Genomic DNA, 72089 nt, shown 5'->3' with positions numbered 1-72089 from the left:
TTGGACAAAAAATGCCAACTAGAATTTTGACAAAAGATGTCACCTGGGATTTAAAGCATATGTGGGTTGTTAACACACCCCGACCGGAGTCAGGCATGTTGGCCATCACCTAAAGGTGACGTAACCAAAAGTGTAAGTGATGCAAAAATGTGAATAAATTAAAACCAAAACTAGAACTAATTTAAACTAATAAAGTGGGTGTGCAGTAGTGGGTAGAACCCATAGAATACAAATATTCAGAGCATAGATGACAAATAGTGCAGTCGAAACTAGTTAAGTACTTAATACATAACGGGAACAGTTCCTACATTTAAATAAGGATATGTTAGAATCGCCGGCTAATCCTCATATGCCACTGAGTAATTCATCTATCTAGGACCTGGAGAGGTGAAAAACATAAGGGTAAGTGGGCAAAAACAAAAGTTTATAAAATCCATTTATTTTCTGAACATACTAACCCCTCGCTGTAAAACATGTATAGTTTCCAGAAAATCATACTATGTATATATATGAAATCAAATGCAAATCAACAGTAAATCCAGAAGTATGCCACATCACAATATGTCAAGATTGATGGAATATTCTTCGTCTTCTCCCGTGAGCCTTGTCGTCCGCCGCTGTCCAGTGCGTCGATTTTTGGAAAAAAATTCAACGATCTTTATATGGAAATGAATCCCATGACAAGGAGAACAAGATTTTACCTACCAAAAGTCCAAAAATGGACAAGAAATGGCTTGAAAAATCCTCACAAGGTTCGGCCTAAACTTCGACTCCTCGAACTCGCTTGTTTCGACGTCAACTCGACTCTGAACTTAGTCTAGGGACCCTAGGGAGTTGTGTAGAAGCTTTCCCACATCATAAAACCTTGTAAGTCGACCTGAAACCCGTCAGAGCAAAACCCACCAAGTCAGACCTTCCGAGTTGACAAGTCAAAACTCGATCATTTCACCATCAGTTGGTATGGTTGGGTTCGTGGGTTCGAGAGGAGTACAATGGTGGAGTTTATGAGCTTGATCTATGATTTTTTATGAGGGTCCTTGTTGTTACAGAGATGAGAGAGTTATAGGATAGAGAGAGAAAGAGAAGAAGATGAGAGAGAGAGAGAGAGAGAGAGAGAGAGAAAGAGTGTGTGTGTGTGTGTGTGTTCTGATTGGGGAAGAGAAGTGAGAGACAGTGTTTCTGATTGGTTTAGTGAGAGTGCGAGTGAGCGTGAATTTGATTGGTGATGAGGGACATAGGGAAAAACAAGTGAATGTGAGGGTTTTAAGGGTTGTGATTTGTGAATGTGTGAAGAAAGGGAACACATATCCCATTTTTAAGGAGAAAAAGAGATAAAATTCATACAATTCGAAATCCACTGTAATCTAACTTTCTATCTAAAACAGTGTTTCCAACACTGAATAATTTATAAGCACGTGTACAAATCTACCCGCTATTAACACGCTTTAAATAAATGTAACTTTTTCATTACAAGTCTATTTCGAGCCTAACTCGCGCTCACGCGTTCGTAACAACGAGTACCATTTAATTATGCTAACGAGAAAAATAAGTAAAATTCAAATAACCACGTCCACGTCACTTTGCCAACAAGGGCATAAATGTCAATTTACACACTTGGGGAGAAATTACATGGAAAATTAGGGATAGGTCTTCACAGTTGTTTTCAATTCCCTCATTAAAACCCATGTCATTTTTTTTTTAATATTTGGTGGTAATTTTAGGTGTTTAATTCTTCATATAATCCATGTGATCCCTAAAAGATGAATACGAACATAAAAGCTTGAATAACGCATCAAAAGCAAGATTAAATAATTATCGATGTCATCAAAATCACTAAAACAATAAAAAATATGAAGTCTTACCTCAAGTGAAGCTTCTGAAACATTGATTTTGTGTTTCATTCGTCAAAAATAATTTTTCTCAATCAACATGTTGTAGTTTCATTGGTTAGGGTTTTGTTCAATAATAGATTGTCGGAGGAGTTTTGATAGTTGAAGAAGATAAATAATACATTAAAAGTGAATTGTGGTGTACATAGAAATTTTTTTTTTAAACCTAATAAGGTCAAAATTGCCATTGCATAGTAGGGTAAATAAGTTATTTAATATTAAAATTTAATGTGGGGTGCATTCAACATTTTGTGGGGTGCTAATATAAAAATACCAATATCTGTTGTTTAATTTTATGAAAATAATTTACCTACTATGAAAATTAATTATATGAAAACAATATCTATTGTTTAATTTTATACTTACAATATAATTACATGAAAATAGTTTACCTGCTATGAAAATTAATTTTTTGAAAGAAATATCTATTGTTTAATTTTATGAAATAATTTATGTGATAACCCGTCCCTAATTTTAAGATTTTATAAATTTTAAATAAGTGAATTGACGAAAATGCCCCTAGAGGCGAGTGTGTTGACTTTCATTGACCAACATATTGGGAGACTTCGGAAACATTCTTTTAGTGTATCCTCATAGTGCTCGTCACTACGAACGCGTAGGTGCAAAAGAAATCAAATTTGGAACTACGGTTAAAATTTTACGAAACTAGGAACTCGAAGGGTGTTTTAATAATTTTACATTTACAGGATATTTTATTCATGTTTCAACTTGTTGTGGATTGGGATGTGTGCCAAGTGGGGCCCACACTCCATTCCTTTACCCTCTCTCATGTCTCCCTATCTCTTGGGACTCTCTCTCATTTGTTAATTATCTCCCATCTCAATCTCCACTCTCTCGTTGCCACATCATCCCTTCCCTTTAACCCTTTCAGCTATCTCTTATCTTGACTTCTTTCTCTCTCTCTCTTCTCTTTCCCGCCATTTTCTATGTACAAAGGTCACGCACCACCACCTCACCATTTCTTCAGTGAACTAAAAGACCAACCTAGCCGATGAGTTTCAACTCCACCATTGTTCCCTGACCTTCTATCCTTTCCTAAAACCTAGGTACATAGACCAAGAAATTAAACCAAAGCACGATGCCGTTCATTCCACTGTTCATTGTGCTTTTTACGAGTTCCATGAATCCCAACCAAGGTAAATGTTAGGACCCCTCTCTCCCTCACATTTTTCATTGCCAGTGAACAATCTCAAGGTTTAGACACTTTTCGATAGGGTTTGGTGAGTGTAGGAACAAAGCAAGAAAACTCCCCCAATTTTTCGACGGCTTTCGAGCCTTTTTCCGGCTAACTCCAACCACAGACGAGGAAACCAAAGGTATATTCTGATTCCTTGTTCTCCGAGCTTCGATTTGGTATATTGGAAGGCTAGGTTTAGTGATGTGTTTGGCTAGTCGAAACTGGGATTTATCCTGGGCAATGTAATTCCAAATTCCAGCGGTTGCAATGGTAACCAACCGAAGAAGAAAAAGAGGGAAAAAAGAAGGCTTTAAGCTCAAAAATCTGTGACCCAAACCATTGGGCCACTGCTCCAACCGGCCCAATTTCCAAATGGGCTGAGAATATTCTATGGAATATTCTTGGAATATTCCTTATGTCGATTTTTTGAAATTTTCTCAAAAAGCCTTCTAGGATAATTTCAACGTCCCGAGTCCGTTTTTGACATCCATTTAGTGAAATTTCAAAGTTTTAACGTGGTTGACCATCGGGGCGTCTCAGTTGACTTTTTAGGGTTGACCGTTGACTTATTACAAAATTTGCTCGGGACCTCTCTTAGCGTAATTCTACGTACTGATTCCAAATCTGCACTCCATTTTTCCAAATTTAGTCGTTTTAGTTAAATTTTACTAACGGGCTCCAATATTATGCTTAGGTGTGATTACCATCGGAGACTTCAGCCTTCCTAGCTTAAACGGATGTGACATCGCAAGTAACTGTGAGTGGGTCTTTTCTTTTATATAGCATATATATATATATATAATTGTTAGTTTCCATTTATACATTTCATAAAGAGTTTTCTACAATACGCCTAGATTAACGTGACATTTATAAGATTTAGCACATTGATAGAAATTATGAAGTTATGCTACGTCCTACAGGATGCACAGGTATGAGTATTATTATTGATGCCATAATTATATTTACGGCTATGAATGATATTATGTTGATTAGAACTATCGAATCACTATGGCATGACTATATTTGTGTTACTTGCTCATCTTTGCTACACCTGTGTTAGTACTCGCCCGGGCCAGGGCCAATCTTTCACGTGTATGTGCACATCGCACCGTACGCTCACTTTTGGATCCATTGTAGGTGCCAGTCCTATCCTAGATTGCTATATGCAATTAGGACTCATATGCGCTGCGCATAACGTCATTCTTCACGTGATTGTAGTACTAGAGCGTATATCATTATTACACCTAGTCCTATTCATGTCAGAATACCTCTGCATGAACTCGTGTGTCAACATATGTCAATGAGCACTTAATGTGATATGTTTAGTTCGGCGAGATATTGTGATTACTGGGCATTATGTGTTTATTAACGAAATGTCGTGACATATTGCATTATTGAGATATTGCTGGTTACGATAAGTATTTTCATACTATACGTAGTATGTATGTTCTGGAAACTATACTTGTTTTACAGTGAAGGGTTATAACGTTTTCAAAAAGGTTTTTATAAAACTTTATTTTTCAGGCCCACTCATTCTTGGCAAATCTTGGTATTGGAGATTACCTTCAATGGTATAATTCTCATCTTACTTTACTGTAGTTTACTTATGCTTTGACATCACGTGTGAAATTGGTTCATTACCGCTCACCAGCGCACTCTTATAATTAGGCTCTTTTATGTTTAAATTTATTCACATTTTCCTCATCATTACACTTTATGGCTTCGTCACCCTCCGGATGTCGACCTGCATAACTCAATTCGGAGTCCAAGTGGACATTCTGCATCAGGGTGTGTCAATTTACCTACTGTATAATTACATGAAAAAATTTACCTACTATGAAAATTAATTTTTTGAAAACAATATCTATTGTTTAATTTTATGAAAATAATTTACCTACTGTATAATTACATGAAAATTAATATGCCTACTTTTTAAATTTGTAACAAAATTAATTTACCTACTTTTTTTTTTCTGGTATTAGTAATTTAGTGTACATAAATGTAGAATATATGTCCGTATATATTTGATCTAATTAGGTTTTGGATTGGAGGAGTTCACACAAATTAAAAATATATTAAACAAATTAAATGTTTAAAAGAAATGTATAAGAGATTTGGTGGCATGATTTTGTAAATAAACACAAATTCATGGACATCTTTTATCCAACATGACATCATATTTAAAATTTGGATTTTATTTAGAAGTTATAATATATGTGGGTTTTTGTCTAGAGTTTAAAAGTTGCAATGACTTAAATCTAAAGAAACCATTTTTAAAATATTGAGTTCTTCAATTTGTTTGGTAACAGTTACCTTACGTTACCAAAATAATTGTTGTTTATTTTCAAGCAAATGAACAACAATAATTAGATTTGTCTTTCTTCTCGACACGAGGATGGCAATTTTTCCTACGGGTCTGGTTTGTCATAAAGCTTTGCCACTAAATGAATCGTCTATGAAGAATATGTTGGAAAATATTAGTATTTTAGGTATTATACTGTTTGGGTTTTCTTATAAGTTTAGTTTGAACCTAGCCTATTAGTATTAGGGTTAGCTTTGTTCTCTATAAATATAATGCTCCGTATTCTCTGTAGAATAAGTTTGTCACGATGTAACATCTAAGGATTTTATAGCCGTTTTGGCATTCTTGTTGTTTAATAATATTATTATTATTTTGTAGTTTTGTTCGCACATTCTGATATTCAACTGAATAAAATGCAAGACGATAATGGGTTTGGGGAACTTTTGGGTATGGTGTTTGGGGCAGGTAATAATGATATTTTAGTCTTCGTTACTCAAAGTATTCTATACTTAAGGATTTTTAACCGTTAAATCATTGATCACACATACAATGTAAAAAGAACAGTTATGAAACAATAACTTGAATGGTTCTAGCCTAGGTGTAACATCCCACATCGCCCAGGGGAGTGATCCTTATATGTATATTCTCATCCCTACCTAGCACTAGACCTTTTGGGAGCTTACTGGCTTCGGGTTCCGTAGGAACTCCGAAGTTAAGCGAGAAGGAGGTCAGAGCACTCCCAGGATGGGTGACCTACTGGGAAGTTGCTCATGAGTTCCCAAAAACAAAATCGTGAGGGAATGGTAAGCCCAAAGCGGACAATGTCGTGCTACGGTGGTGGAACGGGTCCGAGATGTGGTGGGCCCGGGTCGGGATGTGACAAATGGTATCAGAGCCAATCCCTGGCCGGAAGTGTGCCAACGAGGACGTCAGGCCCTTAAGGGGGGGTGGATTGTAACATCCCACATCGCCCCGGGGAGTGATCCTTATATGTATATTCTCATCCCTACCTAACACGAGGCATTTTGGGAGCTCACTGGCTTCGGGTTCCGTAGGAACTCCGAAGTTAAGCTAGAAGGAGGTCAGAGCACTCCTAGGATGGGTGACCCACGGGGAAGTTGCTCGTGAGTTCCCAAAAACAAAACCGTGAGGGAGTGGTAAGCCCAAAGCGGACAATGTCGTGCTACGGTGGTGGAACGGGTCCGAGATGTGATGGACCCGGGTCGGGATGTGACACTAGGTGTAGTGTAACAGTGAAAAACATTGGTAAATATATAACGAGAACAATGAACACAAATATATATTTTACATAGTAAAATCCCATGCACAATGTGGGAAATTCATAGGCACGTAGTTGACAAAATAATCCACTAAGGAATAAGGGCTTTTACAATACTCAAGAAGACATCCATTTACTACACTTGAAGTTCTCTATTGTACTTTTGTTTTTGTAGTACGCAGTCCTAACTTTGCCTTCTTTTGGATGAACACCGTTAAACGCATATGATATTCCTCACAAAATCATTACTTATCTATCCTTAATGAATGTTGTATCTCCTAAATATGATTTCTTAGGCGTCAAGTATTTTATTTTTTGCTCATGTGTACATTTTTTTACTTGTACTTGAAAGCATTGTTCCTTGATTCCCAAGGCCCCGTTGTTTCATGTGCGCACACTTACACACACACACACACACACACACACACACACATATATATATATATTCTCATACTCATTGACAATTATAACTATGTGAAGACGTGTTTCTTTAAGTTAGACCAAGAAAAAATATAATTTATTACTGTTGATGCACAAAACCGGAGGGGTATTGGAACAACGTAAATCCGACCGTGAATTTGCAAGAAAGTAAAGAACACAAGATGTATCATGGTTCACTCCAATGTTTGGGCTATGTCCACACTGATATTGTATTTCTCTGTTTGTGAGAGGATTGTGAGGGGGAGAAAGCTTGTATGTGAGGATGAGAGCCTCTCTTTGGGGATACGAGACTTGAGGTTTGTGAGGGTGAGGAGGCCCTTTTATAGAATAAGGGCTCCTCACTTATTACATATTTGCCCCTCCATTTATTACATAATTACATTTGAGTCCCCTGAGTATTTATACGAGGTCTAAATACGGAGGCCCTAAGTATGGTACAAATAGTAGTCCTCTAAGTCTTCAGTCAAGAAAGTCTTTTGGCTGAAGACTTGAAATTCAGTCCATGTGTGGGCCAAAGTAACTAGATGTCGTCTAGAACTGAATACTCGATATGAGGCAGTGCTCAATGTGAAATGATGCTTAACTAGAAGTAGCACATGTTGCGAGGCTACTCGGCTTGTGGCTTATATTGTCTTGGTTGGCTTGGCTTGTGGTGTTGAAGGTGAATGAGTCCCTTTTATAGAATAAGGGTTCGCTCCTCAATACATAAATGATGGGCTAGAGTTGATGCTTACGGCGAGGTGGTTGCTCAGCAGGCGGCAATGCTTTTTGATGATAGTGAGGGAGTCCTTTTTATAGAATAAGGGCTCGCTCCTCAATACATCAATGATGGGTTAAGAGTGATGCTGGCGGCGAGGCGTATGCTCAGCTAGCGGTGATGCTCTCTAATGAAGGTGAGGGAGTCCCTTTTATAAAATAAGGGCTCACTCCTCAATACATAAATGATGGGTTAGGAGTGATGCTCGTGGCGAGGCGGCAATGCTCTCTAATGATGGTGAGGGAGTCCATTTTATAGAATAAGGGATCGCTCCTCAATACATAAGTGATGGGCTAAAAGTCTATCTCTAATGAAGGTGAGGGAGTCCCTTTTATAAAATAAAGGTTTGCTCCTCAATACATAAATAATGGGTTAAGTACCCCAAGTATTTTTTATGAGGCCCAGTTGTGGAAGCCCAATATATGGTACATAGTGTAGTCCCCCAAGTCTTCAATCAATAGAGCATGTTGGCTGGAGATTTCAAATTGAATCCATGTATGGGCCGAAGTGGCGGTTGTTCAGAGGCGGTATTTGTATACCCTGCACTGAAGCTTTGTAGGTGAAGCGTTGCAAGTGAAACTTTGAAGCTGAAGCTTTTGTAAATGAAGCTTTTGAAGCTGGAACTCTGTAAATGAAGCTGTCGAAGCTGATTGACATGAGTGATGCTCATGAATGTTTATGTATGATTGACATAAGTGATGCTCATGAATGTTTGTGAGTGATGCTCATGAATGTTTGTGTATGATTGACATGAGTGATGCTCATGAATGTTTGTGAGTGATGCTCATGAATGTTTGTGTATGATTGACATGAGTGATGCTCATGAATGTTTATGTATGATTGAGTGATGCTCATGTATAATTTTGGAGTACTAGACGTACTTTTGATCATCTAGTGGGTGATAATAGTGGTAAGCTGCTGAATAATTTTGGAGTACTGGGCGTACTTTTGATCACCTAGTTGGTGATAATAGCGGCAGGCTGCCGAATAATTTTGGAGTACTTGGTGTACTTTTGATCACCTGGTTTGTGATAATAGCGGCAGGCTGCCGAATAATTTTCTTGTGGTACTGGACATACTTTTGATCACCTGGTTGGTGATAATAGAGGGCTTAGCTCTTTTGGGCATATGGGTCTTCGCCCTCCACATAACGTTCCAGCCCATTACTTTGGGCTTGCCATTTTTTTATTACCCTCTGATGGGGTTATACAAATGTCTCCAAAAGATAAGAAAAGTAAATTACATCATTCAAAACAAAGGTTTTGACATAAAATCTTCGACAGTTACAGATCGTTGGTGCGTACTGAACTTACTGCGTACTGGGTTGTTGCAGATCTTTTTCCATGTGTGTATTGCGCCTACTGAGCGTTTACCTTTTCCTTTCTCTTTATTTTTCTTTCTTTTGGCAGATGACAGACAAGGGAATAATGCCATTTCCTTGTTTTTTTACTTTTTCTTTTGCTTTTGTTTTCTGCTTTGCTTTTACTTTCGGCCTGGTTGCTGCTGGGACCTTTTGTTTTCTGCTTTGCTTTTGCTTTCCTCCATCTTGAGATGATGGGCCACGAAGGTCGGTAGTTGTCATCGTCAATATTTTATTCATGGAGAAGATATAATAATAAAAGTATTTGGTGGTCGGTTAAAAAGAGTCATTCCCAGTAGACGATGACAAGAAACGAAATCCGACCAGAGACTGTCCGTAACTTGAATAATCATACCCTACGAAGTTGACTCAGAAGTGAAGACTCAACTTACTGGACAACTCGTACATCTGACCCAGATCAGCTGCGTTCCCATGCGAGTGCAGAACAGTGAGCTTCATTTCCGATCTTCGGCACCGAGGAAGTCTACAAGGTAGTTCTTCGCAGAGCTGCTTCAATGGTTGCCGCAGGCGATCATGGTCAAGAAAATCAACGAACTTGTAGAAGTAGACCATTAATAGAATCTGCGAATCCGAGTTATCCGACTCAGGCAAATAAACATTGACAAGGAAAGTAATTATTATGATACCATTCATCCGCTACAATTTAACTTGGCGATCATCTGCTCCTGAGACAATCAGAGGCAGGTTGGGGTGGAATGAAGCCCAATTGACACCACGATCATGCCCTTCCAAGACATACTTAACAACAACATCAACACCACAAAAAAGATATGTGTTCATCTGATTTAGTCGCAGAATGTCATCTGAGGGAGATACGGTCTTCTTTTTCAGGGAACGAATATCCCAAATACGGACAGTCTGATCTAGAGAGGCAGATACAACAAGGTCCTCTTTAGGATGGAATGAGGCACACATGACATAATGATTGTGCCCTGTCAACACTGAAATACAAGTACGTGACTGCCAGTTCCATAAACGAATAGTTTGGTCATCGCTTGTGAAGCTGCTCCAAACCCTTCATGTTGGAGAGGATGACAGGGGACTCGAGAAACAATGTCGGACTGAGGCCAAGAGGGATAGTGAGGCAGGGGGACAGCAAGGAAGATGTAACCCCAATCACTTCCTGTCAGCAGCACAGGAAGATTCTACTTTTGAGACCTCAGAAATGCGACGGTTCAACTCTTTTGCAGATATCTCAAGGTTGCTTTCAAGTGCTCTCATGAAGACCGATGTTTCTATGACATTGGCACCCAAAATGCTCAGTGCCTTGTTGTTCTCTTAGGAGAAGGAGGCATGGGTCATGGCACGGCGCAGGAGACCAAATTTTTTTTGAACTTATACCCAATTTGCACCTGAAGGGTTTCCAGGGCTATTTCGAACGGTGATGATCGTATGGAGATCTGATCGTGCTGCTCATCGTTCGCCAAACCCTGAATATGAGGAAGGATTACGAGGACGAAAGCAGCAGCGAGGGCAAAACGACGACAAGGCATTTTTCACTTTCTATTGTTTTTGCTTGGTGTGTGAAAAGTGAAAACGCAGCAACAGAGGGCTTTTAGCAGCGGCGATTCTGACTCAATCTTGGGCGACCTTAACGACACTCCGACGATGTTGTTTTGGAGTGACTGAGGGTCGGTTGATTTGGACTCCTTTACCAAAACCTGGTGTAGTTGCTGTGGTAGCGGTGGAATCCACGCTGGCAATTGGTTTTGGGTCTCGAAGAATATGACTCGGCTGAGATCTGACAGTGGAGAACAGGGATTGCTGAGTCAACTCGGGCAGTGGGGTCGAAACGGATCAGCGCCGTAGAGATCGAAATCAGAATTGCTCCCCTGCCATGTATCGCAAGCAGAAGGCAAGTTGGAACTATCTGTTGAATCCCTACCGCCTATTATGCTATCCATCCACTCGTCCGAGTCGAACTAGAGATTGGGTGAGAGAGAAGGTGGCTCTGTGGGTTTTCTGGGAAAGCTTTGGGTTCTTGGGTTTTTGCAGATTCATGGTGGTGAGATGAAAAAATGAAAGAGAAACCGACATGATTTTTTGTGTCGTTTCCCACAAACGGTGCCAAATGTTGATGCACAAAATCGAATGGGTCTTGGAACAACGTAAATCCGACCGTGAATCTGCAAGAAAGTAAAGAACACAAGATGTATCGTGGTTCACCCCAATGTTTGGGCTACGTCCACACTGATATTGTATTTCTCTGTTTGTGAGAGGATTGTGAGGGAAAGAGAGCTTGTATGTGAGGATGAGAGCCTCTCTTTGGGGATATGAGACTTGAGGTTTGTGAGGGTGAGGAGGCCTTTTTATAGAATAAAGGCTCCTTACTTATTACATATGTGCACCTCCATTTATGACATAATTACATTTGAGTCCCCCGAGTATTTATACGAGGTCTAAATACGGAGGCCCTAAGTATGGTACAAACAATTACAATATGGAATTTATTCGAATACATAACTGGTCCCATGTTGAGACCAAATTTTTTTATAACTTTGAGTAGGCTGTACTCTATTGTAGAGTATTACTTTAGAGAGGTTTTACTGTATATGCATGTACATATGGGAGAGTGAGAAAGAGTGAGAATAGGACTAGTTTATCTTTATGTAACTTGCAGCATCTCTCTCTCGTATCTTGCTTTGGCCACAAGAACCAGCTCTGAAGCATGCAAAGCCCTTTTAACCAACAGAAATATAGAAAAATTGTCTTAGAGCATAACAAGCATGGATGTAAAACAGTTTTATTCGAACAAAACAGTACAAAAATGTATGACGAACGACCAGAAGGTCCTCAATTCTGTGACAAAAACAATTCGCATTTTCTTTTGCCTAAAGCACTGCAACACCATATATGCATTCTTGAAGTTGGCAAATTCCGTTCTCTTGGTCATTTTGTGACTAAAGATGAGTGACTATATTCCATGGTCATTAATTATAATTATATCATTAACACTCAGTAAAGTGTCTTGCTACAATGTACGTACTATTGAGTGGAACAAGTTTTATGTAAGATTCAATCATTACAATTCATTAGATCTCTCTATGTAAGACCTAACCGTTAATTTTCTAGACAACTCAGCACTACATATCATGAAAAAAAAAGTTGTAAAATAATATATGTTTTAACTTCATAATTGAGATTATAAGTGAAATCTTGTCCTCATACATATATTTTGGACACACCTGTTGTATTGATGAAATTAAGAGACTAATTAATGTGATGTTTGCCTTGTAATCTGAGTGCATATGACCTGGCTTCGACCAAGTTAAGATTTTATATTGAGAGGAAGATAGACAGAGATAGAGAGACATGGGAACATGACCTTTACAAGATAATTTAGAAGCATTTAATTAATGATTTTGGACCATTATGAGATTTTCGAACTTATATATCGTCTCATTGCACTATTAAGTAATCATATAAACTAATGCTTAACTTGGTGTCAAATTAATATTATAATAAGTAATGTTTTCCTACTTCAACTTAACCTTAGTGCTACCCATGTCTCTCAACTCACAAGACTCAACTTTATACAATGTTGAATGAATCTATGAGTCTATGACATTATTGCATGCACCCAAAATAGGCTTACAATACTTTATCAACATGCTCCCACCGCTGCGCAAATAAACTTAAGGTTTTTTGATGAGTTTTTCTGCATCAAACATTCAAAGGCTTTTATCTTTTCCATCCAATCCAAGATATTCTAGAAACACAATATCAAATATTCAAAGGCTTTTATCTTTTCCATCTAATCCAAATTCTTCTAGAAACACGAAATCGATATTTTATAAGCCATAATTGCATGAAAACATTCACCATAATGCATGAACCCTCAAATTTACCAATGCTTTATATATTGTCTTATACTGCTCAATGAGGCCTTTTAGGGAAGGAATTCTTATTTTTTATAAGAACGGGGATTCCTATTTTTTATAAGAATGGGGATTAGTAGTGGGGCCCACACCACATCGAACTTCAACAATTTGAACCGTCTATTTTTCAAATTGGACCTCATAGATTATCCTTGCAAAATATTAGCCAAATCAGAAATAATTAAGACATCTAATTGAGTTCAAAGAAATTGACGAACACTTTGTTCTATAAGAAACAATGAAATCTCATCATGATAATTAAATAGGCAAATGATTTAGGATTAAATTGAATTTTTGCAAGGATGATCTATGAATCGAGACTACAAAATAAATGGTTTAGATCATTGAAGTTCAACGTGAAGTGGGCCCTACAATTAGTCTCCATTTTTAACCAAAAATAGAGACCCCTTTGGATAAAGGGCATGTGCTACTCAATATATATTTTGTTCATACATGCGCATAATTTTATTATGTTGATTTCGCTATGTAATATTATATTTTACTATATTATTCGATATTGCTATTATGAAATGTGTCAGTACAATGGAAAAACAAGAAAATAGTAAATTTAGTTTCATTTTCAAAACCCTAATCATTGAGCTAAGCCGAGCTGATGTGCACTTCGCACGACCTAAAGCCGAGCTGAGTCGAGCCATGCTGCGCCTACCAAATGCACTTGAAGCCGCCCCAAAACAGCACCATTTTGGTGTCTTGGTCTTGCAGTCCAAGCCTTTTAGGCCTGCTGTGCATGGAACCCAAGCCAAATGTTTCTAGGCTTCTTCTTTAGGCCAAGTTGTTGGGGTATTTTCTTGGCCCAACCCCTGTGCAGGGCCTTTTCCTTGCAAAGTTGCAGCCTTGTGTTGCTAGGTTGCCACCTACTCTCAATCCAAGCCCCTTATAGGTTTCTTTTGCTTCCAGCCCACGCCTAATTTTTGCTAGGGTGTGTTGTTCACAACCCACACCAATTTTTGGGCTTTCCCACTTATTTAGCCCACAACCATACAATCATATTAAAGGCCGAATCATTATTTTTCTTGCTTCCATTGTCGACTCCTATTTGGGCCCATTATTGAATTAATTTAGTGACCTACAGTCCTTCAATACAGAAAAAAAAAATTTGGCCCATAGTGCACTTTTATAAATTAACGAATCAATATTTTATTATTTTTCCTTAAACTGTTGACAGTCTTTCATAGTCCCGAAACTACTCACATTGAGTCCCCATAGCAACCCGAAATCACTACACTAGTTGTATATTGTATCTTGTATTCTTGCAGGTACCTTTTTTATAAACATGAAGTTCATCTAAAATCAAACTGGTAGTTTTGAATTTAATGCCTTTGAAACCCGAAGTTTTCATACAAAACATACACCCATGAAACCTAAAGCTTTTCTTGAAAGTTAAACAAAAACATGTCTGTAGAACTAGAAGATTCTACGTTATGTTTATAGATATTTACTTTTTCATAAGACTAACCACAATCTTGTTCTCTTAATTGTAGCGCCATGTCAAACTTAAGCAAACTCGACTCTACCGCTTTGGAAGTTTCTGGTCGAAACTACCTGAAATGAGTTCAAGATGTGAAGCTTCATCTCACGGTCAAAAGTTTCAAAGCCACCATTAAAGAGGTTATGGACATACCGGTTGGTGAAGGTGACAAAGCAACTGATATGATCTTCACCCAAACACATATGCATGATTCACTACAAACCAAATATGTCGTTAAAGAGGATTCACGCACTCTCTAGCTCACTCTGGCAGAGCGCTTCAATCACAATAAGGATGTTTTCTTACCTGAAGCAAGACATAATTGACATTATTTATGTTTCCAAGACTTCAAGTCTGTGCATGAGTACAACTTCGAAGTATGTTAAATCTGATCACTTTTCAAGTTCTGTAATGGAGACTTAACTGAACAAGATATCTTGGAGAAGACCTATTCAACTTTCCATGCCTTCAATATTGTCATGCAGCAACAATATGAGGCACATAAATTCACTAAGTTTTCGAATTTGATATGTCTTACTACTTGCTGAAAAGAAAAAATAGCTTTCGATGTGGAATCATCAAGTTAGACCTACTGGCTCGGACACTACACCTAAAGCGCAAGCCACCACTTCTCAAGGTCACAAAGGACTTAAGAGGCTTCATGGTCGTGGCAAAGGGCCGAATCCCTAGGTTCCAAGGGAGGAATCTGACCCCAAAGCACAATTCACTAGGTTCCAAGGCTTCCAACTTCAATAATAAAGGCAAAACTCAAACCAATCAAGCTTCTACTAATCTTGATATGTGTTATCGTTGTGGTTCAAAAGAACATTGGTCATGCGTTTGCCGAGCTTCTCCTCAAGCTATTGCTGAATATCATTCACATTGTCAGAAGATTGAGACAAACTTTGTACATGTGGTCAATCATGAGATACTGCCATGGAGATTTTAGACTTTCATGAGGCATCCGCTTCTATGAAAGATTAGATTAAGCTTTTTTAGACATGTTGTTCAAGTTCCCCTTAGTGGTTGAATCCCCTATTTTCTCTTGATTTAATTTTTACAAACAATTTCCTATGTATTTGGATTATTTATTTGGTGTTTTATTTTAAATTTTTAGACAATTACTTTATGGATATTATTTCTTGAATATTTAATTGAATGAATAGAATTCAAATTTTCCTTATACATGTGACCAATTCAATTAATTTGTTTCTAGGTATGCCTTATGGGGATATTAGTTGTTAGACAAATAGTGCAATCACGCACACCATCTAGCGTGAACACCACTATTTTACTAACTTCGTAGCTAAAAATTTACCGTTAACAACCATTTGAGGCCTATCCAACCTAATGAGAGGTATGGCACTGCGATTATAATGTTGTTCATGGTACTGAATTAACCATTAAAGAGGTCTTTTACTCATCCTATTTAGGAAGAACGTTGTTGAGCTTTAAGGATATTCGAGAGAATAACTATCATGTTGACACCACTGAAGAGAATGGTTTGGAATATCTTTGTATCACTTCATATGAATATGTCCATAAATGTATTCATTAGAAAATGGAATGCCTCCCGAATGGATTGTTTACTACAACCATATAAGCCATGGAGGCCCACCATGTGGCCTGCTAGGAGTTCGAGTTCCAGAGCAATTGATTACTTTGGAACAATTGTTAACTCAACCCTCAAATACAAAGATTACTCGTGACCCCCGAAGTTTCTTAAAAGGATTTAATGGGATACTTGTGGACCTATTTAACCACCATTCTGACTATTTAAATAGTTTATGGTGTTGGTTGATGCATCGACACGTTTGTCAAATGTTTTCCTACTGTTCACATGCAATGTTGTATTTGCAAAACTCCTATCATAAATTATTAAGTTTAGAGCTCACCACCTTGATTATCCGACTAGGTCGATTCGATTGGATAATGCTGGAGAGTTTACGTCGCAGACTTTCAACAATTATTACAAGTTAGTTGGGATTGAAGTTGAACATCATGTTCCCTATGTTCACACCCAAAATGGCCTAGCAGAAGCATTCATTAAGCATCTTTAATTGATCCTTCAGACCTTGGTCATGCGCACCAAGTTTCCAATCTCTACTTAGGGCCATGCAATTGTACATGCAACTTGGTCCGCTTGAAGTCCACCACCACCCAATCTTTTTCATCATTAAAATTGGTTACTGGTACAAGCCTAACTTCTTGCAATTACGCATGTTTAGGTGGCGCAATTTATGTGCCTATAGCACCGCCACTACGTACCAAAATGAATCCTCAAAGAAGAATGGGAATCTAATGTCGTTTAAGATTCACCATCAATTATTCGTTATTTAGAGCCCTTGACATGCGATCTCTTTAACACATGTTTTGTGGATTTTCACTTTGATGAGACAATCTTCATGTCGTTATAGGGGTGATAAGAACATTAACATTCTTGAAGAATGCCACGAATAGTTGGATTAGTCCCCCTATGTCTCATTTAGATCTCGCACTACACAATCTAAAACTGAAGTGCAACGTATTTTAGATCTACAAAGTGTTGCTCAAAGCATGGCGGTTGCTTTTACTAAACTAGCGAAAGCGACGAGATCACATATACCTACTACAAATGTGCTTGCTAGGATAAATGTACCTAACATATGTTGAAACATCACCCCCGAAGGACGAGCTACTTCTGAAGGATGTTTGGCCGCACATGCTGTTCGGCCCGGTACATTGGCGGCTAGCCAATCATCTACTCATATCATGAAGCGTGGCAGACCTGTTGGTCTAAATGATTCACAATCCCATAAGAAGAAGCCCACGAAACAAGCTAGTGAAACTAGTTTGAATCCGACCATCGCGTACTCAACAATTCCAATGCATGATGTTATTCTAGATTACGGAAGCATCCTTGATGTGATGAATCTGCTCCCAAGAATTGTGATAATTTCGTCTACTATACTAGTTTGGATGAGGTTTGGAATCAAAATGAGATTATAGTAAGCGATGCATTTGCATACATAGTAGCTACTGATATCATGATGAGAGATGATATTGAACCCGAGTTTCATTGATGAATGTGGACGTAGAACTGATTGGTCAAGCTGGAAACAAGAAATTCGGGTCAAACTTGATTCACTTGCAAAACGTATATTGTTTGGACTCGTAGTTCTTACACCTTTACATGTGAAGCCTATTGGCTACAAGTGAGTTTTCATTGGGAAACGTAATAAGAAGAATGAAATAATGTGATATAAGGCACGCCTTATGACGTTAGGCTTCTCTCAACGCTCTAGGATTGATTACGAAGACATTCCTACGTAATGAATGTTACAACGTTCCGCTAGCTCATCAGTTTAGTAGTTTTTGAAAAACTGAATATGCAGCTTATGGATGTGGTAACAGCATATCTCTATAGGGATCTTGATACAAAAATCTATATGAAAGTTCCTGAAGGACTTACATTGATTGGATCATACAGTGTTAAACCACAAAACTCCCTCTTGATTAGATTGAGGCATTCACTTTACAGATTGAAACAATCCAGGCATATATGGTATAACCGTCTGAGTGAGTATTTGATTAGTAAGGGATATGTGAATAATGAATTATGCCCATGCATGTTTATTAAGAAGTCACATTCCCGATTTGTGAAATTGTCATGGTTGGAGCTTGAGCGTTGTTCGGATGGTAGTCTGGTTCATCAATCGAACTACACCTAAAAGGTGTTTAGGATAAATCGAAACTTTTAAGACTCCTATGGTTGTTTGTACGCTAGATGCAAAACGAGATCATTTGTCTTAAAGATGATGAGAAATACATTTTGTAGCCTGAAGTTCCATACCTAAGTGCAATTGGTGCTTTATTGTACTTAGCTCAGTGCACTAGACTGGGCATCTCCTTCGATGTTAATCTTTTGGTAAGAGTGCCTACACGTAGACACTGGATTGTTGTTAAAGACATCTTTGTTACCTCAAAGGTACTACGGATTTGGACTTATTCTATCCCTATGCGTCCTCGATTGGAGTTGTTGCACCCTTTGGTTCTTGAGTTGATTCTCGCCTTGTTGGTTATGTTGATTCAAGTTGTTTATTTAACCCACACAAGGCACGCTCTCAAACGGTTTATGTCATTACCGTTGGAGGCACCTTAATATCTTAAAGGTTAACCAAGTAGACCTTAGTTGCGACTTCTTTGAACCATGCTAAATTCTTGCCCTACACAAAGCTACTCATGAATGCTTCTGCATGAGAGCTATTATTAAGTATATTCAAAGTACTAGCAAACTTTCTTCCGTCATTGACATCTCTATAACGATTTATGAAGAGAACGCCGCATGTATCGACCAGATCAAGAACAAATACATCAAAGGAAACAACAAATTGCACCAAAATTATTCTTTTCACATCAACAACAAAAGCATTAGATGATTGAAGTCGAGCAAATCTGTTCACAAGACAATCTTGTCGGCCTTCTCACGAAATCATTGCCAAAGTCTGTCTTCTAGAAGCATGCCAAAGGAATTGGTATGTGTAAATTATCTTATTTGGTTCTCATTTGGAAGTTTTGTCAAACTGAAAGGGAGTACCCAGTAGTAAGCTATCTTGACCTTGTATTCTTTTTCCTACGATAGGAGCTTTTTTCTCTTTGATATTTCACTACCTAACGAGGTTTTGATGAGGCACCTATCCCTGTGATAGTCATACCCTTGTGCGCGTTTTACTAGCATCCTGAAGGCGTTTAGTTTTTTACTTAATGCATCTTGTCACTTTTCTCCTTAGATTATGGGTTTTATCCTAGCCTAGGTTTTACCATAGCAAGGTTCGTTTGTTTTGAGATTAGCATTCACTCATTGTGCCGACAACTTCATCAACCACTTCTTCATCGCTGAAGATTTGATGCGACATTTGTTTGAATTTACACACTCAAGGGGGTGGGTTGCAATCTTAAATTAGTTAGGAATGTGATTGTATAAATCCTAGTAGATTATTGTAATTGTATTCCTTGGGGAGTAAGATTCTCTCTCCCTAAGCAGTAAGCACTATAAATAACGCACGAGAGGGTGAGAAATCACACCACAAAATCACCAAATTCTCTCTTCCTTCTCTTTATTGCTGCCGCACCCTATCTCTATAATTCCTCAGTAAAATAGGCCTACAACACGAACAAGTTTTTAAATTACAAAAAGTGAACAAAAACTAAAAATAAAATGGTTATCAAATGGCCTATAAGTTGTAGTTTGAGAATGGAGATTTTCTTTAATTTTGCTGTCAAAGTGAAACTTCACTCAAACTATAAGAGCCATGACTATAATTTGGACGGTTAAAAAAGCAAGCTATTATTAGCACTCCAATAAAGTCATTATGCACTACTTCCTATCGAGAAGTTAATGAAACGATAGAGTGTTGGACAAGAGTGATATTTTCTTTCATTACCTATGGAGGGCGAGGTTGGTTGGCAGCAGAATGAGAGAATATTTGCTATCTCAGCTAAAATGTGAACAATATATTCCAGCAAAGAATGATGATGCCAGATTGACTTGCGATGGGATTTTGAATCACAAAATCAAAACCCTAACTTACAATAATTAAAAACAGGGAAAAGCAAAGCAACCCCGCTGGGCTGGATGGATGGATCACAGTGACAAGGATCCTTGTCAGCAGCTCTGTCAGCTTGTGAAGACAATTAACCACAAAGAAAAAGGAGCACGACAACGACCAATATGGCACGAGTACAACACTATTAGTAGCACAGGTACATGGATATAGTAACATTTGTGCCTATGAAGGAAAGTCGTAAGTTTTGTCCACATAGATGTACCCTTGTCATGTAAATTGTTTACGACACTCTTGCAACCAATATCACCAGTGCGGTGGATGATTACCATATGTGCAAATAGTACACCACCATTAGTGTCTATTTTGTTGCTGAAAGCCAAAAGGCAAGCAACAAACTTGTAAGTTTTACAAATGCAACTGATTTAAAATAGAAAACTTGTTAAATAAACTTTATATCACACTTTGGCCAACTTTAATTTATTCGAAACAAAATCTGTCCGATACAACATTATACAAGAATTATGCACATCCCTGATCCCACCAGGCCAATTTTTTATGGGAGACAATGTCAGGCTCTTAAGCTAAAAGATTGTTACAAATTACACTTTGTTAGGACTACAACAAGCAAGCTGCCTTATACAGTCCTTGACCCGAAAAATGACGACACGCCTTCAATATAACCACATTTAGGAACGTAATTTTGGGACACAGCGAACCTAACCTAACACTAACACAGGTACAAATCTAACTCTTAATAAAATTTGGATGAATAAGCCCCCGTGTTCAGCTTCTACACATCCATTCTAAACAAACCTGTGAGATGGAAGTTCAGATCATATTGTTTCTGGAAGAACCGGGGTGTAGTCTGTATTCCCACGATCAATCCTAATTCTCTTCAAGAATCAGAAGGTTGACCTGTAAAATGATGTGCGCTGGATCTCCCTCCCCTTGAAAAATGCAACATAATATGTTTATAAGAAAGAGCAAACAATAAGTGTACTTGTAGTTGCAAATAGCAATCACATAAGGTATTCTTGTACGTTAACAGACATTAACAGACTGACTACAAAGAATTTCTAACAATTAACGGGTTGCCGTACTCACCCATTTGGTTTCTCTAAGACCCATCTATATCATATGGATCATATCGTTTTCCTGTTAGTGATGTGGTAAGATTCGTTAACAATAAAAAAAGGTCGTACCCAGTGCACAAGGCTCCCGCTTTACGCAGGGTCTGGGAGAGGTGAATGTCGGCTAGCCTTACCCCCATTTATGGAGAGGCTGCTCCCAATAAGATTCATTAACAATATAAGAGACAAATGTTGGTGGGTTTGATCAAGTAATCATCCCAGACAAGGTTTGACAATATAAGTCATTCAACACGTTGCCAAACTTTTCCATCCATTACAAACACGAAGACATAAAACAATGAGCATAAGAAAAGTAATAATATGATATCACTTATCAATAAACTTATCTACATGAGCAGAAACCGCATTTTGGAGCATCCCTTTATGGAAGCTTGGGCTCTATTTGCATTTGAAACCTTGTTTCTCTATCTCAAGGATGAAGAACCAAAAAAGAGAGATTACATTAATAGAACACGTTTCACTCACCAATTGTTTAAGCAGTTCCTGTTATCAACCTCTCCCGCTCATCAAACTTTTTCACCTTTATGAGGCCAATGAGAACCTGAAGACTGAAAAATGCGCAAAAGACATATGCTGCAATGGCAGGAACCTGAAAATAAATAAGTACCATCAGAATTGAGCTCTGAATAAAATCAGACAACAGGGAGTCCACACAACGCCATAGATACCAAAAGTAAACTTGATAGCTTACTCGAATGGAATTAATATACAAGATTGTTGCGAGATTTATTAGGCTTCCAGCAGCAACTGCCTGCAAGTTAGTCAAAGTAAAGATCAATCCAAGTAGACATCATGCCATTATAAGATTTAGCAGACAAGAGAGACGTTCAACTAGTTAAGCTGTAAATAATACATCAGTACAATATGATATTTTTCATATAAGCTTTAGCAGACAAGAGAGATACGGAACTGTGCACGTGCACCTAGTAAGATGACTCAGAAAAGTAATCGAAACCTCTTTTCTCTTTTTCCCAAACTGTCAATGTGGGTCTTCTGCCTTTTTATTTTTTTGTTCTGTAAGAACTTTTTTGAAAGTCATTCAATAATGTTACAGTGAAAACTGGTTCATTTGATATCCAGATATGTTACCCCCACTGTTGACGAGGAAGAGATAATGTCAGTGTCATACACGTATGAGAAAATGTGTATAAATCATTAAAATAAACTCCTTCCATGGTTGCAGACGTGAGTAGGATAGAGCCAAAGCTCAGCAAGGCTTTAACAAAGTATATTTTGTATATATCTAATGGAACCTAATAAAGAAAAGAAAATTCAAATCAGAGTTCTCTTGTCAGGATATGATACATCAAAACAAATTCCAACATAGATGTATGATGTATATGCCACTAGATCATGAGTAAGCTCAACTCACATTTCCTACAGTCTTTTGGACAGTTGCAACCCGCTGGAATGCCCTCTCAGATTCCAAAGTCCGAACTCTAAGCTTCAGATCACCTTGCTCCTATAAATAAACAAGGGACATCCACAACTGAGAAAATCATAACAAGATATTCAAAGTATTCATATTTAGCACACAAATAAAAAAATCAGTTGGTACCAATCTTTGGATAATTTCAGCAAGCTTTTCAACTCTGTCAGCCTGTCTAAATAAGTTATAGAATGCACGCGACTGCCTGTCCCACCTATTTCTTAGGTCCTGGAACATTTATAAGTTTAGTGTAAGAATAGCGTTTGTATTAGAAAGATTGTACAATATGAAATTTAATATAGATGGTCAAGAGTTTGCCTTTATAATGACTTCAACTCCAGCTTCACGAAATTTTAGCAATTCCAGTGCATAGCTACAAGGCAGAGTGTCCAAGCCTTGTCAGAAATAAAGGGAAGGAACAGTTACCAAATCTTTGAAGGTATTTATGGAACAACTTTGGGATGGTTTTAAAGCTAAACTAAACTCACGGTTTGGCTATCTCAGTAATGTCAAATCGAGGATCAAGACCCTTTCCAATGCCATCCAATACTGAAAAGACAGAAAACAAAGAAGTCCTTTTAGGACGATATAAACATATAAATATGGGGCACGTTTTTGCACAACTTTGACACGTTTTTGTGGGGCCACTTCTAATGTATTTTAGCAATCCGAATTATCTATCTTTTAGGTTCTCCGTCAAATATCATGTCTACTAAAAGATAGACAGTTCGGATTGTTAAATACATTACGGAGTAGGCCCCACAAAAACGTGTGTAAAAAAATTGTGTAAAAAGGGTGGTGCCACAGATCCGCCCCCTATAAATATATATCTCTGTGTGCAAGACTGTAAGTACATATAAACACATTACATAAACAAAGTAAAATGAAAACATATTTCCAACAAAAATATGTCCACCGTGTTTCTATTACGGTACCTGAAAATGCTCTGACAACAAATGTGAATGTCGCAGGAAATCTGAAGGGTTGGTCTGCTGCAATGGCTAATAAATCTTCCCCTGTTAAAAGAATGCAAGGTACTCAGTATCAAACATCAATGCTTAGTGGAAGAATGCAAGCCACTATTCACAACGAACAAATCCTGGAAATCCAGCTACTGGACAGAAACTTGGTACCCTTAATTACAGTTGGAGCCCAGACTCAAATTTTACATCATTTAAATTGGAAAATTTAGCATAATCAAACTTGGTGCATAAGCATGTTTAATTTAAAAGACCCCTAATTAGACATCAAATTTAAGTAGCTCAGGTGGCTGAGCTTAAACCAAAGACCCAAAAGAATAATTCCAAGTTTCATATCAGTAAGGTAGCCACAAGGAAAACCCCAAAATATTATTTAGACAATATAGAATACATGATAATAAGGAACATGTTTAACCAGATTAGAAAATATTTGACATATGATTACTGGACCTGGTGTTCATTGATTACTTGTTCAACTGTAAACCAAATTCAAGTACGAGAGTAACGCTACCTACTAACTTATACATCTCTGTGGACTGCGAAGTCTTTTAATTTTCAGTTAATCCTGTCTAAACTTGGCATGGCATAAACTGGCTCCAGTATGAATGTAGCAATGAAAAAGCTCACTGGTTCTTATTCACTAAATTAAACAAGAAGCTAGAGACTGTAAAGGAGTACAATTCATTTCCATTCTATCCCACAAAACATGGCTTTAAATTTACTAATTTAGCATCAAATTTTCACAGGACTTGACTTAAATTCTAATACCTGACATAGGTCTGGCTAACTAAGAAAGCTCAGCCTCCAACTCTTCCATTAAATATTGAGTTGTTAAGACCAAAACTATGTAGGGTATAGAACCCTAACATAGACACAAGATTTAAACAAGGTAAATTACCAATTGCAGCAAGCCTTTCTTTCTTTTTCATTATCTTTTCCTCCTTGCTCAATGGCTTTTTAAACCCAAGCTCTGCTGTCGCCAATTCTTTCTCCTTTCTCTGTGCAGCAAGTCGCTCTTCAAAACTGCAAAATTTGAGCATTAGAAAAGAACTCAAGATATAGAGTTTAAATTACGGAATTACTAATCAAAGTAAACACAGTATGTTTAGGTTAAGACCTTGCTTGCAAAAACAAGGAGAGCAGGCTGTCAGTCAATGTAAATTATACCCCAGCTCGTAAAACAATTGACAACTATACAAATAACTGCATTCAAACCATTATAAATACTTCCTTACATTCGAACTGGTATAAATAACTCCATTCGTAACCATAGCTGATATAGTGCCTTATCTAGCAAGTTACATATAGCAGACATGTGGATATAATTCTAATTTACTACGGAGGCATTATACCCCAAGTAGCTCTGAAATTCCTCAATAATAGTGAATTTAAATTTTGTACAGAAAAAGAAAGAACGACTCAACAAATTAATTAAGGAATGAACAATGGAATCATGCTAATTCTTCTCTATCAGAAGCACCTGTTAAGAAAAAATAGTGCTGTTCGTCTGACAGCTGTCATATCTCCAGTAGGCACAAGAACACCCATCTGAACCATTGCCTGAAGGACCTGCACCAGTTAAAATAGTTTCCGTCACTTGAAGATCATAACCAGACATTCGAACCATAGTATAATTAATGTAAGCCAACTGTAATTCTGATTGCCTGACCACCAAGGTATAATGAACCGTACTTAGTAAACCAAAATGCGGGGAAAAGATGAAAAAACCTTATCTGGATCCTTCTCATAAACTCCGTAAAAGGTTTCCAGCAAACCTTCTCTAATGTTTGGGCTGATACTGTAAGGTATAAATATTGAGATACATATTAAAATAAATTAAAACTTGGAGAGTGGTGGTTGGTAGATTGTAGATTAGCAAACACAATCAAGGATTTACCTTCCCATCATTCCAAAATCATAAAAAATCAACCTTCCACCATTGACATCATCCACAGCAATATTGCCAGGATGCTGCATTAAGAGTAAAAGAAAATTGTGGTTACACATTGGCAGCGGGTATTAAATGACAGGAATCCCGAAATGTGTAATCAAGAAACATGAAGACTACAGCTTTCTTATGTGCAAGTGCAACAGATATATTGATCCCTAAAACTTTGAAAGGGTAGAGCACATAAATCAGTAGAAGTCCCAATCTGACAGCCATGAGCGATTGCTTATGCATCTGAGCAGGACAATTTTCTTTCTGCAATTATGCAAATTTCTTGCCATCTGAAGCAATAGTTTCAAAAATTGCCTCTTAAACTACAGAATTTCACAGACATGACGTATAAGAGAACTAAAAAACAAGAGGCCATATTGTTAAATTTGATGACCATGAATGAGGAGTAGGTATTTTCTCATACCACACCCATACTTCTGAGGTTTTCCCAGTTTTCTATGTTTTGACATCCAAATCATGCTTTAGAACCAAAATTGAATTAAACAACAAAAACTCACAGGATCAGCATGAAAAAACCCATGAGACAGAATTTGTTCCAAGTACGATTCAACAGCATATCGACCCAGCCTGAGGAAATTCAAATTGATATTAGAAGCAACAGGAGAGATAAGAAGAGGTCACAAGTTAACAAGATTTTACCCAGAATATAAGAGACAGGAAACTGTACTGACCTTTGCCGATCAAGGCCCAATTGATCTATAGCTTGTATCTTGTTTATCTTGATCCCCGGGACATACTCCATTGTCAGAACCTGATAATTATATTATCGGTAGTTGGATTTAATAAGCATAATAACATCTAGAGGATCAAAAATCTTTAGCGGTGAAAGCTTAAAACCTGTGGTGTAGTGTATTCCCATATTATTGTTGGGACTTTGACATAATCCATGTTTTTGAAGTTACTGGCAAATAGCTCAGCGTTAGCAGCTTCCTTGGTATAATCAATCTCCTGGAAAACTTTATAATTATTAGCTATCATTTACTGAATAGGAACAAACACAATGTCTTTAAGAAGGCAGTTTTTAAGATTAAAATGTTTTGAAAATAAGTTATCAACAATTTACTAAACACAGAATTTTGTATTAGGGAGAATGATAAGTCATCCAATATAGTTACTGTTAAATAGTTGTTAAAGATAAATGTAATTGTTTTTGTTAGTAACTGTGATTAGTTTAGGTAGTTGAGGGTACTTTTGTAATTAGCCTAAGGCAGCTAAGGCTATATATATTGACACCTGTGTAACTGAATTATTCATTCAATACAATCAGGAAAACTTACTGTTGAAGTTTTCTGTTTCTATATGGTATCGAGCCATTCTGCTTTACAGCACCGACCTTCTCTTCCGCACGTCATCTCGATCGTGTCTTGATCGATTCTTGCTTTCTTCTCTCTGATTCTTCACTTTTTGTTCTCGATCTCTCTTGAATCTTGTTTTCTGCAAGCTATGGCTGCTCAATCTGCGTCGCAACCGACTGGATCGTCTTCTCCGGTCATCTCTCCTTCGGTTCAAAACCCTAATTCCTCTTCCAATCCGAGTCCTCTGAATTCGTATACCTCTCTGACGATTCACAACATTGGCAGTATGGTGCCGATCAAGCTGAAAAGTTCCAACTATCTGCCATGGCGAGCACTGTTTGCTCCAATTTTCAGGCGATACAAGCTTCTTAGTATTATTGACGGCACTGAGGTTTGTCCTTCGCCATTCTTGCCTGATCGCTCGATGAACCCTGCCTTTGAGGATTGGTATGAAAAAGATCAAAATCTTTTGATTTGGCTTAATTCTACCCTGTCCGAAGAGATCATTCCGTTCACGGTTGGAGTTTCTTCTTCTCGTGAGCTCTGGGTAAAGCTTGAACAGCGTTTTGGTGGAGTTTCGGAAGCTCACATTCATCAATTAAGGTCCAGACTTCAATCGATTCAGAAAGGTTCTCAGTCCATTTCTGCGTATCTTCAACAAATCAAGGAAATTGCTGATTCCTTGCAAGCTGCTGGTGCTTCAGTGTCTGATCGTGACCTAATTGCTGCCACTCTACATGGATTACCTGATGAATTCGAGTCCTTTATTGACTCCATCATGCTGCGGCTCTCTTCTACATCCCTTGATGAACTCCATGGTCTCTTACTCACCAAAGAGTTGTCTATGACCCGTCGCAAGGCTGTTCTTTCATCCTCTGAGCCCTTTCAAGCATTCTCAGTGCAATCTCAGCCTCCCCTGCTTCCTACTCCATCTGCCTTTGCTGCTAAAAATCAATCATTTCATCCTGCTTCTCGATTTAACTCAAATCGTGGTAAGACATTTAGAGGTAATTTCTCCTCAAATCGCAGCAATCGCACCTTTCATAACAATAATAGGGGTAATTTCATCAACAATCGTGGCAATCGCAATTATCAAGGCTTTCACAATTATCAAGGTCCTTCCAATTTTAAAGTCACTTGTCAGATTTGTGGATCTACCAGTCATGAGGCACTTGATTGTTTTGATCGAATGAATCTGGATATCTGTGGTAGAATTCCTCCAGCCAAACTTGCTGCTATGTGTGTGCATCATTCAGCAAAACCCTCTCAGCCTTGGTTGATTGACTCTGGAGCTACTTCTCACATCACTAATGATGTAGCTAACATCTCTTCTCCTACTCCTTACACTGGAGAAGACAAAGTATACATTGGAGATGGTAAAGGACTATCTATTCATCATATTGGTTCTTCATCTCTGCACACTCCTTATACTTCCTTTAAGCTGAGAAATGTTTTACATGTTCCTTTCATAAAACATAATCTCTTATCTGCTTATCAGTTTCTTAAGGATAATAACTGTTCATTGACTCTTGACCCTTATGGATCCACTGTCAAGGATCGCATTTCGGGGAAGATGCTTTTGCAAGGCCCTGTTAAGGATGGTTTCTATCCTCTTCACAGTTCCACCAGTTCTCCCACTTCACCTTCAGCTTTTCTCAGCATTCAAGCACCTGTCCCTGTATGGCACAAGCGCCTCGGCCATCCTTCCTCCTCAATTTTTAGAAGAGTTATATCCACTAATAATCTTCCACTGCAAGGCCAGAAGACTGTTGATTTTTTCTGCTCAGATTGTGCGCTTGCTAAAAATCACAAGCTTCCTTTTGCAGTGTCTTCTTCATCAACAACTCAGAGTCTCCAGCTTCTGCATTGTGATCTGTGGGGACCTACTGTTACATCTACTAGTGGCTTCAAGTATTACCTACTGTTTGTTGATGATTTTAGCAAATACAGTTGGTTTTTTCCATTGAAGTCTAAATCCGATGTATTTTCTACGTTTGTTACTTTCAAAACCTATGTAGAAAACTTCAGTGGAAATAAAATCAAGATTCTGCGTTCAGATTCAGGGGGTGAATTTACTAGTCATTCTCTTGCTTCATTTCTTCGTGCACATGGTATATTACATCAGTTCAGTTGTCCTCATACGCCTGAACAAAATGGCTGTGCAGAGAGAAAGCACAGACATCTTGTTGAGACAGCTCGCACATTACTTGTTGCTTCTCATGTTCCTCAGATTTTTTGGGTTGAAGCTTTCTCCACTGCAATTTACCTTATTAACAGACTTCCTATTTCTGGTCTTACAAAGTCACCTTGGGAACTTCTCTTCAATCAACCTCCAGATTACTCTAAACTGAAAGTCTTTGGTTGTCAATGTTATCCATGGCTTAAACCTTACACTCCCAGCAAATTGGATGCTAAGAGCAAAAGTTGTGTGTTTTTGGGCTATAGTCTTCAACATAAAGGCTATAGATGCCTTGATCCTCTCACCACTCGGATCTACATATCAAGACATGTTGTCTTTGATGAAACAACTTATCCCTTTAAATCACTGCCACTCAACAGTTTCACTTCAGAAACTTCATCTTCTGATTTTTCACCATCCTTGGATCTTCATTTCAGCAAACATGTCTCTCCTTCTCCTCCAGCCAATAACTCTTCAGAACCACAGTGTCCTTCTGTACCTCAACCTATTACTCAGATCCCATCTTCCACAGAGCCTTCTTCCTGTACTCAGTCCGTGGATCATTCTCTCAGTTCCTCCAGTTCTGTCTCTCTCAATGACTCCTCTCTTGCACCACTACAGTCAAGGCCACCACCTATTTCTCGGAATACACATCCTATGATTACCAGATCTAAGGCTGGTCTTCACATGTCTAGAGCTTATGCAGCAACCAAACACCCACTTCCGGTTGATCTTGATTTTGTTCCTAGTACTTACTTGCAAGCCTCAAAGCATTCTCACTGGAGAGCAGCAATGCAGGATGAATATAATGCCTTAATAAACACAGGCACTTGGTCTCTTGTTCCATCTCATCCATCTCAGAATGTTGTTGGTTGTAAATGGGTGTTTCGGATCAAGAAAAATCCTGATGGAACCATTGACAGATACAAAGCCCGCTTGGTGGCAAAGGGATTTCACCAGCAAGAAGGAGTTGATTTCCAAGAAACCTTCAGTCCTGTTGCTAAGCCCGTCACAATTCGAATTCTTCTTACACTTGCTGTCCAAGATAATTGGTTTTTAAACCAATTAGACATAAGCAATGCGTTTCTTCATGGTGATTTAAAGGAGGATGTTTATATGCAACAACCTCCTGGTTTTATTGCTCCTACCTCTCCACACTTTGTCTGCAAGTTGAAGAAATCCTTATATGGCCTCAAACAAGCCCCTCGAGCTTGGTTTGAAAAACTGTTTCAAGCTCTTCGAACACTTGGCTTTCATCAATCTCAATCTGATGCTTCTTTGTTTGTTCTTAATGGACCTCAGTTGGTCATTGTCCTCGTTTATGTGGATGACATCCTAGTCACCGGACCCAACTCTCAGCTTTGCCAACAGTTTATCCAACAGCTTAGTACTCAGTTTCCAGTGAAGGATCTTGGTCCTTTACACTATTTCTTGGGGTTGGAAGTCCACAGATCCACAAAAGGAATCTTTTTACATCAGACCAAGTACTTACTTGATCTTCTCAAGAAATCGAATATGGAGGGTGCAAAACCGTGTTGCACTCCTCTTGGCTCTCAAAAGCTGGATCATAGCGGACCTCTCTTATCCAATCCTACTGAATACCGCGCTATAGTTGGTGGTTTACAATATCTCACTTGGACTCGCCCAGATCTTGCATTTGCTGTTAATCAGATCTGCCAATTTATGCATGCTCCCAGAGAACAACACCTTCAAGCAGCCAAACGGGTTCTCAGGTTTCTTAAAGGATCCATCTCTCATGGTTTATGGTTCACCAAAGGTCCCATTAATCTTTCAGCATTCTCTGATGCTGACTGGGCTGGCTGCACATTTGATAGGCGGTCTACTAGTGGATATTGTGTATTTCTTGGTTCTAATCTCATCAGTTGGAGTGCAAAGAAACAAAGCACTGTTGCTCGTTCCTCTACCGAAGCTGAGTATCGTTCCTTAGCACATACTGCTGCAGAACTAACTTGGGTCTGCAAAATCCTCAAAGATCTTAAGTTCTCTCTACCTAAACTGCCTCATCTATGGTGTGATAATATTTCAGCAATCTCTTTGGCATCTAATCCTATTTTTCATGCTCGAACTAAGCATGTTGAGATTGATTACCACTACATCAGGGAGTTGGTTCTTGCCAAGCTTATCAAAGTCAGCTATGTTCGCAGTGATGACCAAGTGGCTGATCTTCACACCAAATCCTTGTCTAAAAGCAGATTCTCTTATTTGTGTTCCAAGCTTCCAATCGGAATCCTATCTGATTCCTCCTTTAGCTTGAGGGGGTGTATTAGGGAGAATGATAAGTCATCCAATATAGTTACTGTTAAATAGTTGTTAAAGATAAATGTAATTGTTTTTGTTAGTAACTGTGATTAGTTTAGGTAGTTGAGGGTACTTTTGTAATTAGCCTAAGGCAGCTAAGGCTATATATATTGACACCTGTGTAACTGAATTATTCATTCAATACAATCAGGAAAACTTACTGTTGAAGTTTTCTGTTTCTATATTTTGCACGTGACAAATGAGCATAAACTATCTGCTATTATTATCTTTACCATGTAATAGAAAGAAAAAAAAATCTATATTTAAAAAGTTTAAGAATGCTGTCAAGCTGTGAACAATAAAATTTGTTTCTTTTCAAGAACAAAAATTCAATATTCAATTGCCTTGCTTTGTCTTTGTTGGACTTTGAACCATCTATTATTGACCTCTTTTCCTGTATCTATATCACCTAAGTTCCCTCACGTGAGTTCATAATTATTACTCCATGTCTTCCTACACCTTTACTCATCCAAGTCAATATCCTTGCATTACACTCAACATGGATGACATCTTATTCCATGAAGAGTTCAACGTATTATGTAGAGGGAAACAGAAGCCACTGTGGAGAATGTGACCTTTACCTACACTAAACAAAACCAAAAAAAAACACAAGATTTATGTGCCTTTTGGCTCACTATTTAGTGCCAAAATGGTTAAAACAACGAAAGTGGATCTCAACACCTCATATAAAACATTTGCACACTCATCATAGATAGCAACCCAATCCCTCTTCGCACCATCTGACTTTGGGTCAATTTTTTGAAGATATTCTGCAATTACCTGGAAAAGAAAATGACAATATGACAATGTTCATCAGAATTCCCACTGCCTTCACAAGATCAAGAGGAACCTTCACGTGTATTTCATGTACAACATAGTAAAACAAGCACATAATACACAAGACACAACCAAACGGATAGAGAGAAAGTTATGAGATCTAATGATACAGTTGAATTCACATTCAACAAGAAAGGCATCAAGTGAACATGTACAAAAAATCCCAAAATTGATAGTCCTAATCTAGAACTGTAAGCCAATATGAGAAACTGACCCTCAGGTTCTTAAGATCAATATTGAAAAGATCCTTGAGTCCAGGCCTCTGTACTTTAACAACAACTTCCTGTCCCTTCAATCTTGCACGGTGAACCTGACCTGCATAAAGGATGATACCATATTCTTACATTTTGTCTCTTATAAAACTGGACTATAACTTTTAAAAATAAAAAATAAATAAATAAATAAAACAATTATGCTAGTTTCATTTTCTGATTTCTCGTTTTTTTGCACAAATTTTGCTATCAGAAACTGTACAAATGCAATCAGGAGTACCAAGACTAGCAGCAGCTATTGGTTCATAATCAAACCGATCAAAGATATCTCCCACCGGAGCACCAAGCTCTTCTTCAACAATAGAAACAGCTGTATCTGATGGGAAAGGAGGAACTTGATCCTGAAAATTAAACCGTGTTTCAGTTATGCCTTAGGAATTACCAATTAAAAATAGATAGGTAACTGATAGTTTTTTAGAAAGGATACGACAAACAAAATTTGGCACTACATTAAGTAGCGGATTGGATATAAACAGTGTAGTATGGAAAGTGGAAGAAAAGAAAACTAAAAGTCAAAGCTCACTAAGCTCACTAAGCTAGGTTTATAATTTTTTTTTCATTAATAAAAAACATATATTTCATGATGTTTTTGCATGTTTGGTGTGCTCAGAGCAAGTGTCTATAAATGACAGAGGCTTAAGCTAACTTACATGATTAAAAGAAAAAGCAAATCTTTCATCACTGTTTACATATTCAGCATGCTCAGAGACAACTGCTACCCTAACAGCATTGTATAGTACTAAAACATACAGCAATATTAGATTCCCGTACTAAAAAAATGCGGTTTTTTCAGTTGACAAGAAAATTTGAGTTATGAAGTAGAAGAAAATAAGAATGTATTTCTTCTTCTACCCTCTCAAAAACTCTATTTTTCTTTTCAATTTTTGATAAGTTAGAGAATAGATTAAAACATCTGGGAACAACAACCCAGACAATATAATAAGCATAGAGGATGTCATCTCACAAATCCCAGCCTCTTGCACAGCCAAATTTTAAACATGATAGCAAAAGAGTGAAAAAGATAAACAAAACAAAAACAGAAGACGCATCACAAGTCAAGGCTTCAAATTCCAACAAATAATTGTTGAACAGGAAAGAACTTGAAGAACTACAGATTTAGGAGTCTGATATAAGAACAGAAGCATACAGTAGGAATGTGCAATCTTGTTGACATTGAATTAAAGAATTTCCAACCTGAAGTTCTGACAATTGATCAACATATTCTTGGGCAAGAATGTCCACCCTTGTGGAGAACTGCTGGCCAATTTTAATGAATGTTGGACCTAATCTCAAAATGTTCTCCTTAAGCCACTTGGCAAGTGCCTTACGCCTCAAGGTTTTCTTCTCCTCTGTCATTCCCCCTGAACATTTGTTTCCTTTAAATTAGATATAAGCACCAAATAGTACAGGTAGCTATCTTACAGAGGGATGCCTAATCAAAAGAATTCTAGATTACAAATAAAATTCAACATATTCCGAGAAGATTAGTTCCCATTAACCATTTATTTATAAGAAAGACCAAAAGAATTATTAGGCAGTGTGATTATCATGCCCAAACTGCTCCGCCGATCCACCATCTTTAGCTCACTCAGTATTGTATGGCTGATTGGGCAGCACCCCATCCAATTTCTTTTTCCTTTTTCTCGAGGGTGTTTCCCATGGAAATTCCCAGATGACATGGACACTGCCATGGCACCAGCACCCTCAGTTTCTATAATTGTCCTTTATGTACTTTCACAAAATTATATCTGAGAGAGTTCGGGTGTACACTGCAAATCGGCCTTCATAAGAAAGAAAGGTATATCCCAAAATCCAGAGAAAGTGGAAACCACAAAGATGACCAAATGCAAACTTTATCCCACAAACACTCCTGGTTCCTTACCGTGAAAAATTAATTAAAATAAAAACCTGATATTTTGTTCATGCATACAACAATCGAGGCATCACTCACTTCCACAGTAAAACTAACAAAATTCGCATCCCATTAACAACTTGTGCCAAAGCTTAAAGGAATGGAGCAATTTCAACCTCCCATTTGCACATAATCAAGACTGACTATTACTTGTACCATTGAATAACATTTTTAGGCCCCCTACTTTGAATAATGTTACAAGGATTTACTATTCCAGAGCTATAATCCAGATCATAACTTAAACCATGTACGGTACTCTAGTCTTCAAAATCATGTGACATGGAAGCCAAGCATTTCTTCTTAACTATTGAAATGTATATAGATTGTCTGGTACCAGGAACCAATGTAATGTATATTGGTACCAGCACAAATGTACTGTATATTGGTACCAGGTACCAATGTACTGTGTATTGGTACCTGGTACCAAAACCAAAGAGTCTTCCACCACCATATCAAATTGGTACCAGTTACAAGGTACATTGTGGTTAACTTCAAATTGTGCTAATTATCTCCAAAACTGACAACATACTATTAGATTGTAAAATTAGAAAGCATTTCCATGGGAAGTGGAAATAAGGCTCCAAAATTATTATTTCATGAGCTTTGCAAGGACTTCCCAGTTTGAAATGTTTCTTACATTTTTGGTTAATTACTCAATTGGAAAGCCAAAACAAAGAACTCATGAAATTTCATTCTACAGGAAGTGACTAACCTCGATAAGTGAATTTTTTATTGCCCAACCAAGCCTTTATGATGAATTTTAGAACAAATCCCCATATTTCCAAGGTCCTCTGGATTGTCGAGTAAGTTTTAAATCTACTCCAACGGCCACCAGGAGCAACGGAGACCTGAAAAAACCAAAAGTACCATATTACTATGGCATACTTGTGCACATAATAAACCTCAAAATTCAAATGAAGCAACCTACAAAGTTATTAAATGAAGCCATTTCAATATTATACAGCCAACTCAAATGCACAATGCTATATAGAGTAGATTCTCCCCCCAGAATCCAGATACAAGACACTGTTCGCAATAAAGTACTAGAAGCATCTATTTGTCATTAAAGCATGAATAAGAACTCTAAAATGATCAATGATCCCCTTTTAAGGTTTGCATGAACAATTTTTCTTTCAGTTTCCATCTTCACTTGTTAAACATCTTTCATCCTTTCCTCATCCAATAAAATTTGGCCAGCTTCAGAGTTACCTATACCATTACTATTACTAAGAACAATCTGTAAACAACTGTTTCTTTAATAGATACAGCTTGAATGTTATACAAAAACAATTAAAGCTAGAATCAAAACCTTAAACACTACAAAATAAACCTCTATGTGAATTAGAATTCTAGTCCGATCCAAATGCAGATCAATAATTTTTCTGTCTGTGCATTCAATCCAATTAGGAATTCAACTGAAATCCAACATCTACCATCTACTTTCGAAATCAATGTTTTGTTACAAACTCTGCGGAAATGCTGACTCGGAGCATCCAACCCTAAACCAATTGAAATAGGCAGAGAGGCACGCCTTCAAACTATTACGTAAGCCTTTAATTCCCCGATGTGGGATTCACACTCTCAACATAACTTAGCACAAACACGCAGTTCCCATAAAGACAATCCAATCAATCAACATCATGGAATCATACCTCAACTTTTGGCAGCCCGCTTTGCTTAAACCACGCATCTTCCTTTCCAATTTCCTCAATATTCTTCCTCCTTCCTTCCTCCTTCGTCTCCAACACTTGAACTCCTTGCACCACTTCCGCTGCCACTCCATTGCCACTCACGAACTTCACCAAGCTCCCATTAACTGCCCCATTCTTACTTCGAATTACACCCGCACTGCCATTGGAGTAGCTGTTGACTGAGCCATTGGACCCGTAACCGCTACCGCTAGTACTAGCAGCAGCAGCTCCATTACCACCCAACTCGACACCATTGACTTTCTTGATCCTCTCTTCAACTACAACACCTTCCTCTTTAACCGCTCTGATTCGGGATCGAACACCAGACCTTGGGTATCCATTACGAGAGAATTTAGAGAGAGAAACTCCAGAAATAGAAAGGCGGCGTTTAGGAGTGGTTTGTGGTGAGAGAAACGTGAGTTCCGGCAGCGGTAGAGAACGAGCAGCCATTGAGGTGAAGGAATCGGGAATTTGATCAAAACCCTAATCTCCAATCTTCATGCCCGGGAGAGAGAGAAGCAGAAGAAGACAGACAGACAGACAGACGGAGAGTGTTTGGGAGTGAGGAAGGGAGATGCAACTGAGGAAAACGAAGAAGAAAAGGGAGGGAAAGGGGTGGAGGTGGGGAGGACACGTGGCAAGTAAGGCGGATGAGTGTTTTGAAGAAGGAGGCTTCTCATTGGCTGCGAGGCTCGCGCGCCACTCTCAGAGATTGCTTTGGCTGACGTGTCAGTCGGAGAATTTTGTGACTGCAAAGATAGACAGTGCTTGCTGTGCTCCACCCTTTCTATTCCTGTTGGAATTCCTCGTGTTTGAATTCCCTTCTCCATGATTTAAATGAATTAAATATGCACGTGCTCACCACTCGATTTTGAATTTCGTTCTCTGTAGTCTGTAATTTAGCCGAATTAAATGCGCACGTGCATATAAACATCACTTCAAGCTCAAGGTTGTTTTGTTTTTTGTTTTTTGGGTCGAAATCAAGCCGTTCTAGTTTGCAATTGAGTTGTTCAAGTTTGTAATTGAATTGTGCTTGAGTTTCAACCCACAAGGCAAAGGCTTAATTACATCGATTGGATGAATATGACTTATGATATTTATGTATGCAAGTAATTTACGTCCAGCTCATCCAACGACAATTAATATGATGGTAATGTTCTCCACCACTTAAGGATGGTGAGCCAAAAAACCTTTCAAATATATCCAGCACTTCTCTTCCGGAAAAACCCTAGAGACACAAACTCACATAAGCATTTTAACACCAAGTGATGTTGCGGTTGCTTACTGGTTGCAAATCAATCAAGTTCACGATTAGTTCTCAACAATTAAACGAGTCTAGATCTAGAAATGAGATCCATCTGTTTCAAATTAGCACATGGGTTAGGCTACTAATACAAATATCTCGCTTATCGATCTTACAAAACTAAATCTTTACTCCTAATCATGCAAATATGAGATTCCGATAACAAGAAGGAAACTGCCTGATTTGTATTATGGGCAAAGAAAGCAATCATCTGTGACGGAACTTGGGCCGTACCGTGATTACACCTGGACTCAACTCCTCAAAACGATACCTGCAATACAACATTTCATCATTTACACAACAAACTAAGCAATACCAATGGCAACTTGTTAGACCCATTCTCGTTAAGGAAACTTGTCACAGCTGATGGAAGTGCAGCCTGTCCTTGGCTATGATTACCCATACCTGCACTTATAAACACAGAAATCAGGGTTGCATCCTGTAACTATTACATAACATTATATTCTCTTTGAGACGTTTTTAAATGGTAGATTGAGGAACATTTATTTTAATCCCTTGAAGAGACATTTGAACTAGAGTTTATTTTTCAAATGCTAGTCTAGTTATTCTCTTCAGAGCTGCCGGGGGAAACCATTGCTTTCAATAAAGTCGACATTATACATATACTAAAACCCAACACAAAAAATACTGTTCATTAACAGTGTTCTTCCATTTTCATCCCTGCTTCTTTTTTGTTATTTCAATTTTGCCCCTATTGTTTTGCTGTCAAATGAGTAACAGTTTTGTGATGCGTGGGATCCTCGACCGCTTTCTTCCTTCTTCCCCCCTCCATCCTCACCCCATCTGGCAAACCTTCATCCCTCTTCATCTCTTCTATCGCTCACCGCTTCACCACAGAAAAACTTAAACCACATCCCTATCAAGTTTCAATCACCGTTTTTAACTATTTCAAAAACATTCTCTCCGTTTAACTTTGCTTCAATTTTTTGTTGGTGATGGACAGAATTAGCAGTGCGGGGCTGGAACTAGCAAATGTGCTGGTGACTTCTCCTCCCCTGCACCAGTCATGGGACGCAATTCAGAAGCAAAAGCTCCAGACAGCTGCTGATCCGAATGCACAAATGGCCTTATACATTAGTGAAACCAAGCACTCAAACACCACCATCATATCTTTTCTTACTTCACCAGTCAAGGTTCAAGATCCACAAGCGATGATTTCATCGACGACTCTCAAGGGCACAAATTTTCTTCTCTTTGAGTTTTTGTGCAGCAAAAAAACACCAAGTTACTCCATCAATGAATTGGCAATCAAATTCTTCGCCTTGAATCACACCAACCTCGATCTTCTGCAAACAAAGGTGTGTACTGTTATCTCAAATAATGATTTCCAATTTTTGTCTATTCTTCTCCTACTGAATCAAACTTTTTCATTGCTTTGACGACTATTAATTTTAGTGAGAAACGGTTAGAAATGATATTTATAATGTTAGATTACTTTCTACTTAATTAGTTTGGCTTCTTTGACAACTCTTAATATTAGCGAGAAACACTTACAAACACCTCATTATTAGTGTTATAAGAGCCGAATGTCGTAAAATCGATTCTATTTTGTTTTTTTTGTTGTTCAAAATGGTGTTGAATGTTATTTGTTTTTACCACGAATGTATTTTGAGGAACTTATTTGTAAAAGACGTCTCCGAATTAATTATATAGCTAGCAGTTCAGTAACTGACCAACTTCATGCAATATTTCAGCTGGTAGAAAGCAGCAATTCCAACTCATCGATACTTATCACTGGACATTCTTTTGGAGGCTGTTTAGCTACCCTTTTCACCTTATGGCTGCTACAAAGCCTCAACTTGTCTTATCTATATCATTAACCACTGCAACCATAATATCCTCAAGCAAGATATCGTCGGCCCAAGTGTATTGTTTCCCACTAGAATGGCCATCTAATAAATAGAGTCTACTTGAGCTTGTGACTTGGACTCATTTTTAATTAAATAAAGCCTGAAGCATATTTAATTAAACATGTCCAATGGGCCCAAAATAATTAATCTAATATAATTAATAATTAAGTCCATCTAATCATTATCCTAGTTAACATTGCTAAAACTACCATAGGTGTGTGACATCTTAGGTTCTAACTAAAGTCAGTAGAGACATTGATTGATTAATTAATTAATTAAATTTCACAAGCAATGAGTGACATTTAGTAGCATTTCATGGCTAACTGAATTAGAAGAAGTATACGCGAAATAATCATGATACTCCTTCAAACCTTGATTGTAGTTACAACGTAACTCGGTTCTTCTACCATACATTTCCCAATCAAGATTTAAGTGCAATGGATTAATGTCAAATCACATATAGATATCTATGGTCACCATGATGCATCTTATGTTGAAGCAGTTCTTACAAACATAGCTTGATCAACAATTACTTTGGCAAGAGATTTTCGAGATGGCTCTCCAAGTGGTTTCAGTAGATGGCGATAAGATTCTTTATTCCGCATTCATGTATCTCCATAACAATACATAGGAACTCAAGTATCACACCCATGAATATACCGTATAATCCATTTCACGATTCATCAATGCCCTTTCCTGAATTATACATATTATCATTGTTTTTGTCATAATCATTGTTTTCTTGACAAAATCATCTACTCACAATGCTAACAACTTGTGAGATATCAGACCTAACACGCCGTAACATACATCAAGCCAACAACAACACTAGCATATGGAATTTGTAACATGTCCCGACTTTCTTCTTTTGTTCTAGGAGACACAGAAGCATTAAGTTTGAAATGAAAAACAGGAGGTGTACTAATCGGTTTTGTTTTGTCGTTCATCCCAAAACATGTAGTACCTTCTTCAAATAATGCTTCTAAGACAGACTGATATTGTCATTCTTTCAATTTCTTTCAATCTCCATACCAATACCTTCTTTGCTTCTCACAAATCATTCATATCAAATTCATTACTCAACCAAGTCTTCGGTTTTTCAATCTCCACCTTGCTCTTACAAGTTATCAACATATCATCAACATATCATAGCAACTAAATGAAGGTACCATCTTGTAGCTTACGAAAATCGACATAATGGTCATAAGGACTTATTGTCTATTTCTACTGGAACTTCAATCAATCAAATCGCTTATATCATTGTCGTGGAGGCTATCTTAAATCATACAATGACTTCTGTAATTTGCAAACCTCCTTACCAGCAACTTAACTTTAAAACTTTATGGCTGAGAATGTAAGGCCATCTCCAACCGATGACTAGCTAAAGGGCTCGTTTTAGCCCTCTGACCCTCCAGGATATTAATATTTTAATGAACAGTACATGGCCATATTTGCCTCCTTCTCCAACCGATGGTCATAGGGCCAAATATAATTTATTATTTCAATTTAAAAACTACAACAACTTAAATTTAAAAACTACAACTTATATTTAAAAACTACAACTAAAATTTAAAAATGGCAAATTAAATTTAAAAACTACAAATTAAATTTGAAAACAATAGTAACTTAAATTTAAAAATTTTGTGAGGCATGGTGAATGAATAGTTTAGGTATTGATAGGAAAAAAAAAATAGAATTTTTTAGAATTAAAAAAAAAGGCCCAAAAAACCTAAAAAAATAAAAAAATTTGAATCCAACGGTAACTTGCGCCAACTAGTCGTTGGATTCAAAATTCTTTTTAAGAATTCTTGTCGGTTATAACCGACATGATTAATCGGTTTTCTGGCCAGCCCTTTCCGATTCTGTAGGGCCCTCTCAAATTCCACAGCCCTCTGGCCTAACCCTCGGTTGGAAACGGTTTTCGAGCTATTTTCAGCCCTTTGACCCTCTGGACCCTTCGGTTGGAGATGGCCTAAACTCTTCTTTCAAATCACCATGTAAGAACACCATCTTGACATCAAGTTGTGAAATCAAGGTCATACTCCACAACCAAAGCTAGCAAAATACGAATAGAAAAAATGCTTTACAACAGGATAAAATACCTCATTGTAGTCAATGCCTTCTTTCTAAGCATAGCCCTTAGCTACCAATCTGCTTTGACTCTTGTTGATGCAAATTTCCTCCATCTCTAGCTTTGACTAAAATGCACCTGCAAAACAATCAACACCTTTGATAATAAAAAAAAAAAAAACCTAAGCTTCACGCGCCCACGAGTTGGGGGGGTTAGGCCAATGGATCTCTGATGCCTAAGTTAGTTTCTCTGAAAAAGAGTAAGTGTTTAGGGCTTTTAGAGGTAGCAAAATCTTACTGAAATTTGGTAGAATTGGGGATATATATCGAGAGGAGAGGGCTGGCCATGGTGTTAGGGTTTTGCCCTACACATGGCGGCATCCTATTGGCCAAGGTTTATGGAGAAATATTCTCAAGATATTAGATAGGAAATAATATCTTGAGATAATGAAGTAAATATCCCTAATTGATTTAAATAGGGATTACTTACTTGAATGGAGTCAATATTCAATTGGGAATGTATTAAAGATAGGATTTGGGTAATTAATCCTTATCTTTAATGTTTTGACTTTTCCTTGCCAAGAGCATGTGAGCTATTAGCAGTCATATTCAGCTGGATGGACCTTTAAAGGTGTGAGTTGCGCGTGAGAGTATTTGAGGAGCTTGCCCAATTAATGATGGCAACCTTGTCTTTCTTGAGCAAAAATCAACGTGTCACCTCTTGAATTTTTGGGATTATTTTAGTTTCCACAAATGCCGCCACACCTGCTGGGCTGTACGTAGGAAAATGGCAGTAAGTGTAGAAATCCCAAGCTACATGAGCTTGTAGAGTTGTGTCCCAATTTGAATAAGATCTCCTTCCTGGATTTGGAGATAGACTTCTTATAGGAAAAGGAAGCCAATTGCCCCCAATACCTATTTAATTTTTCCTTAAGCAAGGGATTAAATAAATTTGAAGAACAATCATCATTCCAACAAGGAAGAGAGAAGCCAGAGGAAATTTGTTCCCCCTTCCCTAACTTTCTTCTTCTCTTGCCTTTGCAAAGAGTCATCTGTCATCGTTTTTTTCCTTTCTCCTTTGTGCTGCACCAAGGTAAGAAAAATTTGAACTTTCTTCTTCTTAATTCTTGAGAGCCTTGGGGCTTGAAAAATTAGCTCGCATAGGGCCGAGGACATGTGAAACACATGGCAAGGGTGCCACGGGGCTGCTGGATGTGTAGAGGGTGCAGTGGCGGAGCTCGGCTGGCGTTGACTAGAACTTGGCTTAGCTGGGTCGAGGTGCAGGCGCATTGGGGAGCGGAGCTGGGCGAGCCATGAGGCTCTAACCCTTTTGGGTTCGAGCTTGGCACATGCCAAGCATGAAGGAGCAGGCTTGAGCTTGATGTGGAGGGCTGAAGAGAGAAAGAAACTGGCATAGGGCGCTTGCTTGCAGGTTGGGCCAAGAGGCCTTGGGCCCTGTTGGGCCTGTTGGACACGCTGGGCACGAGAAAGAGATGGCAGGGGTCCGGACCGTGAGGCCTAGTGCATAGCTAGGTTCCTACTGTTTAGGCATGCGTTAGAAGAGAGAAAGTATGAGGGTTGGGCCTTTATGGCCTAGCCAAGCTGGCGAGCTGGGTCGTAGGGCCTGGTGCTGGGACGCTGGGCTCTGTGGTCCCCCCTTTATATATATATATATTTTATTTTTCTTGTCGTGAGCTACCTTCTAAATATTTTTCTTCGTACTTTTTTGCATAAATTTTGAGATGTCTTCCTCTTATGGAAAAAGTGACGAATATCTTCCACCTTTGTATTGTCAAGGTGGGCTATTTCAAGGTTGCACATGTCAAGATCAATTTCAATGAGCTGTTTCGGGATTTTCTTGAGACGTACAAGCATGCAATTCCGTCAGGGGTTCATTTCAAGCGGGTGAAGGATGATAGCGGCGAGGGTGCCATTGATAGGAAAATGGACATCAAATTCCATCTGTATTAGTTCGTGTTGGGATTTACTTTTCCCATGCCGCGTCTTTTTCAGGAGGTGATCTGCTCCATGAAATGCGCGTCTGCTCAGTGCTCCTCAAATGCAGTTCTTGCGATGGTGGGATTTTCAAACTTGAGTAGGTTCTTTGATCTTGGCTTGACCATCAATGAGTTATGGTACTACTTTGAAACTGGCCACAAGGAAGGCATGGGGCAGCTGTGGTCTAACCATAGGTTGCTTGTTGCTTCCTGCAAAGGTGATTATGAGTGGGCGAGAGATACCTTAGAGGTAAGTGGAGAGTAGGAGTTCGACTCCTCACCCAAGCTGCGTGTTCCGACTTTATCTATCAGCGGTAAGTGAACTACTTCATTCTTAGCCTGCTTGAATTTTTTTAGCTGCTCCATGACTTCAATTTATTGATTGTCCTTCTTACTTTATGTAGATTCGGATTTTGGCTCAACTCCAAGAGGTGGATATGAAGAAGGTGCACATTGCCTTGGGCATTTCTGCTAAGTACCGTGAGTGGCGTTGGCTGCTTAGTCCTCTCCGTCAGAAGAAAGGTGGGCTGCCTCCGAAGGAAAAGATTAAGCTTTGACTTTTCCTTGTCAAGGGCAGGTAAGCTGTGGGCAGTCGTATTCCACTGCATGGACCTTCAGAGGTGTGAGCTGCGCGTGAGAGTATCTGATGAGCCTGCTCATTTAATTAGGGCAATCTTGTCTTTCTTGAGGGCAATCTTGTCTTTCTTGAGCAAAATGTCCACGTGTCGCCTTTCGAATTTTTGGAATTATTTTAGGGTCAACAAATCTTACATTGCCTTTTCCCAAAGATTTCAACTTCTTAGCATAAACCCATTTGCACCCAATTGCTTTCTCTTCTTTTCCAAGTTTCATTCTTATGAAATTATCCATCTCCTCATCCACAGACACATTCCAATCTCCAAACTTTAAACTTTTGATTGCTTCTTTGTAAGTGGATGAAATCTCATCATTAATAACAAGAAATACAAGTGTCATATAATCAATATACTGAGAACGCTTTTAAAATTGATATTTAAGTAATCCATTGGCAACACATGATTGGGTTGTGGACTCTATATGAATAACAAGTAAGCACACTAACAGGTTTTTTAACGATGTTAGATGACAAGAACAAATTTAAGAATTGAAACAAGACATGATGAGGAATGCAATTGATGAGTTTGAAACAAACTGATAGTTGATGAAACAGAAAAGAATATTTGCGATTAAAACCCAAAAGTAATGAAAACGAAGAGAAAAAAGGAAAAGTAGTTTGAATATACCAATAAAAACCAAAAGGGAAATTTTATTTAAACCCATGTAATATCTTTCTACACCCAACTTAAATATTAAATGTTAGTTGTCTATTTTACCCTGTTGCATAATTATTATTAAGTACAAAATGAAATTAATAATAAAACTTAAATTTATCAATAAACCCAAACACTATAATTAAACCCTACGATCACTCTTTGTTTATCCTATGTTCATCCAGCGAAAACACTAATAGCTCTCATAGAGAAAAATAAGTTTTTTTTATTGATGGATGATGATTTTGAAGTTTTGAATCCTCCAACCAAGATATGACTCAATTTATGAATTTTTTGTTCGTTGGATTTCAATTTTTTAGAATTTAGAAGATGAGTATTTTGGTTTTAATTTTTTTTTCAATCAATCCCGCATAGTTTGTTTATCTTTCTGTAACAGCAAATTGCTGCAGTCGCTCAACAAAAAAATAAAGAAAGAAAGTGTTTCAATTAATATTAGAAGCCATGTTGAAATCAATTGATTGAAGGAGGAGTCCCTGCGTAGCTCCTGCTCCAATTCAATGCTTATTCCTGATTCACGTGCAGCGATTCGTCTCTACCACCACTACCACCACCACCACCACCACCACCTTCTCTCTTGTCCTTTCCATCTTTTGTGCTGATTTTCTTTTTTCTGCAGCTACCTGCAACTATGTGAAACCCTCCAATCATAAACAAAGAAAAAAAAATCTACTTCGATAAAACACAACCTAATCACCTCCAACCCTACCTAATTTATTAATTAACCAAAAATCATCATGAATAAATTTTAAGCTCATCAATTTATTCAAACTTCCAATCTCCTTTCATATATGGCCTTTTATCGAATTAAAAAATAAAAAAGGGGGGGGGGACTTGAAGAGAAAAACAAAACCAGAACAATGCACTCGTTGACCGATAATGCAAAGGGAGAGATGGTGATACATGGTTTTTGTCAACATTTATAGAAGTGTTAGTCTTGTTATCAGTCATGGCTGAATTTGACACACCCTGACCTGGAAAGGTCGAAGCATGTTGGCCATCACTGTGAGGTGACGTAACCATAAGGGTTGTTTGTACCATACTTGACCAATCCCGAAACTACTAAGCACCGGTCAACGTTATGCCGTCAAGGACCTAGAAGAGTTTCCCTCCAACCAGGAGGCCAATCACAGCGCGACACGTGTCGACATCAGAAGCCAATCATATCGCGACATGTGTCAACATCAGAAGCCAATCATAACACGACACGTGTCAAAGTCAGAATGAAACTAGAAACTCTCTTCTATAAATAGAGATTATTCTCTCACAATATTTCCTAATGTTATTTGTACTAAATCATTCACTTGTACTCACTAAAGGAGAGCTTGAACCTATGTACTTGTGTAAACCCTTTATAATTAATAAGAACTCCTCTACTCCGTGGACGTAGCCAATCTGGGTGAACCACGTACATCTTGTGTTTGCTTCCTTGTCCTTATCCATTTACATATTTATCCACACTAGTGACCGGAGCAATCTAGCGAAGGTCACAAACTTAACACTTTCTGTTGTACCAAAGTCCTCGCTGATTTTGTGCATCAACATTTGGCGCCGTCTGTGGGAAACGACACTTATTCCCACTCTTTTCAGCTTTGTTAAGCTGGTTTCCACCATTCGTACACTCTCTTTTGACCAGGCATCCCTCTCCAACATGGGGAGCAAAGGAAGCCGCAGCACGCAGAATGACACCCCTTTGCACTTAGTGCAAAACAACGAAAGAGGGAAGGAAAAAGGTTTGCTCTTCAAGCTAAAGTCGATGAGCTAGAAGCTCAGAACAACAAGATAGCAATGAAGATGAGGTCCTCTAGGAGCAGTATGAGAAGCTCTTTGAGACACTCAATGAAACAAGGCGTACTCAAACACACGAGCTCGTTACCTCTGTGGACATCAACCATCATCTGGGTGCCCTCCAACATGAAGGGTCACCTTCCTTCGACATGGGTATCCCTGATGAAGAGTGAGCTAATCATCAAAACATTGATCAACATGAGACATCTCACAACCCAGCTGCTTCGACCCGAATCAGGAGAAGTAGAGGAAAACACCTCCTTGCAGAAGGGTTGGAAAGATCGAAAACCGTTTATCGTGACTGCCGAGACTTCCTAAAGCAATGTCGAGAGAATCCTCTCCACATATGCTCTAAGATCAATGACCCAAAGGTTCCTCAAAGACTCGATCCCCTCCCACGACCCAGGCTAACTGCCCATCTAGGGAAGGAATGATAGGTCCTAGAGGAACATGAAGGTATATGAGACTCTGAGGTATTCCGACAGACTCGCCCTAGAAGTCAGTACGACGAGTCCAAGGAAAAATCACACGTCTTTGCTCAAACTTTACTACTTCCAAGAGGCGATGGAGACTTACGAAAGAAAATACCAGTGGTATATGACATCACTCAGGACCCCCTTGTTCTATAGCTTCTTGAGGAAGTAAATAAGTTGAAGGCCGAATGTCAGGCCGAGATACCTGACTGGAACCAACCCAGGCCTGGCCCTCTCACAAGGAGGATCCTCGACACCCCCCCTTCAAGCGAATACAAAACAAAAGCTTGGTTTACAACTTTATACTGGAAGGGAAGACCCAATTGAACACCTTAACCTCTTTGAGTCCACCATGGCATATCAAATGCACACCGACGAAGAGCGATGTCTTCTCTTCCCCTCCACCCTCTCTGGCGGAGCTCTAAACTGGTATTGTCGTCTTCCACCTGAGACAGTAGACTCATTTGAGGAACTGAGGAAACTATTTGTCTCTCAACACATCTTCCAGACCGATCACTTGCATTCTACAGATGACTTGTACACTATTCGCCAGAAGCCAGACGAGTCACTACGAGAGTATACTGGTCGTTTCAACCATGAATATTCTCGATGCGCTGAGGCAGATGATAAAACCACCCTCAAGGCCTTCACGGTAGGCCTACGTGATTGTTTCTTCAAGTACATGATAAATGCCAACACTTGGAAGACTTACTCTGAGGTGATGGCACAGGCTTACAACCATGCATCTGTTGAGGTAAGGACATATCAAGGGAAACCCCCCAACAACCACCCATTATCAGCAAGTAGGGAGTGGAAGCCAGATCCAACCAAATGAGACGATCTCGACATTCCAAACGACAGCGGTGCCTCCCCCTGCCTTACTTAATACTTTGCCAAGTCAATAGACATATCAATCTCAGGGCAAAAGGAAAGATTTCCATCCTCACCAGTCTCATTTTAGTAAAATGAGTAAGGGACAGTACCGCGATAACCAAGGGTATCGCCATAATAATCCCCGACCCCAGGCAGTCAACACAATGGGTCAAGCACGTGTTAGGACAGCCCCTGCCCCGAGGTATGAGGCATACACACCTTTGAACGCCACATGCGTGGCCATTTACCCCAGCATAACACACTTGATACCGAAGCGAAAGCCGAGGCACCCGGATTACAAGCCCACGAAAAACACGGGCACGTTTTGCTGCTACCACGAGCATAACGGCCATGACGATGAGAAATGTATCACCCTTCGTGATCATATTGAAGTTTTGGCACGTGAAGGAAAAATTGATCAATTCCTCATTCACCCTCCAAGGGGTAACTGTAACCAACGCCAAGTAAATGTGATATATTCCATAAGTGGTGGCACACCCATATCTAAATCTTCCAACAGGGCCATGAAAAATAGTGAACGAGCTTTAAGGTCTGGCCACCAAGTGTTTCACGTGGAAGACATCAGGGGAGGTAAGTATCAAAAGCCCAACTGGGATCCAATACGTTTCTACCCTGAGGAAGAAAGAGGTATCATCTACCCTCACAACGACGCACTGATCGTGGAAGCTCACATAGCCAACTTTGAAGTACGACGAATCCTGGTAGACACGGGGGCTTCAGTCAATATCATGTTTGTTGAAGCTTTCAGGGCACTTAATGTAGCTGAACACTTGCTTGACCGCTCGATTTCCCCTTTGATAAGCTTCTCCGGTGATATCTTGCAACCTTTAGGGAGCATACACTTACCTTTCACCATTGGTACAGGCCCTTACACAACTACCATTACCACTAACTTCCTGGTGGTTGATTGCCCAACGGCATATAATGTCATCTTCGGATGCACAGACATCAATGATCTCAAGGCCATGGTATCCACACATATGTTGTTGATGAAATTTCCAACCCCCTATGGCAATGGTTACATCAGATGAGATCAACTTAGTGCACGATCATGTTACAACACTTCGGTCAAGCAACATCACCTACCTGTGCCCAAGGAAACCCTTTCTATACATGACTAAGTCATAAAGACCAGCCCAGACGAAGCCAACTTGGATCTTCACGGTGGCAACAGTCAACCCGACGATCCTCGAGATGACTCTTTCACCCAGCAAGCACAACCCGTTAAAGAGTTGGAGAAGGTCTCTATCTCAAAAGATTATCCGGATCGCATGGTGAAGATTGGTACCACCTTGTCACTACCCATTCGGTTGGCATTGATCTTTTTTTTGCAAGAGAACACTGAGGTATTCGCCTGGTCATACGAGGACATGCTAGACATCTTTCCCGATATAATCTGTCATCGCTTAAGTATTGACCCTAAGACCAAGCCAGTGAGACAGAAGCGAAGATCTTATGACGTTGAACGGTACGAGGCAATGAAGGTAGAAGTTGAAAAACTCAAAGGCATAGGCTTCGTCCGCAAAGTCAATTATCCAATGTGGGTAGCAAATGTTGTCCTTGTTAAGAAGAATCCGACCAAGGAAAGTCTCTTGCTTCAAATGGTCTTGTGGAGAATGTGTGTCGATTACACCAACCTAAACAAAGGATGCCCAAAGGATAGCTTTCCTCTTCCTCTCATAGACAGACTTATAGACTCTACGACAGAGTATGAACTCCTAGGCTTTATGGATGCTTAATCAAGATACAACTAAATCCTCATGAACCCTCCGAACCAAGAACACACAACCTTCACTACTGACAGGGGACTATATTGCTATAAAGTCATGCCCTTCGACCTAAAGAATGCAGGAGCGACTTATCAGAGACTGATCAATTCAATGTTTGCCGAACAGATTGGGAAGAGCATGGAAGTTTACGTTGATGATATGCTAGTTAAGAGCAAACATGCTGACCAACATATCACCAACCTATCTAAAACTTTCACCATTCTGAAGAGGTATCGAATGAGGTTGAACCCCAACAAATGTGCCTTTGGCGTAGGCTCTGGCAAATTCTTAGGCTTCATGATAAGCCAACGAGGCATTGAGGCTAATCCCGAGAAGATCAAAGCAATCCTCGACATGAAGGAACCGGTAACTTCAAAAGACATCCAGAGCCTTACTGGCAAGGTGGCAGCCTTAACTAGGTTCATCTTTAAGGCCACCGACAGATGTGCTCATTTCTTCAAAGCACTTAAGAGAAGTAAGAAGTACATTACCTGGACTGATGAATGTGCTGAGGCATTCAAAAACCTCAAAGACTACATGAGTAAAGCCCTTTTGCTCTCCAAACCTGAGGTTGGTGACACTCTCATTATCTATCTGTCGGTATCAACTTCAGCAGTAAGTTCCGTTCTCATTCAAAATGATGGTAATGTCGAACGGCCTGTCTACTACGCTAGCAAGGCCTTACAAGATGCGGAGACACGATACTCCAACATTGAGAAATTGGCTCTAGCATTGGTCATCGAAAACTTTGCCCTTACTTCCAAGCACACTCCATCATCGTGCTTACCAATCATCCTCTTCGACAAATACTCTAAAGTCCTGACACTTCCGGGCGAATGATCAAATGGACGATAGCATTGGGTGAGTTTGACATCTCCTACCAACTAAAGCCAGCTGAGAAGGGCCAAGTAGTGGCAGACTTCATCGCCGACTTCACATATCCTGCTGACATTGTTTCTACACCTAAAGAAGTGGTTTCATTACCCTCGGAAGCTTAGAAAATAGAACCAACAGCCCCAGCATGGAGTCTATATGTTGATGACTCGTCCAACCAACAGGGTTGTGGAGCAGGACTAGTCCTTACGACCCCTGACAAAGTTTAGACACATAAATTTTGAAGGTCCAGCTACCCTACTATTACTCACAAGGGTAAAGGAACAACACCACTACTTGATAACTAAAAAGTCTCAATATGTGTCAACCTCCATGCTCATTGGCAAGCCAGACTGGCAAAAATGCCTAACCTTTACTCACATTGGAGAAAACACTCCCAACAAGATTGCTTGCTCAAAAATCGAAGAGGCACCACTCTCCAAATCTCGAGAGCCAGACTCCCAACAGGATTACTTTCTAAAAAATCGAAGAGACACTGCTCTCCGAATCTCAAAAGTCAGACTCCCAACAGGATTGCTTTCTCAAAAATTGAAGAGGCACCGTTATCTGAATCTCGAGAGCCAGATCCCCGACAGGATTGCTGGTTCAAAAACCTAAGAGGCACCGCTCTCCGAACTTCGAGAGTCAGATTTCCTTGGATAAAGTTTGGCTGCAATCTTCACAAGCAACATCAGATTTCCAGATACCACAGATCACTTTTTCAAAGCGCTATGACAAAGTTAAAACATGTGAAGCTTGCAATTCCAACTACATTGCTATGACCAAGAAGGGTAAAGGAATAGCATTATTACTTGCTCAAAAATCGAAGAGGCACCGCCCTCCAAATCTCGAGAGCCAGACTCTCAACATGATTACTTTCTCAAAAATTGAAAAGGCACCGCTCTCCGAATCTCAAGAGCCAGACTACCAACATGATTGCTTTCTCAAAAATCGAAGAGGCACCGTTCTCCAAATCTCGAGAGCCAGATCCCTGACAGGATTACTTGTTCGAAAACCGAAGAGGCATCGCTCTTCGAACTTCAAGAGCCAGATTTCCTTAGATAAAGCTTGTCTGCAATCTTCACACGCAACATCAGCTTTCCAGATACCACATACCATTTTTTCAAAGTGCTCTAACAAAGTTAAAACACGTGAAGCTTGCAGCTCCCACTACATTGCTACGACCAAGAAGGGTAAAAGAATAGTATTACTACTTGTTATTCGAGAAACTCTTATATATGTTAACCTCCATCCTCCACGGACAGGTAGACCTGTAAAAATGCTCAACCCTTCCTCATATCTGAGAGGGCACTCCCAACGAAGTCTCTCGAAATACTCAGCTTCTTTTCCTCCCGATAATACCTCTGCAAACAAGCCACACCAAAGCAAGAGTATCTCATATCACCTGGGTTAAAAGCAAGAGTATCCCATATCATGCTTTTTCCCTGTCTTTTCCTTTGGCCTTGTTTTTACCTGCAAGACAAGGAGAAAGATAGCAATCAGTCAGCACTTGGAATCAAGCTTCCAGTTAGGAACTGACTACCTGGAATCCCTTGCCTGATTACTTACCTGTCATTGCTCTTGAGTACTCATCTTCAACATCTTATGCTTCTAGAGAAGATACCACATCTGCCTGAGGAACAGATAGGGCAAGTGAGAAGGATACAAGGAATCATGTGGAGACAAGCGTAACAGAACACGTGCCGATACATCCACTACTTTGTCAACAACAAAAGTATCTCATATCATCAGGGTTAAACGTACTCTAGATTTAATGGACTTGTTTCGACCCTCAAATTCTTGAGTTGGCTTTATACTTTGGAGGAAACCAGAAAACCCTCCAGCTCAGTTCAAGAATAAGCCTGTGGAAAGTTACTTCTTCAAAAGCAAAAGTATCTCATATCATCTCTTCTCCATTTGCTTCTCCTTATCCTTGGTGCTAGTTACGACACAAGGAGAAGGAGAACAATCAACCAGAAGCTGAAGTCGAACCTTCGATCCAGGTTGCTTGCTTGGAAGTCTGATTGCTTACCCTTTCTGTTACCTCTTTCGGCAAATCTCCTAGCTCGGCGACTTGGGGGACTCCTACTATAGGGTTTTGTATCGCACTTGACCAAGCCCGAAACTACAAGTAAGCTTCAAGTGAAATTGATATATTACCTTGTCCATCTTCATCGGTTAAAGATACCTCCCCTGGATAGAGGAAAAGTACTTCCAGAGAAGATGCCACATCTACGTATAAGACAGATAAGGCAAGTGAAAATGATACCACACTTCGGTACTTAGAAGTTTCGTGATTACTCAATGGCTTGGATCTTGCAAGTCCCCAACCGAGGAGCTTCCCTCACTCGGGAACTTAAGGGATCACTATTTGTACCATACTTGACTAATCCCGAAACTACTGAGCACCGGTCAACGTTATACCGTTAAGGACCCAGAAGAGTTTCCCTTCAACCAGAAGGCCAATCACAGTGTGACACGTGTCGACATCAGAAGCCAATCATAGCGCGATACGTGTCAACATCAGAAGCCAATCATAACATGACACGTGTCAAAGTCAGAATGAAACTAGAAACTCTATTCTATAAATAGAGATCATTCTCTCACAATATTTCCTAATGTCATTTGTACTAAATCACTCACTTGTACTCACTAAATGAGAGCTTGAACCTATGTACTTGTTTAAACCCTTCACAATTAATGAAAACTCCTCTACTCCGTGGACGTAGCCAATCTGGGTGAACCACGTACATCTTGTGTTTGCTTCCCTGTCCTTATCCATTTACATACTTATCCACACAGTGACTGGAGCAATCTAGCGAAGGTCACAAACTTAACACTTTATGTTGTACCAAAGTCCTCGCTGATTTTGTGTATCAACAAGGGTAAGTGATGCAAAAAGTGAACAAAATTAAAACTAATTAGAACTAAATAGTGAAAGAGTGCACAATCGTGGGATGAACCCACTACAATTATTCAGAGCGTAAGACAGTGAGACTACAGTGGAGTATTCAAAGCAACCAAAGTACACTTATTACATAATAATGATAAGTTTGTACGTCTAAAATAGAAGGAAATGTTAGAACTATCGGAATTCCTCGAGTGCCACAAAGAGTACAGCTATCTAGGTCTTGGAGGGGCAAAAAACAAAGTTGAGTGAGTCGGTAAAACAATGCTTATAACAAAACCCTTAACTTTGAAAATACTAACCCCTCGCCGTAAAATAAGTATAGTTTCCTTAAACATACTACTCAAGTATCTAAACGATAATTCGATAATATTTAAGCAGTATATTAATCAGAAATATGCCAAGTAATGATGTATTGAATGCCACAGTAATAATCATGTGATAATCAAATATAGCTAAGTGCTCATGCATCTAAGCTGACACACAAGTTCGAACAGATGATTTCTGACATGAACAGGACTAGGTGTAATCAATATGCTCTAGTACTACGATGACGTGAATACTGGCGCAGAAGCACATCACATACAAGTTGGATTGCCTAGTGCAATCTACGCGACAGGACTGGCACCTAACTTGGATCCAAGGTGTGCGAATGGTGTGGATGTGAACAAACACGTGAAGGATTGGCCCTGGCCCTAGGGCGAGTACTAACACCGGGTGCAGCAAGATGAGCATATACAAATATGTATGAATGCCATGACAGTAATATCACAACCATATAGCAACATTTATCACAATTTATGTCACAATAATGATACTAGGCAATATAGGCATAAAAGTGAAGTAAATACGCATTTATGGAAACTATAAATATGGATAGGTATAAAACAACTGCCCACTCATAAGTACGTCGCTAAGTCGTAGCCCTCGAGCCTAGCTTGGCCTCGTAAATCTCGGGATAAGTTTCCCCTATATGTGAAATAACTAAAATAACATTAATTAAAGCACATAACGGAAACCTAAATAAAACCCCCATAGTTTGCTCAAACCTAGGGTTTAAATATATGAAATCGATCTACTTGACGACACGAACACACACGTGTCAACCACACGCTGACCGGAGGCCGGACGTGCCCACATGCGTCGCCCAAAGGGGCTGCCAGAAAACCCATGCGCCCGCGAGTACACTGTACAAAAGCCAAATTAAAGCTAGGAATGTGGTGTACCGATCCCACTTCACAGAAAGTTTGAATATAGCCCGTGTTAATCGGAAATTTAGCCTGAAAGTGGCCAAATGACCACGGCTGAAATTTTCCAGAAAACTGAAATTTTCTTCCTAACTTCCAGAGTTGATTTCTAAGTCGTTACTTAACCAAACTCAGTGATTCAAAAGCCATTATGAAGTTAGGAATGTAGAGAATAAGTTTGTAACTAGTAGGAGTCCAATTGTGGTCGAGGTTGACCAGAAAAATGGTTTGAAAGTGACCACGGTTCTTGAATGAAAAAACGCAGGTCCTCCTTCTTCTCGAGTTTTTTGGGTGAAACCATACGTTCAAAACACAAACAAAAGATCAATAACAACCCATAGAAGTGAAATGAAGGTTCTAAGGGTTTCTCAAGGCTTACCTAAGCCATGAATGGCTTGAAAATCGATATGTCGAACTGTCGAGTCGAACTCGCCGAGTCGAACTTCCGAGTTGGTGAGTCAAAACTCGTCCACACCAGATTTCAAGGACATGGTTGTGATCGTGGGACTGAGATGATCACAATGGTGTAATTTGTTTTTCACATTTGAGTGTTTTGGTGTGTTTTTGTGAAGGTTGCAGAGAGCAAGAAGAAAAAGAAGTGCGGCGAGGGAGAGGGAGAAGATAGGGAGAGAAATGCTTTTCTGATTGGGGGGGGGACAGAAAATAAAGAAGAGATGGGATAGGTGAGGGAGTGAAATAATGGAGGGTGCATGGGTAGGATAAAAAGGGGATCCAATGGATAGGTTAGATTTCCTACAATAAAAGGAAATCGAAATCTATCCGAAGTAGATATTTTTACACTTTAAAATCTACGTCTACTCGTACTAGTGTGTACAATTTAAATACGATTGCGAGAACTAAAATGGAAAGCAATAGGGATAAGTCCACGTCACTTGCCAATAAGGGCATAATCGTTAAATTACATACTCGGGGAGAAATTACATATGAAAATTAGGGACGGGTCGTCACAGAATTCACACCCCAATTTTCAGTGTCCATTTTCAAACGGCGTAAAGATAAAGTTAAAAAATCAAATGGGTATAAAGAAAAATCTACATATTGAATTGGGTTAATGAGGGTATAATAGGTAATAAATTTAGGTTTAAAGAGATATTAATAGTTTAGCTAAAAGTTAAATGGATTAACTGGATTATGATGTGTATTACTACAGTTTCCTATTCCTTTAAGCTCAATGGGGAACCTGTGGGGTTTGTTAAACCAAAACGCGGTATACGGCAGGGTGACCCGTTATCTTCATTTTTATTTGTGTTATGTGCAGAGGGTTTGTCGGCGTTGCTTGATTCTTGGGAAGCACAAGGGCGCATTCAAGGAGTTAAGATTTGTAAGGAGGCCCCTAGTGTTTCACCATCTTCTGTTTGCGGATGACAACTTCATCTTTCTTAGGAGTACGCTTCAGGAATGCTTACAGGTAAAAGGATTGTTACGATATTATGAACAAGCGTCTGAGTAGGCTGTGAATCTTACAAAAAGTAGTGTGGCTTTTAGTAGCAACCTCACGGTGTTTGATGCGCAGTTGCTTGCTGATTGTCTTGGAATGGAAAGAGTGGATTTTCATGAACGGTATCTTGGTCTTCCTGTACTGGTGGGTCGGTCCAAGAAAGCAACCTTTGCCTATATTAAGGATCGGCTTTGGAAGAAGTTGAATGGATGGCGGGGATTATTGTTGAGTAGTGTGGGTAAAGAAATTTTGATAAAATCAGTTGCTCAAGCAATTACATTGTATACAATGCAGACGTTCTTGTTGCCCAAAACATTTTGTGATGAGCTCAATCAAATGGTAGCTCAGTTTTGGTGGGGTAGTGCAGCGGTCTTAGGTTCAACTCCATTCCTCCTCACTGATTAGTGAGAGGTCTTTGAGAGGTCTTAGGTTTAACTCTCGCAAAAGATGACACCTCCTCCCCTTAGCGTAGATAATATCGATTTGTTCAAAAAAAAAAAAGTCAAATAGGTGTAGAAATAAATTACATCTATTTAAATAAAATTTCCCAAACCAAAACCGTATCGAGAAGACTTGACTACTTTTCAAATATTTATGAAGGAAAATTTGCTCCCTTTCCCACCGTTCCTTGCGTTCCATGGATGCCCCTTTTTCTCCTTCACCTTCTCTACATCCCCTGGGCTCCACTCCTTCCGTTCCCGCCGATCAACCCGACGCCGCAGACCATGAAAACACCACCACCACCACCACCGTTGATGCCAACCCCAACCCTTCAAATCCGGCGGTCCCAAACCCTTTGCCGGGTGATGCAAGCCCAGAAAAACCCATCGGCAGGAACAAAATGAAGGCGAAGAAGAGGGTATTAAGAGACCCTTTTGCAGCGTCATCCTCTTCTTCTGCTTCAACATCTTCGGGTTCGTCTGTCAGAGGAACACGCGTGGCGGGCAAGCGCCGAACCCCTAAGGTGGTTTCCACGGCGTCTCGAAGAAACCCTAATGCAGACGAGATTGCGTTTCGGCTGGGGATGTCAATTGCAGCTTTTGTTGCCCAGGTCCCATTTTTTCTATTTTGGTTGTTTGGTGGGTATTTGTTCTGTGTTTGATTTGCGAAATTGTGGGTTTCTAATAATTAATTGATGTTCATGTGTAAATTTCATATCTTTAGTTGAATTTTGACATTCGTTTGTGGTGCTTGTGGAAAAGTTGTGACATTTAAGCATTAGTTGTTTGTAATTCGGCTTCTTCAACTCTCACGAAGTTTATTTTTTTGTTATTGGACTCTGGAATGGGCTTAATGCAGTTGAAGTTTGCGTAGCTAGGTAACTGTGAGCTGGGTTTATGGTTTAATTCAAAGAATTCTGTCGCTAGTTTCTGAAATTGAACCGTGGATGATTTGGATTTGGTGGCCAACGCTGCGTTATTTTTGTAGTTCACAATGTTGTATTGATATAAAGTTTGTGTCTTTTGATTTCATGTTTAATAGTAATGAGCTTCTTTACAAGGATTGATGGTGGTGGTTAAATAGGTATTGGCTGGTGGGGATTTATATGTACAAAATATTGTTAATTGTCGCTCTTTAAGGAAATATGGAACATATTTGGATTAGCCTGGGGTTGCGGCTTGTTGGTATTTCTTTATGTAGCGATTCCTTTTCTGGTTTAAACGTGATTTGGTGTTTGCGAATTATAGATTATGAGTATAGTATCTTTATCTTCTATTTCTTAAGTAATATGCTCCTGCGTGTGAATGTGGATATCATGTTGTGGTCCTGTAAAGCTTCAGTGAAATGGATTTGTGAGGATGTAATTACAGATGTGGTCCATGCTAAACGTAGAAATCCTATGTCAGTTGAAGGTGCTTGGTGTTTGTTTTACATGTTCTAGTTTTATTACTTTGTGATGGAAACAGTATTTTATTCACATGGTATTATTGTATTTTTCGTGTTTTTGAAAATTCATTTGGTCTTCATCTTTAATTTCTTTTCTTTAGTCTTGGCTCCTGGGTTTTTCCGGTGTTAGTTTCATGTGGTCATTCTTCTCCGGCTATTACTTTCACATGGTGATTCCTATCTGGCTAATTGTGGTTCTTTCAGAGATAACTTCTATGCTTCATTTCCACTTTTTGTTCTCAGTAACTATTAAACATTGACAATTTGGGTCCGATGCTTTCTTATTCCAGATTCTGGAAAGGAATGGTGAGCTAGGTGGAGGGATGTCATCTGATCATCTTGCTAAGGTATTCTTCGTTCCATCCTAGATGGCCTACGTCAACAATAAGCTTTACCTTACACCATCGGTTATCTGTTTGTATTTAATTTCTTTCATTTTCAAACTTCACTATTTATAGTTAGTTAGTCCATTGGACATGTAATTGACTATTACTTGTTTACTACTAATGAAAACTGCATGTTCATATGGCAAAAGTCACACTTCTAGTGACATTTTGGCTTGTGGTATGAGGCATTTTGCTTCAATTGATGGAATTGTTGTCACACAAAAAGTGAAGTCTGTCTGTAATGGTGGGGTTGAGCTTTTCCTTTCGCTATCCTTCATAATAGTGTTTTTTTTCTTTCTAATATAATCTATCTTCTGTAATGCAGATATGTGCTTCAGCTGTCAGAGAATCTTTAGCCAATGTAAGCCAGACCTAACTGCTGATTCATCCATTGAAAGTGGTTTTAGAAGTTCCTTCTTGTAGTTCATAATCAACGCCCCACAGGTCCTAGATGCTAAAGTGATATTTATCTTCCTTGAATGCCTATGTGCCAACAGGATTTTGGGAACACATATGATTGTTTTATCAGGAACTTTGAAGAATCATTTGGAAGCACCTTGAGGACTCTAAAATTGATCAAGGAATCATCTACAGAAAACAGGGGATATATCTCAAGCCACCAAAACATGGACAGGTCAAATCTACGTGTGCCTCATGACGAGCATGATGATTGTTTAAGAAGAGAAAGCAGTTCTGTTATAGAAGATTGTCACTCAGAAGAGATTCCCCACACTAATGCAACCCTGGGTCGTTTAAATTATAGAGACGAAGTACAGCAGAATATGTTAACAAATTCTCTTAATCTGGAGCTCTCTTTGCATGGGCAAACAAACCAGTTGGCTTGTGTTTTCCCAAGGACATCTGAATCTGGAACCAACCAGTCTATTCTTAAAACTATTGGGAAATCTGTCATGGAGCAAGCCCGTGCAAATGACCTCAAAACATTGGAGCTTAATCTTACAATGCAAAGACTGAAGATGAAAGAGACACAGCTGGATCTCCACTATGATTCTAATCAACTAGAAAGATCAAAATTTGCAATGGGCATATCAAAGCAATCGTTTAAAGCTGAAAAGTTTAAGAGTCAATTAGAAGACACCAGACATGCTGAGCTGCTCCGAAGGTGTAACGACTGTCTAGTTTTTGGTTTGCTTGTCATGGCTGGATTCCTGATGTATGGTGTTTATGTCTATTCATATGAAAGACTTACAGAAGGAACTGCATCCTGTACATCTCCTTCAAAAAAGGTATTTCCCTTTTTCTCTGTGGCTTTATCTGATTTGGTACAAGGTTCATTTATTTGTCGGTACTGCTATGACTTGGCTTTCCTACACAAGTACACATAATCCTGTTGACAAGATGTTGCAAATTGTTTACAATGCGAGAGAATACCAAGACACAGTTCAAAACAACAACAAAGCCTTATACCACTAAGTGGGGTCGGCTATATGAATCCTAGAATGCCATTGTGCTCGGTTTTGTGCCATTTCTTTTGTTAGATCTAAGTAGTCCAAGTTTTTCCTTAGAGTTCCTTTCCAAGTCTTCCTAGGTCTTCCCTTATCCCTTTGGCCTTGAGCCCCTATCTTGTAATCACATCGTCTAACCGGAGTGTCTGTAGGTCTTCGTTTCACATGTCCAAACCACCTTAACCGATTCTCTATAATCTTGTCTTCAATTTCGGCTACTCGTAATTTACCTCAGATATTCTCATTCCTAGTTTTGTCAATTCTTGTGTGCCCACACATCCAACGAAGCATTCTCATCTCCACTACACTCTTTTTGTGTATGCATTGATGTAGGAAAAATACCAAGACACATTATGTAGGAAAAATAAATCTCTCATACTAAGCTGTATATATGAAAAATCAGCAACAACCTCTTTCTTGGTCGCGTTCATAGAAAGATCTTCAAAAACAGCCAGAACTATTCATTGGCTTCAGATTTTTGGATCTTTGGATTGTTCATAGAGTTACATCATCAATCGATTGCAGGTGAGAAAATCTCATATGAAAATATTTAGGATTTGATTTTACTATAGAGGGAAGACTATCCGATGACCAGTACTAAAATAAATTTTTTATTTATTTGGGCTTAGATTCAAGCTAAGAAATTAGGTTCACTTCATTTGGTTTTATTCTTTTAAACCTATAATTTCAGGGTTCAGCTATGTAACTTTTTAAATCTTTAGAATTTAAGAATTTGGTTAGTTGAGTTTGATTATTATTGCATTCTGTTGTATAGGTTTTTAGGATAAACTACATTTTTTTCAAGATGGACCACAAGGTTTTAATGTTAGCATTTGACACCCTGAAGTTTTAAGATTACATTAACTAAAAGCTTTCATGATGATTAAGTTAAGTCTTGCTTAATTGGTGATGTAGCAATTACGAAATTCATTTTTTATGCTAACGTTGGGAAGAAAGTTAATAAAAAATTTAAAAGCACAGAGATAGGTCAAAACTAATAGGATTTAAGATATTAATAAAATTGTTCTTGTATGGTTATTCTTGAAAATCCGCACTTTTCCAAACCCAGAAAACAAATGGAATTCTAGGATTCCTCCTTGAGGCAAATACTATTATGCATACCTCGTCCGGTTGATCTATACCATACTCTATTCTCGTAAGATGATAGACACTAGCTTCCCACAACATCAACTTAAACAGCAGAAGTAATGATCAATCTGACCGAAGGTTAAATTCATGAAATTCTAAAACTTAGCGTTGTAAGTTTATAAAAACTGAACGTCGTGGCCAACTTTAAAAACCAATCCCAAACCTTTTGGAAATTGTAGTTATTCTACTGGAAGAAAAATCATATGCGTGAAATATGATGTTTCTCCACTTCATGCACTAACATTGATTTAAGTTGTCTGGGAAATCTTGGTGATTCTTTTTTGTCTCAGGGGTCGAAGTCTTGGTTGAGATGGGAAGCCTGGGATCCAATGACATCTTTCAATTCATGGTTTAATGTTCTATGGTGTAAGGTTCAAGTTGTATCTCGAGCGCTAATTGGTCTCTTAACGATTGTTGCAATTACTTTCGTTTTCCTCCATTGCTCAGCAACTGCAAAACGGATAATGCCAGTAACTTACATAGTCTTGCTGTTGGGACTTTTGTGTGGTACTGCGGGCAAGTTCTGCATAGACACATTGGGAGGGAACGGTAATATTTGGGTTATGTGGTGGGAGATTTTTTGCGCTTTGCACTTCTTATGTAATGTCTTTACATCGACCTTGTACCTTATCCTGTATGGATCAGTTGATGTTTCCCAAGGAGCAAAAAGAAAAACAAGGTTGCCATACTGTATCCGGCAAGTGGTGTTCTTTGCTATTTTGTTTCTGCTTCTTCCAGTGTTTTGCGGCCTCTTGCCTTTCGCAAGCCTTGGTGAATGGAAACATCATTTCGTGGTGTGGGTCACTGATTTTGGTTACTGGTGATGAAAGGTGGCTTGTGGAGTGCTGAGACGAACTGCTTCTTTTTACTTGACGAGGTAGCTTTTGAGTTTCAGCATAACAGAGGCCGGCATTATAATTTGTTTGTAAGTTATGGGAAGCTGCCGTTGTATCATATGCCGGAATAACTCAGGCTGGCATTGTAATTTGCTGTGTACTATTAGAGCATTTTGAGTGTAGTGAGGAGGGGCTTGCGTCCAGGGGTTGGGGGTTGTTTAAGCTCTTGATGTGTATTATCAGATAATCAAATGAATATATTGCAATATTAATTAAATAATTTTAACTGGTTATGTCTATGTAGACATGCAAATTTCGATGAAAATAAATGTTCACTAACGCAATAAATTTCGGCATGCGAGGGTTTACGTGGCATGCAAGGGCGGATGAGTCATTGAGGACACATGTCAACATTTGGTGGAAAATAACTAGTCAAGCACCACTACACGATCAATTCTTCCATCGCTGCAAGCCAAAACCTTGAGGCGTTCGTTCATTCGAGATCAAGTTAACACGACCATTGGGTCAACAACACTCCACACTTTACATTTCGGAGATCGAATTAGAGGATTCAATTTGTTAAGAGATTGTAACCCTAAACTCATTAATACAATTATTAGTTTGTACGTGTTCTTGTTTTATTTGTTACAAGATTTTCGTGTTTACAGTCTACTGTTAACTTCTTTTTTGGCATACTGTCAATTAGCACTGTAAATCCTAGTCATATTTTCATACACTTATAAGTAGATGCGTTGCCACGTAGTATCATGGTTTTTTAGTATTACTTTCACTTGTGAGTTAAAGATCTTAAATTTTTATATTGTGAATGACAAGTTTGCAATTAATTTACTACTCCACATTTTAGTATATAAAAAAATTTAAATGTATTAGGTTTGATTCACAGGGTCTCAATGTTAACGACTTCGCATTACTCCAGTAGCCTTAATTGTAATATCACAAAATAAAAAGTATTATTTTCCTTTCTTTTTTTATTCTTTTTTGTTTTTTTTTTCACATGACGAAAACGTGAAACATTGATCCTTTATAGATCGTCGTCGAGACATCAATGACGGGGTAAAGATCGTAGGAGCTTCGAATATGGCCTACAACTACTCTCAACCAGAAGCATTCCCAAGTTGCTTCATGCAGGGCGAGAATTTTAGCATGGTTAGACGAAGTGGCAACTAAGGTCTGTTTAGTTGACCTCTAAGAGATTGCGGTGCCTCTAACGGTAAAGACATAACCAGTTTGACAGGACGCCTTGTGCGAATCAGATAAGTATCATGTGTTGGCATAACCAACAAGGCAAGAATCGACTCGAGATAAGGGGGTTGCGACATCACTTGAGGATCTGTAGGGATAGAACAAGCCCAGATCCGTAGTACCTTTAAGATAACAGAAGATGTCTTTAACACCAGTCCAGCATCTGCATGTGGTGCATTACTATATCTTGCCAAAAGATTAACAACGAAGGAGATGTCGGGTCTAGTGCATTGAGCTAAGTACAATAAAACACCTATCACACTTAGATAAGGAACTTCAGGCTCCAAAATCTCTTCATCATCCTCATTTGGACGAAAGGGATTTCGTTTTGTATCTAGCGATCGAAAGACTAGAGGAGTACTTGAAGGCTTCGCTTTATCCTCGTTAAAGAAATGCAACACCTTCTGGGTGTATTTGATTGATGTACTAGGATTCCATCCAAACGGTGCTCTATCTCGAGACCGAGACAATATTGAGTCTTTCTTAGATCTTTTATCTCAAATTCTGACTTCAGTGCGCGACAATTCTCTGGAGCTCTTCAAGAATTCCGATGAGATTCATGTCATCGACATATACTGCAACAATTGGAAGACCGGATTGTGACTTCTTAATGAACACACAAGGGCATAGTTTGTTGTGTCACATACCCTTGACTAGTCAAATACTCACTCAGACGATTATACCATATTCTTTCGGATTGCTTCAAACAGTAGAGTGAACGCCTCAGCAGAATTGAGAGCATGCTTTGGGGTTTAGAAATATTTGATCCAGTCAATGTAAGTCCTTTGAGAACTTTCATATAAATTTGCATACTAAGAACCCCATAGAGATATACAGTTACTATGTCCATCAGTTGTATACTCAATTTTTTGGAAACTACCAAACTAATAAGGTAGCGAAAAGTAATCACATCCAGAACTAGTGAACCCACTTGTAGTCAACGGGCTTCACATGTGGAGGAGTAGGAGCTATAGGTCCAAACACCTTACGTTTCGTAAACGAATTGAGTTCGACTTTGATTGCTTGTTTTAGTTTGACCAATTGTTTATACGTCGACATTCATCAACAATACGTGGTTTAATGTCATCACTCAACATGATCTTAATAGTTACTGCATCGTCGACGATCATCTTATTTCTACACCAAACATCATCATGATCATCTTATTTCTACGCCAAACATCATCCAAGCTAGCATAATAGACCGAAATCTCACGATTCTCGGGAGGTAGATTTGTCTCTTCAAGGACACTTCTGTAATATAGAATTTCCTCATAAGTTGGATAGAATAAGTAGGCGACAATCAGATTCACGGTAGGCTCTTCAAGGGCCTGTGTCGTGGGTTTCCTCTTCTCGAGGTGTGAATCCTTTGAACAAGAGGTCTGCCACGCTTTTGTGTAGGGCACAAGATTGGCTAGTCGTTAATGTACGTGGATTAGCTAAAGTGTCGTCCTGGGCCTCTAGGAGAGAAGTCTGTCGTACATTTAGTACATCCATCTTTGCAGGCACATTCGCAGCTGGAATATGTGATCTTGTCACTCGCGCTAGATCGATGAAAGCATCTGGTATGCTCTGAGCTATACTCTGAAGATCTAATATACGCTGCACTTCAGTTTCAGACTGAGCGGTGCGCGAATCTAAATGAGACAAAGTGGGAGTTGTCCATAATAATTCGCGTCGTTCATCATGAATGTTAATGTTCTTATCTCCTCTTAATGACGGGAATACCGTCATATAGAAGTGACAATCCATAAAATGAGCAGTAAACAGATCATCTGTCAAAGGTTCTAAGTAACGAATGATTGAAGGAGAATCATATTCGAAATAGATTCCCATCATTCCCTGAGGCCCCATTTTTGTACGTAAGGGCAACGAAATCGACACATAGATCACACAACAAAAAACACGTAGATGCGATATGTCGGGTTCGTATTTGGTAACCAACTAAATGGTTATATGGTGGGGTCGCAATAGCCTTCAGGCAGACCAACATGGCTACGTGCAATATTGCATGGCCCCAAGCAGCGATCGAGAGATTGGTACGTATGATCAATGATCGAGCAATCATTTGTAAATGCTTAATGAATGTCTCTGCCAGGCTGTTCTGGGTATGAACATGAGGTATTAGATGTTCAAATTTAACCCCAATCGACATGCAATAGTCATCAAAAGTTTTAGATGTGAATTATCCAACATTATTCAATCGAATAGATTTGATCGGATAATTAGGGTGGTGAGCCCTGAGCTTGATAACCTGAGCCAACAGTTTGGAGAATACAGCGTTCCTTGTGGACAACAAGCACATGTGTGACCAATGTGTGGAAGCGTTAACCAAAACCATAAAATATCTAAATGGTCCACAGGGAGGGCAAATCGGTTCACAAATATCCCCTTGAATCCTTTGTAGAAAAATAGGAGGATTCAAACAAATCTTGTCATGAGAAGGCTTAATAATAAGCTATCCCATGGAGCAGGTTTGACATGAAATTCCTTGAATCGAACCTAAACTTCGGGTTAGTAAATGCCCATGTGAAGATTTGAGGATACGACCCATCCTTGTTTGTCTAGAATGTCCCAAACGATCATGCCAAAGTGTAATTTCATGCGCGGTCCTAGAGGTAAGGCGGGCCACTTAGTGGCTTTCTATAGGGTGTATGGTCGTAGTATACAGACTCTCAGGATACACTCCATTTTCTGTAGAATACACTTATGACCATATTCGTAGGAAGTTATGCACATAAATTCAACTCCATTTTCTACATAGGTTTTAGCGTGGTAATTATTGTCTCTAATATCTTTGAAACTTAGCTACGTTCTTCCGAAACGTAGAGAATAAAGTGCCTTATTAATGGTTAAAATTGTACCATTGGACAACATTATACATGCCTTACCTTATCCTTCAATCAAGTTGGATGGGCCTAAAAGGGTTGTCAGAGGTGCATTCTTAGGTATGAAGTTAGTGAAATAGATGTGTTCACGTAAAACGGTGTGTGTGATTGCACTATCTACTAGATAACTAACTTTCCTACTAGTTGTACCTATAAATAAATTTAAATTGGTCACATGCATAAAAGTTCTTAAAACAAATATACATTCAAAATAATTTAAGAATTCAAGGATGGTAATTAATGACACATCCCGACCTCGATATTCTCCAAATACCCGGATAGGCACGTGTTGGCCGACACCGAATGGTGACAAAAGCCATTTATTGAATACAAGAGTAATGATTAGGAAGAAATATTCATGAATAACATTAGAATCTAGAAGAAATAAACAAAGTTTAAGGAAGTATCTAAAGTTCACAGAACACATTCTAAAACAAGATTCACAAAAGGAAAGATCATTACAGAATATCACACAAGTGAGTGATAGATTGCTACTGGTAGGGGAATGCCTCGTACGTTGTGTCATAGTCCTCATTTCTAAGACCTAAATGGGGGCGCAAAACAAAGGTGAGTGGACCAATTTCATATATATAATAATAATAAAACAATTATCAAGATACTAACCCCCATAGTTTATATAAAGAAAACTACTAGCATAATAAGTGATGAGTTTAATGAAAATCCTAGCATGCCAAAAATATCTCAAGAGACATATCGTGGAACATAAAATATCAAACGTCTCATAAATCGTCTCTTAGTGTAATGTACTACTAGTAAGATCACTGAATAAATATATATCTCCCGGCCCTATGCCAGCACCGTGGTCTCTGCGCCCGTAGCCAAAGATTACTCGGCCCAATGCCTGCTCTGTGTCCCTCAGCCCGTAACTAGGGATTATTTCTCCCTGCCTAACTGCCAACACCAGATCCTCGCCCCAGGCGGCATAGTGTCCACTAGGTACACACAAATAGTTACGCCTCTCATAAATAACCACTTCATAGTATAAAGTCATCCATCATCTATACTATAAAGAGGGGTTTCTAAAACATGTTCTAGCATCTTATCGTCATCCATTAGATAGTCTACCAGTTCATGGTTTTTATAAAAAATACGATATTTTACAATATAGTTCAATATAGGCCAACAATTAATTCCTCACAAAAAACGAGACGATAAATAACATATTTCATAAATCTGCTTAACATAAAATCAGTTAATAACTCGTAAGGCATGCATTTCATTTATGCAATTAAACTATGAAATTATGCAAATTTTAGAAAGGGTCCATTCACAGATACTCCTTAGCAGTAGAGTTGTGCGGATAAGGATTAAGAATTTCCTCACTAGCAACTTCACCTAAGCACAAAAATGTACAATTTATTAAACTACCCAACTGTAGAATTTCAAGAATTGGAAATGGGTCTTGGGTTGAATGGTTAAAGCCTAATGGGTTTCGACAAAGGGTTTTGGTTTTTGGATAGGTTTAGGAATAAAAAGGATGGTTTGGGCTCGGTTTAGGTAAAGGGTTTTGGTTTTTGGATAGGTTTAGGAATAAAAAGGATGGTTTAGGCTTGAGCCCAAACCCACACCACACCCACATACCAGTACACACACACACACACACACACACACACACACACACACACACACACACATACACACACACACACCTGCGCATACATACACACACACACATCACTGCACACACACTCACACACACGCACAACATGTGCATAGCCCAAAACACACACACACGCACAACATGTGCATGGCCCAAAACACACACATAACCCACACACATGCACAGCCCGCATGCCAATTAACTAAAAAGGGATAGGGCTGGTCCAAGAATGGACTAAGGGCCGTGGTGATTAGAGAAGGCCTAATGGCCTGGTGTTTGTGGGGTGTGCTCGGGGAAGAACACTGGAGCTGTTATAGCTCCGGTCGACGGCAAACTCGAATTTCAACACCTAACCTAGTACCAAAATAAAGAGGGAAAATGGTTGAATTGATGGGAACAGAATTATACCACTTAGAGTATCAATTGTGGTTGAGAATGGCGAGGTGGATCTCGAAACTCATCGGGTTTTTCTCATCGGGTTCTAGAAAATAGAAATATAAAACATGCATTGATTAGAACCTTCATTTGAACTGAGAAAGACTCAACAAAAATAGAAATAGAGTAGTGAGCCTCGCATGAGTTCGAGTTTCAGATGTTTGAAGCTCTCGGCTTCAATGGTAGAACACACAGAGGTGTTCTACCAATGCATGCAGGGTTATAGTTGTGTTCCTCGAGCTCCTAGGATCCTAGATATGAGGTTAACTGTTGGTTTTGATTAATTTTCGAAGGGAAGAAAACAAGAGCTCTCGGAGCTCTAGGGTGCGTGAGGTTTCCCGTGAGAAAGAGAGAAATCTGAGAGAGAAAGCATGGGAAAAAAGGGAAGAGAAGAGCTAAAAAATTGCCACTTGGCAGTTTATGAGGAATAAGGAATCTAGATCAAGGGTTAGGATTAAAAGAGAGGGATATTGGTTCCGCATTGATTCCTCTATTTCCCAAGTAGCTTCTTCGACTGCATGATTCCTCCACAGTACCTTTACCAAAGGAATAACTTTGTTTCGCAACACTTTATCATGTCTGTCAAGGATAGCCACTGGTTCTTCTACATAGCTAGCATCCAGATTTACTTCCAATGGCTCTATCCGGATGATATGAGAGGGATCTAGTACATATTTCCGAAGCATGGAAACATGGAAAACGTTATGAATCAGTGATAACTTCGGTGGTAGCTCCAACCTATAAGCAACTGCACCAATTCTCTTAATAATCTGATAGGGACTGACGTATCGAGGACTCAGCTTTCCTCGCTTACCAAAACGGACAACACCCTTCCAAGGAGACCATTTCAAGAACACAAAGTCGCCCACTGTAAACTCACGATCCTTGGATCGTTTGTTTGCAATGCTTTTCTGTCGATCTTGTACTGCTTTCAAATTCGCCTTAATTAGTTGGATATTAGCGTTGGTGGTATCCACAATCTCTGGTCCCATCAACGGCCTTTCTCCTGCCTCTGTCCAACATAATGGCGTCCTACACGCCTTCTTGTAAAGTGCTTCAAAAGGCGCCATACCAATACTCGAGTGATAACTATTATTGTATGCAAACTCCACCAACGACAAATAGTTATCCCAGCTGCTTTTCCACATTAACATCGACACTCTCAACATGTCCTCTAAATTCTGAATCGTCCGCTCGAATTGACCATCAATTTGTGGATGATAAGCAGTGTTGAACAGTAACTGAGTACCTATAGCGGCATTAAAGGCTTTCTAAAACCTGGAAGTAAATCTGGGATCTCTGTCTGACACAATGGAGACGGGTACACAATGTAGACGAACAATATTATTGACGAATAATTTCGCCAATTTCTCCAGCGAGTAGGTCTCTCGAACTGGTAAGAAATGAGCGGTATTGGTAAGCCAATCGACAATTACCCAGATACCATCATACCTTGATGGTGTTCTAGGCAGCCTGTACACAAAGTCCATAGTGATTTCCTCCCACTTCTAAACTGGTATCGGAAGATTCTGCATCAGTCCCCCAAGTCTTTGTATGTCTACTTTAACCTGTTGACAGATTAAACATCTACTCACATACTCTGCTATGTCCTGTTTCATCCCTTCCCAGTAATAGAAAGGATAAATGGTGCGATACAATTTAGTACTTCCTAGATGCACAGCATAAGCTGAAGTGTGAGCCTTATCCATAATTTCCTTTTTAACAGCTTCATTATCTTTAGGCATGAACAAACGGTTCCCTTTCAATAACGCTCCGTCCTTACGAATGATGAATTTATCATTATCCCCCTTCAACACTTGTTCCTTTAATTCGGCGCATTCTGGATCAAGTTCATGAGCTTCTACGATTATGTCTACAAAGATAGGTCTAACCTGAAAATGTGCTAGCCAAGCTCCGTGCTCACCTGGTTCCAAATTAACGCCAGTTTCCCGAAGAGAAGATAGTAATTGAATGTGCACAGCTTGAAGTGATGCAAGCTGCTCGTGATGTTTTCGACTAAGAGCATCAGCCACGGCATTAGCATGCCCATGATGGTACTCGATCGAACAGTCATAATCACTGATAAGCTTCATCCATCTTCTCTATCTCAAATTCAACTCTTTCTTGGTGAACATATACTTAAGACTCTTATGATCTGTAAAAATACGACATTTCTCTCCATGTAGGTAGTGCCTCCAAATATTCAAAGCGAAAACCACTGCTCCTAACTCCAAATCATGAATAGGATAATTTCTTTCATGGGTTTTGAGTTGTCTAGAAGCGTAGGCGATAACTTTTCCATGCTGCATCAGTACACACCCAAAACCTGATAGAGAAGCATTAATATACACCTCAAATTCACCACTGTTATCAAGAGGAGCGAAAACAGGGGCCTGAGTGAGGCGTCGCTTAAGCTCCTGAAAACTTTGTTCACAATTTTCATCCCATACAAACTGGACACCTTTACGACTCAATTTAGTAAGAGGTAGAGTAACTGCAGAAAAATTCTGAATAAATCTTTGATAATACCCTGCCAAACCTAAGAAACTTCTCACTTCGATGACATTCTTCGGTTGTTCCCAGTTAGACACTGCTGACACTTTTTGGGGATCCATACTAATTCCTTTAGCAGAAACTATGTGCCCAAGAAAACCAACCTGAGTTAATCAAAATTGGCACTTACTGAACTTGGCATAAAGTTGGTTGTCCCTCAGTCGTTCCAACACTAGTCTCAAATGCTTTTTATGCTCATTCACACTTCTAGAATAAATTAGAATGTCATCAATGAACACAATCACAAACCAATCCAGATACGGTCTAAAGACTATGTTCATCAAATCCATGAATGATGCAGGTGCATTTGTCAATCCGAAAGGCATGACACGAAATTCATAATGCCCATACCTCGTACGGAAAGCAGTTTTTAGGACATCATCCTCGCGAATCCTCAATTGATGGTAACCCAATCGAAGATCAATTTTTGAAAATATTTGAGCACCTTTCAATTGATCAAACAAATCATCGATCCGAGGCAGAGGGTAACGATTTTTCACCGTCACCTGATTCAGTTGCCTATAATCGATACAGAGTTTCATTGATCCATCCTTTTTTCTAACAAAAAGAATAGGAGCTCCCCACGAGGATGTACTCAGCTGGATATAACCTTTGTCTACCAATTCCTGGAGTTGGATCTTCAATTCTCTCAACTCTGCTGATGCCATTCGATAAGGTGCCAAGGAAATATGATTTGTACCTAGGAGTAAATCGATAGTGAACTCAATTTACCTCGCAGGTGGCAACCCTGGTAAATCATCAGGAAACACATCGATGAAGTTCCTTACAACTGGCACTTCTTCTGGACGTAAAGAAGGTTCATTCTTCACAACTACGTGGGCTAAAAACCCCACACAACCCTTATTCAACAACCTAGTTGCTTGAATGGCAAAAATAATACTATTGGGGAGGACACGTCGCTCACCCATAAATGTAGTTGCTGGAAGTTCTGGCCGATTGAACGTCACAATTTTCTCCCAACATGCGACATTCGCTCGGTGCTTAGATAGCCAATCCATTCCCATAATGACATCAAACTTCGCCAATTTGAAATGAATTAAATCAATCTCTAAGTTTTCCCCTTCAACAATAATTGGACAATTCTGATATTGCCATTGAGCACAAAACAATTCACCACTTGGCATTTGAATCAGCATATCAAAACCTAGTGGCTAAGGTTGAGAAGGTATAACCCAAGCAAAAGATGAAGAAGCAAAAGACTGTGTAGCACCCGGATTAATTAAAACTTTAGACCAAGTATTACAGACAGGTAACGTACTGGTGATAACTCGAGGATCCTGATCAGCCTCCTGCTGAGTCTTGGCGTTCATACGTCCATGAACCTAATACCCAACATTATTGTTTCGACAGCCACGACTTCTGGAACCACGTCCTGCTCTTTTCCCATGATTACTATTACCATAAGATGTTCCAGCTTGCTGCTGAGTCGAAAACTGAGCAC

The 72089-nt window shown here is 39.1% G+C and overlaps 4 protein-coding genes across 6 annotated transcripts in view; 2 read left to right on the top strand and 2 right to left on the bottom strand.

Moving 5' to 3' along the window:
* Positions 1–20621: 20621 nt before the first annotated feature.
* On the bottom strand, positions 20622–36950 carry LOC126620841 (protein ACTIVITY OF BC1 COMPLEX KINASE 8, chloroplastic-like). Of its 2 annotated transcripts, XR_007622686.1 has the most exons (22): positions 36147–36950; positions 35207–35342; positions 33777–33943; positions 32803–32923; positions 32525–32625; positions 32155–32253; positions 26518–26628; positions 26352–26431; positions 26178–26247; positions 25618–25691; positions 25449–25518; positions 25201–25289; positions 24619–24743; positions 23676–23756; positions 23229–23289; positions 23059–23113; positions 22870–22968; positions 22684–22773; positions 22003–22062; positions 21777–21900; positions 21265–21315; positions 20622–21107 (listed from the first exon to the last, which is right to left on the bottom strand). XR_007622686.1 is itself a non-coding variant. In XM_050289178.1 (21 exons), the coding sequence occupies exons 1-20, from the start codon at positions 36633–36635 to the stop codon at positions 21784–21786; spliced, it is 2295 nt and encodes a 764-aa protein (XP_050145135.1). In that variant the 5' UTR covers positions 36636–36949; the 3' UTR covers positions 20622–21107; positions 21777–21783. The 2 variants fall into 2 exon arrangements, 1 of the variants encoding a protein (XP_050145135.1); XM_050289178.1 differs by lacking the exon at positions 21265–21315 and having other exon boundaries at positions 36147–36949.
* Positions 36951–38355: 1405 nt separating this feature from the next.
* On the top strand, positions 38356–39329 carry LOC126629787 (senescence-associated carboxylesterase 101-like). Its single transcript, XM_050299934.1, has 2 exons — positions 38356–38807; positions 39204–39329. The coding sequence occupies exons 1-2, from the start codon at positions 38445–38447 to the stop codon at positions 39327–39329; spliced, it is 489 nt and encodes a 162-aa protein (XP_050155891.1). The 5' UTR covers positions 38356–38444.
* A 17373-nt stretch (positions 39330–56702) lies between these two features.
* LOC126625543 (protein CPR-5) lies at positions 56703–62148 on the top strand. 2 transcript variants are annotated; one of them, XM_050294609.1, is made up of 5 exons: positions 56703–57195; positions 58322–58378; positions 58743–58778; positions 58915–59664; positions 61323–62148. In XM_050294609.1, the coding sequence occupies exons 1-5, from the start codon at positions 56782–56784 to the stop codon at positions 61854–61856; spliced, it is 1791 nt and encodes a 596-aa protein (XP_050150566.1). In that variant the 5' UTR covers positions 56703–56781; the 3' UTR covers positions 61857–62148. The 2 variants fall into 2 exon arrangements, with proteins under 2 accessions (XP_050150566.1, XP_050150569.1); XM_050294612.1 differs by having other exon boundaries at positions 57008–57223.
* Positions 62149–71355: 9207 nt separating this feature from the next.
* The window catches only part of LOC126629772 (uncharacterized), a 782-nt gene continuing 48 nt past the window's right edge, over positions 71356–72089 (bottom strand). Inside the window, exons 1-2 of the mRNA XM_050299892.1 lie at positions 71961–72089; positions 71356–71730 (exon numbers count right to left, since the gene is read on the bottom strand). The exon at positions 71961–72089 is cut by the window's right edge and continues 48 nt beyond it. Coding sequence (XP_050155849.1) covers positions 71356–71730; positions 71961–72089 — 504 coding nt within the window. The remainder of the gene's footprint in view (positions 71731–71960) is intronic.

This window comes from Malus sylvestris, chromosome 1, assembly GCF_916048215.2.
Source record: "Malus sylvestris chromosome 1, drMalSylv7.2, whole genome shotgun sequence".
Lineage (NCBI taxonomy): Eukaryota > Viridiplantae > Streptophyta > Magnoliopsida > Rosales > Rosaceae > Malus > Malus sylvestris.
Note: the sequence above shows the minus strand (reverse complement) of the source record. Positions and strands in the feature narration are given on the sequence as shown.

What these genes read in the sequence shown, in the direction of transcription:
- LOC126625543 (XM_050294609.1), top strand. Translation starts at nt 56,782, where the DNA reads ATGGATGCCCCTTTTTCTCCTTCACCTTCTCTACATCCCCTGGGCTCC. An exon ending in CATCTGATCATCTTGCTAAG is followed by an intron (nt 58,379 to 58,742) that starts GTATTCTTCGTT and finishes TCTGTAATGCAG; the next exon opens with ATATGTGCTTCAGCTGTCAG. An exon ending in GTACATCTCCTTCAAAAAAG is followed by an intron (nt 59,665 to 61,322) that starts GTATTTCCCTTT and finishes TTTTTGTCTCAG; the next exon opens with GGGTCGAAGTCTTGGTTGAG.
- LOC126629787 (XM_050299934.1), top strand. Translation starts at nt 38,445, where the DNA reads ATGGACAGAATTAGCAGTGCGGGGCTGGAACTAGCAAATGTGCTGGTG. An exon ending in TCGATCTTCTGCAAACAAAG is followed by an intron (nt 38,808 to 39,203) that starts GTGTGTACTGTT and finishes GCAATATTTCAG; the next exon opens with CTGGTAGAAAGCAGCAATTC.
- LOC126620841 (XM_050289178.1), bottom strand. Translation starts at nt 36,635, where the DNA reads ATGGCTGCTCGTTCTCTACCGCTGCCGGAACTCACGTTTCTCTCACCA. An exon ending in ATCAATTGTCAGAACTTCAG is followed by an intron (nt 32,924 to 33,776) that starts GTTGGAAATTCT and finishes TTTAATTTTCAG; the next exon opens with GATCAAGTTCCTCCTTTCCC. An exon ending in GGTTTTTTCATGCTGATCCT is followed by an intron (nt 25,692 to 26,177) that starts GTGAGTTTTTGT and finishes CTCTTAATGCAG; the next exon opens with CATCCTGGCAATATTGCTGT.